The sequence below is a fragment of the Martes martes genome (genome assembly GCF_963455335.1).
Source record: "Martes martes genome assembly, chromosome: 10".
NCBI lineage: Eukaryota > Metazoa > Chordata > Mammalia > Carnivora > Mustelidae > Martes > Martes martes.
In genome coordinates, this window is record NC_137898.1 from 4,150,463 (window position 1) to 4,219,245 (window position 68,783).

Below are 68,783 nucleotides of genomic sequence, written 5' to 3' on the forward strand. Positions count from 1 at the left end.
GGCCAGGTTCTAATTTTGCTATTCCTAGTTTTAAAAAGCCTGCCAGTACCATCTCCATCTAGAAAGCTCTTTCCTGGAGGTCTCTGGTTGGAGGGCATCTGAAGGGCGCCCACATGGGATGAGGAGGGCGTCTCTGTGGGGAGGAGGCGGCAGCGGCAATGGGAGAGGAGTATTTACAGAACTCAGCAAGTGAGTGCACAGATGGACGGGACCATTCAGAAATAAAGGGCTTACAAACCTGCAGAGAGAAAACCAGACGCACCCTGTGGTGTTGGTTTGAAAATGGAGGTATCAGCGTGATCTCATAGCTGTTAATAGACTGGATGGGTGGATGGATGGATGGACAGGTGGACAGATGGACGGACGGGTGGATGGATGGGTGGACGAATGAATGGACGGACGGATGGGCAGCTGGAAGAACGGATGGACGGATGGATGGATGGACAGATGGACACACACACCAATGGACAGATGGATAGATGGACGAATGGATGATGGACCATAAGACGGATGGACGTATGGACAGTTGGACAGATAGACGAACCAAGAGATGGATGGAGAGACGAACGGACAGTCACACAGAGAGAGGCACGCATACTTTCCCTAGCCCCATGTACCAGGAGAACCTGCATACGGTGATACCCCAATAGCAGGAGGCACAGCTCACACCTACATCTTGGTTCCTCGATGCTATTCCTGCCGGAAGGAGCAGGGCCCCTTGGAGCAACGGCTGCCTCCAGGGCTGGGCCGGAGAAGACGCAGCATGAGCCCGGAACATCTTTTCAGACCACAAAGCAGCGCTCAAAAGATGGCAAATGGACACAAAAGCCAGAAGAAGTGGTTCCCACTGGCTGAGGGAGAATCTGGGCAAGAAGTAAAATCCAGCGACAGTCCACACACGGCCCACCGAGCGGAAGGAAGCATGGTGTGCGCAGAGGAACGCGGGAGGAGGAGGAACTACGTGAAGTCTGGAGCCGTGGGCACTCGGAGCTTCAAAGCACCCCCTTCGTCACCCAAGGAGAAGGAGCAGCTTGACGCTGGGCAGCCCGGCAGCCGCTGCCGCCACCAAGTGACAGGGAAGGCACCGCGACGGGGCAAACGGAAGCTTCACACCACCCGCCAGGATGCGCTTCTGGGCTGTTCCTACGAAAACCGCAGAATCAAGCTCACAAGGACACCGTGCGAAAACCCAGCCTGGGGACCCTCCCACACAATCACTGGGCGGCCTTCACGAGTGCCGAGGTCACCTGTCTGGGAAGGTTACCGGCGACGCCGGGGGCCCGAGGACCGGACTGGAGGCTCAGAACGGCCACGAACCCAGTGAGCGGCGGCCGGCAGGAACCCACGGCGGCCCCGTCCCCGCGCGGCCGCCTGCGCGAGGCCGTCCCCGCAGCAGGGAGGGTGAACGGCACCGGAACCACAGCTTCCCCTCCACCGACGCCGGAAGAAAGCTCTACTTGCAACTTTTTCCTGAGTCGCAGCTCCCTCCGTGCTGTTGTTAAACAGGAGACGACTCCTGCTCTGCCCGCCACCCCCACGCCCGCCCCAGAAACGGCAACTGCGTCCTTCCAGAGCTCCCCAGAGAGGGCAGGGGCCTCCACGGGGAAGCTCAGCACGAGACCTTCACAGCCCCTCCTAGTCAGTGCGGGACCTGGAAGGAGCTCACCTTCAGGGGCCCAGGGCAGCTGATGGCCCTGAGCTGGGCAGGGGGGACGCGAGACACACACACACCCCCCCACCCCCGCAAAACGTGGAGGCTGCAAGTGCTTGCTGGGCAGGACCCAGGCCTCCCAGGCAGGCTGTGGCTTGGGTGCCCACCCAGGTCCCAGCGTCGCCCACACTCCAGGGCCATCGATGACTAGGAGCTAAGGCCCTGCTATTTGTGCAGCTCTGGGCCCACAGGCACCCACCCCACCCTGCCCCACCCACGGCCCCTCGCCAGCGAGCACCCCAGCCCGTGCCCTTCTCCCCCTGGGCCTGCCCCACCAGGCCAGCTGCCTGCATGGCGCTTCTCGCTGACACCCAGCCCAGGGCTCCCCAGCCTGTGGACACACAGGGCCCTCCGCAGAGCCTGACCCGAGCCACAGGCTCCTCTGGGCACAGTGGCCTCCGGCTCTTGCCTCCTCCCACCTCCCCGGGGCAGTGATACCACTCCAGATGTCCCAGACTCCTGCATGGCCCTGGGGGACTCCAGAGGCCAGTGGCCCAAGCCCCCACAGCCACAAAAAACACCACGAGCCCCACCAGAGCTGCAAGGGCTCATCTGAGACACGTGAGCACGTGCCCTTTCCCAAATGGGTTTTACCCAGTGCAGCACCCAAGCTGGGGACAAGATTGGGGGCGGGGGGGCACCGGGACCAATGCAGACCAGGAGACCCCCACCAGCCCTGCTCCCCTTAACCAAAACCTGAGCCCCAGCTCAACTGTGAATTCAGCCCCGATTCTCAGTGGGACAAAGGCCTGGCGGCCGATGCCATTTGAAAGTGACAAATGGGACGGTCAGTGCCCCTGGCCCAGAGCATCCCAGAGACATCAGGTCAGAAGACACCAGCCCGATGGCCCCAGCACCGGTCACCCCATCCTGAGGGCAGCCGCCAGCCTCGGAACAGCACAGTCTGCCGGAGTCCAACGTGGGTCATCCAGAACTCGGCGCCACGTGGCGGTAACGATCAGAGGGGGCTTCTGGGCACACAAGCCAGGAAACAGGAAGGCAGACCTTCAGGGACTGCACAAGGCCGGGCAGAGAACGGGACCTCCCACCTGGCAAGCAGCCGCTGGAACGAGCTCATGCAGGTGGCCAAGCCTGCGGCCCAGACAGTGAGGCCAGGCTCCCTGCTCCCGCTGGCCCAGGGAAAGCCGTGAGCTCCCCGAGGGTCATGGGGTCCAGCTTCCATTAAATGTGAACCAGATCCTGCCACCAGATGGCGCTCACACCTCGGGGCAGGGGCGGAGGGATGACCCCAGGGCAGGTGCACACAGCAGCTGACCAGGGGGCCTCACCGTCGTCCCCAGGGCCAGCGGGGCTCTGCCAAGACAGGCTGGGGGCGCACTTCTAACCCACTGCTCCACAAGGTGCCCCAGCCAAAACCAGCTCTCCCAGAAGGCAGGCTGCAGAGCGGACAGGTCTGGGAGTCCTCGCAGCGCCCAAAGAGCCCCCAAACCTGGAGGGCAGCAACGTCAAGACGCCGGATCTCAGACCAACCCCAGCATCAGAAACAGCGACGTTCTCGGGCCCCTGAAGCACAGCCCAGGGCACTGGGTTTCTGGACATCTGAGAAGCTCCTTTTTCTAGTTACTTTCCTCTAATCCCATTTCCCAGACCAGCTGGGGAGACAGAGGCGATCGCTCCCCGCCGTGGAGTCCGCACCCATGCTCTCGTCCCCCTGCCCCCACGGGGTCAGCACCCACAGCAGACACCACTACCACTCCTAGTGTTACTGTCCGCAAGGACTCCAGTCCTTCTCCACAGATCTCCAGCAGCTCCCGCCCATCCCTCGAGTCAGCCCTTGAAATGAGAAAACCATTTGTTAGCCTGGACCCACGGTGGCTCAAGGGACAAAGTGGCCAGCTGCACATTACTCACTTTCCCTCCTCCCCGACCTGCTAGCCTCTTCTGCCACACCCCTGTGGACACGTAAAGGAGAGCCACCACTGGCTCATACGGGCCTTTACACAAATTAGAAAAAGAGAGCCCTCACCATGGGGAGATGTCCCAGTGGCTGGACACACCCTTGCAGCCAGGTTTGTAGTGCACAACCTGAACCACCTCACCTGGCCATCCTGTTCCAGAGAAGCAGGACCAGAGTTGTGTCCCCGTAAAGTATGACAACCTCATTCTTTGCAAGACTTCAGGATAAAAATTATTGGCATTCTGACCCATAAAGAGATACACCCAATCACACTCACATGAACCATTAAATAATAAAACGGTTAAGATCCTCCTCACGTAAAACCACCAGGATCCCAAACCTAATGCCCTGGGAAGCTGCTGGCTGGGCCTGCACAGGCCCCAGGCGGGCCTCTGGTCCCTGAAGGCCACCAGCAGTGAAGGCACCACGGAAATCACAGGGTCTGGAAGGAAGGTCGCGGCTCCCCGCTTCTCAGTCTTGAGAGTCCCTGAGGAGTCACCCTCTTCCAGGACTCCGAGAAGTCGGAGTCCTGCTGCAGCCAGCTTACGAAGCGAGCGGCGTGGCCCAGACGCCACACAAAGCTCAAGCAGCCCACTCAGGTGCCACCAAGAACAGCTGGTGGTGGTTAGTGGTTCAGATCAGCAGCGACTCAGGGCCTCCACTCTCTGCCCCAGCCTAGGGTGGGTAGAGGAGTTCCGTCCATCCATCTGTCCGTTAGTCCATCCGATGGAAAGTCTCTCCTTCCTCTCCTTCAGGGCGGCTGCCGCCTCCTCCCACAACGGCGTCGGTCCCGAGGCCACAGGGCCCCCTGCCGCCCTCACCGGGACGGCGCACCTGGATGTCACCTGCACAGCCGCAGGTGCGGATGGTGGCTCAGCTTCTCCATGAGCTCGTCCTCGGTCGGCTCCTCCAGGACCTCCCTGGGGAATCGGGGAGAAGATGTGCAGGGAGCCCTGGAGAGGCAGACTTGGCAGCTCCAGGAGGGCGGGCCGCCTTGCTCCTCGTTCAGAAGCCCGGAGTCGGAGGCCGGTGGGTGGGGGTGGCCCTCCAGGCTGGCCAGTGCCGGTGCAGAGGGGCTTCGACGACACAGAGCAGGTGCAGGGAGGGAAGGCGTGGCCGCAGCTCTCTGAGCGACCCCACGGGCCTGCACCGTGGGGAGGTAAGGGCCACCCACCCACCCACCCACCAACAGCATCCCCCGGAGACTAACAGAACTGGAGAAGGCTGTCGTAAACAACTGCATCAGAGGGCAAGACAGAGGTCCCAGCCCCAGCGGCAGGAGAACAGGAAGCCCAGAGCCCGGTCCCAACTCAGAACTGGCAGGAGGAATGCTGCTGTCACAGAGAACACCCACCCGCCCACTCCCTGCCTCGCCCTCCCTTCCTACCCTCCCCAGAGCCCCTTCCTCACCCACAAACCTGAACAAGAGCTCCGCACTCATCTGATAGGTGCTGTCCGGGTCCCCAACGAGGGACTGCAGGTGACTACGGCGGTCCCACTTGTGAAGAAAATTCTGGCAAGCGGGAGGAGGAAAGGGTGGCCAGTGGATGTAAGCCCCGTGTGACCCAGCCTTTTCCCCTCCAGTGTGGGCCAGGCATCCGCTGCAGGGATCCAAGCCCCTCCCGGACGCTGGGATCCAGGGCCCCACACGGCCACCCACTCCTGCAGGAGCCGGACGCCGGACAGGTCTCCCCCAGCCCCACCCACAGGCTGATATCCCCACAGGCCCAATGTCAAGGACATTCTAAGAGGCTCCCAGCAGCCAGCTCAAGCAGCACCAAGCCGGGACCCAGCACAACTCCACTCCCGCCCCGTTCTGGACGGGCCCGGCCAACAGCCTCAAGCCGTCTGTGGCAAGCCAGCAACCACCCCCAAGACAGCCCGGGCAGGGATCTCGGGTACCTCCAGGATCAGAGCCAAAAACAGGTTGACCCAGATGACAGATGACACCAGCCACCACAATACAAAGTAGATCTTCGACCACCTGTGGAGGCAAGAAGGCCAGCCGTGGGCCACCGGGAGCGGTGCCAATGGGACAGGGGACAGGGGCATGCCGGCTGGGGTCCCACTGCGCGGAGACAGGGCGGGGTCGTGCCAGCCAGGGTCACACTGTGCAAGGGAGAGGGTGGGGCCATGCCGGCCGGGGTCACACAGCACAGGGACAGACTGGGGCCGTGCCAGCCAGGGTCACACTGCATGGGGACCGGGCAGGGGCGTGCCGGCCAGGGTCACGCTGCGCGGGGGACGGGGCAGGGGCATGCCGGCCGGGGTCACACTGCACGGGGGAGAGGGTGGGGCCATGCCGGCCAGGGTCACACTGCACTGGGACAGGGAGGAGGCATGCCGGCCAGGGTCACACAGCACAGGGACAGACTGGGGCCGTGCCGGCTAGGGTCACACTGCATGGGGACGGGGCAGGGGCGTGCCAGCCGGGGTCACACTGCACGGGGGAGAGGGTGGAGCCATGCTGGCCACACTGTACTGGGACAGGGCAGGGCCGTGCTGGCTGGGGTCACACTGCGCGGGGACGGGGCGGGGCCACACCGGCCAGGGTCACACTGCGCGGGGGACGGGGCGGGGCCACTCACGGGCCCGAGTAGCGCCGATAGGCATCCAGGAACACCTGCCAGTTGTTCACCACCATCACGTTCCACAGAGTGATGAGGGCGGCCTGCAGGGTGACAGACACGGGGTCCGGGGGGGCCGGGACAGGACGACGGGAGGGCGAGGGCATCGAGGACCAGGGGGTGCAGGGCTCACCGCAAAGTCGTCGAAGTTGTTGGGCCAGTACTCCAGCTGCTCGAAGCTCCCGCAGGGTGCCGAGCTGTTGTCAGGGCTCAGGCTGCGGGGACACGGCAAGCTGGGTCAGGGGTGGGGACCGGGGCACGGACCCCGCGGCACCCCAGCCCTGCCTGAGCCCCTGCCCAGCTGGAAGCCCTCTGGGCCCAGAGAAGCCAGAAAGGAAAGGAGGCCCCCGTCCGGAGGTGCCGTGAGAGCAGACAGGAGCCGAGAGCCTCAGACGCGCACGGGAAACGGGGCTTCGGGACAGCGGGATCCAAGTCTGGCTCCGGGCCCCCCTCCACCAGCATGTGGCCTGGCCTGGGGAGTGCAGGAGTGGGAGCCGCCGCAAGGCTTCAGAAACACTTGGTAGAGATGCTGGGTGAGGGCATCCGGCGGGGCGGGGAAGGAGGGGAGGCAAAGGAGGAGGGACTAGGAGACACCCCCCACCCCCTGCGAGCCCACCCCCACCCCACCGCCCCGCCTCGTGCCCCTCCGCCCCCGCCAGAGGCGCTTCTCCCCTTGGGATGTTCAGGCCCCACCTCACCTGCCATTTCCAGGAGCCACGATGACGCCGCGGAACAGGCTGATGCCCAGGATAGCGAAGACGTAGTACACCACCTGGGGGGCAGGCCGGGCCTGCTCAGCGCCCCCCGCAGGCGGGCCCGCAGGGCAGCATGTTCCCAGCCCTCGACGCTGCGCCCCCCCCGCCCCCCCCAAGGGAACACTGGGGCTTCTCCTCCCGAGTCCCCTCTCCAGCCCCAGAGGGAAGGAGGGAGGAGCTGCCGCCACTGGGCGAGCCAGAGAGAAACGGGGGCCAAGGAAGCAAGGCTGTCCACCCCTTCTCCAGGACAGGTGTGGCAGGCAGAGAGGTGAGAAGGGCCCCTACTCTGGGTGGTCTTACGGGAAGGGGTCCCAAGGGAGGGGCAGGTATGAACTGGCCAAGCTTCCCCAGGAGGTGATGCGCAAGGAAACCACCCAGCAGTCTCACGCCACATAGAGAAGAGGCTACCAGTGGCCCCGACCCGTCCCCACCCAGGCCCAACATGCCAGCACGGGGCACGGAAAAGCACGGGGCACGGGCGCCGGGCCAATCCAGGCCCTTCCGGACCTCCGTCTCTTCTGTGGGGCTTCGCGCCTAGAGCAGCACCAGGGGTCCCCCTGGGCGGGGCGACAGGGCAGAGCCAACAGCAGCTCAGTGGCGAGGCTCAGTGGAGCTGGGGGGATGCCGTGGTTTGCTCTCGGCCACCACGGCTGGGAGTTCCCGAGATCCCACTGCGCAGGGAGGGCTGACCAAAGCCCCATCTGGGGTCTATGTGGGCTTTGGGGATCCCTAATGCCTCTCACACGTTTCAAAATCAGTGTCCCAGTATGGCCTGCGATCAACACGCGTGAAGGAATAAAGTGACCGACGCACCTCCGGCAGGGAATGGCAGTGTGGTCGGGACCAGTCCCAGGGTCCACACTAGGGAACGGCAGGGAGCGCTCTAGCCTCCCGGGCCGACACAGCCCTAGAGCCGCCCCTAACACAGGGCCCTCCTTCCTCCAGAGTGGCCAGCCAGCCTCGGGCTCAGACTCACCGGAACCCACAGGCGGCTCCACTCGTGCCCGCACCCACCGCCGGCCAGACTCACCACCAGGATCCCGCCAAAAGCCCGCATGTTTCTGATCAGGTCCAGGATGGTACTGGCCACCACAGCCATTAGCTGAGGACACAAGGAAAGCAGGGCCCTATTCTTCCTGGCCCCACTGAGGGGACACCAGCCGTGCCCACTGCCCTGACCCGGAAAACCACCAGTGAACTAACAACCCACACACCCGTACACATACGCCAGTCAGCCGCCTGCCCATACACACCTGGAGGCGCACCCCACGGCCCCCCGCCCGCACACACGCCCACACGTGCACCCCACGGCCTCCCATAAACACGCCCGCACGCTCACACCCCCACATCCATCCATCCAGAGGCACAGACACACACCGTACACACTCACATACGCCGCACACACAGACACCGCCGTCCACCCAAACGCCGACAGTCTCAATGCCAAGCCCTTCGGTGAAGCCCGCGCACGCGAGAACTCAGGTCACGCTGCCGAGCGCCCACTAAGGCTGGGTTAGCACCTCTCGGGTCCGGAGGCTCCAAAGAAGCACAGACCTGAGGTCTCCAGCTCACCCGCGGTCAGGCCTGGGAAGGGGCTCAGACACCCAGCCAGGCACCCCGGCTACAGAGGGCTGCTCCCCAGACACGGGAACCTGAGCCCCACAGAACGGCTTTCCAGTCAGCCCGTAACCCCAGATGCCGACACACAGAACCAGCATGTGTACGCTTGCTCGTGGACATACGGGTCACTGTGTGTGCATACAGCCAACATGCATGCGTGTGCATGTAGTGTGTGGGCACGGCACGCACGTGTACAGTTCTGCGTGTGTGTACATGTGAGACTGCGCACAGTTCACTCGCATGTTCAGCGTGTGCATGTGGCTAGAGTCTGTGGTGATGTTGCAGGTGTGCTCACGTCCCTGTGGTTACAGGTGCGCACCATCATGTGAACGTGGGTAGGCGTGCGTGTTTGCGTGTGCTTATGTGTGATCACATGTGGGTGTGGCGTGCGCGACCGCTAGGCGCAGCCCCCCCATCCACATCCAGGGCCACCAGGCCACCTTGCGACGGGAGAGCCCACTAGCTAACAGGGAGCCCCCAATGGCACAGGCGTGCAGCTTCCCAGGAAGGACAGAGGAGCCCGGGGGAAGGACCTCGACACACAGAAAGGTCTCTGATGTCCTTGGTTTCCTCTCTCCAGAAAAGTTCTTGGGAAAACGGACAGGAGGAGCGAACTCTACCTCTGTGCTGGGTGGGCTCTGGGCCCAAAGGCCCTGCTCACCGAGCTCCCCTCCCCTCAAGGCTGGTGTCCCTCCCTGTGGATACATGAGGAGACGATGAGGCCTACAGACAGTCACGAGCCACCAGGACTGGGAGTCGAGCAGACCGGCACCCAACCAGTCACACGCCCACTCCTGTACTGGGGGACCTGGAGGGGAGTGCCTGGGCCAATCTCGCCTTTGGCCCTCAGTACCAGAAGCCACAAGAGGCCCACACCGATGGCCTCCTGGAAACCTCAGGACACCCAGGAACACACTGGCTCCAAGGGCTCCAACCCCCACCCCTCACAAACACCAATGGCCTCAAAGAGCACAGAGCTACCCCTACGGCTGCCCAAGGTGCCCCACACCGTCCACCCGTGCCGGCCCTCCCTGTCCTGGTCCGTGCAAGCAGGGCTGGGCCGCTCGCAGGCTCACACTGCCCTCCAGCACCGCCCAACAGCAGTGCATGGCTGGGGACACTGCCCAAGGGGACCAGGGTGCCCAGGGGGACAGTCCTGGTCTCAGTTCTGCCCTGCCCAGGCTCAGCCACTCTCCAGAGCAATGCAGCAGAGGGAGCTGGACGGCAGGGAGGTGAGCCGGCAGGTCAGACGCCCACATACCTTCAGGCTCGGGATAATGCGCAGGAACCGGACCACGATGAGCGTGTTCACCAGCCGGGCCATGTCCCACAGCGACAGCAGGCCCAGCATCTCTGGCTTCCTGGAGAGACACGCGGGACACCGGTTGGGAGAGCCTTGAGACACGGGCAACAGGAAGACAGGGAGACGCGCGTTCAGACAAAGACAGATGCAGAGAGCAAGTGGCGGGCGGTGGGGGAGGCCTCTGTCACGGGCCCAGAACAGAGCCCGGACAGCCACCCCTGCCAGCCCAGGATGGCACTGGCCATCACATCCCTCGTCTTACCCAGGAGACCACTCAGGTTCCAAATGCTGGAACACCCAGCTCAGGTCCTGGCACAAGCAGGAGGGACCTGGTCCCTGAGCCGGCGTGCTGACCCCTGACCCCTAGCCACGGTCCTATCCTCTGACCTCATTTCCTATCCCTGTCGCCTGACCCTGGCTCCCGAGCCCCATCCCCTATCCTGTGATCCCATCCTGTAACCCGGCCCCTCTGGGTGTCCCTCAGGGGCTCGGTGCGCTCTCATTTCTAGCCAACTTGAAACTCGCTCTCCCGCACAACACTCCCCTGTGATTCCCGCATGTGCGCGGCGGGTTCTCGCTGCGCTTCCGAAACAAGGCAAGGTGGCCCTGCGGCCGCCATGCCCCACCACGCCACCGAGGACAGGTCCAGCGCGACCTGTCTGCCCCACGTAGACCCTTCCCGGGCCAGCTGACCCTAAAGCAAGTCTCTCGGCCCCACTCCCCGTCTCGAGCACTTCCCAGCTGCTCCACTAGGAGGGAGGCAGCCCACAGACCTGCCAAGACACCAGGGCTGCCAGGATGCCCGGGGCCGGCAAGGCCACTGGCTGGCACCACTGTGTTCTGGGCAACGCCCCCCGACAGCCTCCACAAGCCACACTTCGAGGCGCTCTAGGACCCCGGCCCAGACATCCACACTGCTCTGCGGCCAGAAGTGGGGGCAGTGGGGCTCGTGCAGCAGCCCCGTCCCTGCCAACTTCCAGGACGCTAAACCCAAGCCCAGAGTGGGAGGGGACACGCCAATGTCAGTCACACGGCCTCCAGCCCTATGCCAGTGCTCAGGGGTCACCCCAGCCCTAAGATGCGGGTCTCCACACCCCGGGACACAGGGGGCCGCACGTTCCATCCCGGTTCTGGTGCTGAGCCCGCTGCCTTCTAAAGGCCTGTCCCAGCTCTGGGAACGCTATCATTCTGACGGCGACTTAGAACCTGTTCCCCAAGAGCGAGGGGGAGGGGACGGCTCCCACAGTCCTCAGCTGGCCAAGCGCCCAGCTGTCTGCCCTCCTAACACCCCGGGGCTTCACCCTGGAGCCGAGCAGCACGAGCAGGCAGGCCGGGGCACCCGGGCAGCGGGCCACCCTCCCCTGGGGCCTCGGTGGGGCACTGGTTGCTGTAGCCTCCCTCGGTTCTCTCCAGTCACATACCAGCCCGGGTGTGGGAATCGGTACACAGCCAGAGTTGAGATCTCCAAAACCTTTAATTACAAAAGAAGAGAAGGCATCGCTACAGCAACACTGATCTAGGCGGCTTTCGATCGAACTCTACAGCTCGTGTGTAACACGCTCCCCACCAGAGGGGTCTGGGGAGAAGTCAGAGCTCCGTTCTTGCCCCCATGGGTTGGTTCCAAACGTGGGGTTTCCTGTGGCTGAGAAAGACAGTGAGGTCTCCGGACCCGGCGGCCTGCACACCCAGAGGGCGCGACACCGAGAAGGCTGGCGGAGGCCCAGGTCAAGGGCAGACGGAAGGCCCTTCTCTCAGACTGTCGTTGCTCCTGTCCCAAGGGGTCCACAGCAAACACAAATAAACACCGTACCAGGATGGCTGCCGTGACACACACACCACGCGTGACCCTCCACTCCCGCGGGTTCTGGGAGGGCGCCCAAGACCTACCCCCACCCCGCCCTCCGTCCCAAGGTCCCACCGTCCTTAGGTCTGTGGCTGGGGCTGGTTAGCAGGCGAGGACCCCGGGCTCCTTACGGGCCCCGCTCCAGGGCGGGAGAGGCAACCTGCCCCCGCCGCGCTCAGATGCCGCGGAAACCCAGCCTCCTACCGGCCCCCGCTGGCGGCCCACCATGCAGCTCACGCTGGGGAAAGCCAGCCCCTCGTCCCTGGAGGCAGGAGCCCAAATCCCTGGGGCCCTCCACTCCCGAGCGACAGCCTAAGATGGACACGGCGCAGAGCCGGCCGCGGAGAGCACACTGCCCGCCCGGGGAGGCCGGCGGCCCGGCCCGTCTCCGACTTTACCAGCAGGACGACGGTGAGCAGGCCGTCGAACACGTTGCTGGAGTGGGCCAGGTAGCCCGGCAGGCCCAGGGCAAACACCTTCAGCAGCAGCTCCAGCAGGTAGTAAAGGATGAAGACGCAGTTGAGAATCTGAGAGGAAGGCAGGGACCTAGCAGGCAGCCCGGCCCCCGCGCTCCCCTCACTGGCTCCTCGGGGCGCCTGCGGCTGCTCTTCCCACGCGTCCGCCCCTCCCCAAGGGGCGACCCCAGCACCCCACCTCTCCCTGCTCCACAGCGTCCCCTCAGGTGACCCGTACCCCACGCTGGCTTCTGTGACAACTGCCACTCTCCCGGCCCGCCACCTCCCGACCCTCCATCCCCTGCGGGCCTGCAGGGCCTGGGTCACCCCTGCCACCCCACGCCACCAGCCCCTGTGTGGCCACATCTCTCCTTCCCCACGGCTGCCACCCGAGCCCACGCCCCCAGTTCTCTGTCCTGACCCCTCCTGGCCACTCTCCATGAGAACGTCGGGGCGACCTCTAACAGCACACATGGGCAGTGGCCCCCCCAGTGGGCGTGCCTGGCTCTCAGCAGTGTCCTCCCAGCCCCTGGTGGGGGGGGGGGGACAGAGGAGGTCTTAGCTTCGAAGGTCACCACAGGCCACTGTGTCACTCTCCCCTTTGAAGCCAGTCAGTAAAATACAGAGGAGCTCCCTCCTTACTGGGAGCCTCACGGCACCCTCCCCCAGCGTGCACAGAGCCATGGGAGGGACACGTGGGGTCAGATGGCTGCTGCAGTCACCTCGCCTCGCTGTTCCAGCCTAAACTCCACATTCTTCATGCTACCTCACTCACACCCATGACGAGGCCACCATGAAGGCAGGAAAACATTCCTGGCACCGTATCACGAGCAATTACCAAGGGACAGAAAAGGATGGAACTGTGCAGGCCCCAAACCCGCACACCGGCACCCACGCCTCTCACAACCACGCTGACCCCCATGCTTAACCACGGCTGTTAAAGAAGATAAAACACAAGTCCACTGTATCCAACTTGACTCATCAGGAATAAAAACCAGTCGCCTCTCCAGGGCCTTAGAAGCCTTCTGGGGTCATCCAGGAAGGAAATACAATGGAAGTAAGAAAGCTGGAAACTGGACTTGAAGGATGATACAAAGGAACTCCAAGCGTCAGGTCAGGAAAGGCATTTTTCCCTTTCGAAGCCACGATAAACTCTAGTCTATGTTTAATACGCACGACACACTGTGTCAGTTGTATATCGGATAAAAACTTTTTCCTACATAACCAGAGAACGTTCACTCACTTTCTTCAGTTTTAAAATTGTTCACAAGATCTTTCGTCAAAGTAAACTTTAAAACACCTGCTTTGGGGGCGCCTGGGTGGCTCAGTGGATTAAGCCTCTGCCTTGGGCTCAGGTCATGATCTCAGGGTCCTGGGATCGAGCCCCGCATCGGGCTCTCTGCTCAGCAGGGAGCCTGCTTCACCCTCCCCCTCTGCCTGCCTCTCTGCCTACTTGTGATCTCTCTCTGTGTGTCAAATAAATAAATAAAATCTTTAAAAATAAATAAGTAAATAAATATATAAAACACCTGCTTTGTTAGAGTGCTGGCACTGAGTACTGTGGGGGTACTGAGGCTGTCTTGCTTAAAATTCAACACGAAAACACTGTTTTTACATCCTTAAGGAGTTTGAAAAGACTGTGTAGCGTTAGGGGGGCGTTCACCATTCCAGAAAGGACTGAGAACCGGCTGAGCAGCAACCGAGTGGGGGAAGCTCCCATCCCAGGGCCACACAAGGCCAGAAGACGCCAGGGGCCCCACCTGCCGCCTCTGCCGCGCCAGCCCCTCCTGGGCCCGGCCACCTCTTCCACCATCCTGTGGGGGTACCCCACAGTGGAAGGAGCGGCTCTGCACCAGAAGGGCCCCAGGAAGGGGGAGGCTATGCTCTCTCGCTCCCGCTGACTCCCCGTCACCCTGGCGAACGCCTGCCAGCCACATGTCCCCAGAGCTCACCCCTAGGACGAAGTCGTCGCGGTCCTCGGGCAGCACGTCTGCATCTATCACCAGGAACACCTGCAGAGCCAGAGTGGGAGGCGGCTCACCAGCCCGGCCCGGCGCCCAGGGGCCGAGGCCATGGTCCGGGAGGGGACAACGAGGCACCTCCCACGTCCACACGAGGGTGAGCCCGCACTCACAGAAATGGACACGAGGTTCCCAAGGGCGATGAAGTTCCCCAGGTAGTCGAAGTAGCGGTGGCTGAAGACGGTCTGGGCCCTCCTCAGGAAGGGAGACGGGTACTCGGGCCGCGGTGGGGGCTGGGGGGGGAACGCACACGGGCTCAGCAGCCCGCGCCTGCGGGGGCCATGGCGGCCGGCAGCCCAGCAGGGCCCGTCCCCCTTTGCTCTGGGATTCCGCTCCTTCCTGCCTCCTCCCTCATCCTCGTCTGCCAGCCCAACAAGATAATCTGAAACGCGGAACTCCCTGCACACGCTAAGATGTCCATCACGGTCACCTTTTAACGTCAAAGAGAACTAGAGAGACTCTAACTGGCCACGGACCGCCCCGTAAACCGCGAAGGAACACGCGGCCACCATCGGAACATACGCCAAGTGTTTCCCACACAACACAAAGTGTCTGTGAAAGAGTACGGGACAGTGACGCACTAGTGACTGAAAGCTTAACCCGGAACAGGGCTCTAGTGGACACAGGGCTGAGCTGGATGCCAAGGGCCACCTGGGGACTTGACAAATCGGCGTCAAGGACAAAAACAAGGCTTTAGACAAACTCAGGACCGTCCTGGGGAAGGAGACACGGAAGCAGGTAAGACTCTGTCGTGAAGACAGGGAAAACCCCGTGGACAGTTCCTCTGGGTCAGACTTGGCCCAGGCTAGTCCCTGTGGTCTGCGAATTGCATAAGGTTGACAAGACCGCCCCGGCTTCCAAGAGCCATTTACCATCCTAGGGGCCGGAATCCCTGGGAAGGCGGGTCCTGGCACTGGTCACTAAGAGTCACCCAAGGGATCGAAGCTAATAGGTTCTATAACGTGGCCCGGCCCCGTTTACCTCTTTAATCACCCTTTTGTCAAACTCATTAAAGAGTTTCTGAAACTCGCCGGCTGACAGCAAGTCGCCACCGTAGGAACGCACCTTCTGCGGACGAGGGAAACGCACCCCGGTCAGCCGGGCCGAGGGGAGGGAGGGCCCGGGACAGGACGGTGCCCCGACCCCAGCCCCACCCAGCCCAGGCCAGCCCCGGCGGATCTGAAACGACACCCTGGTGCCAAAAAGCGGCTGGTGGCTGAGGGGACCTCTGGGCGGAGCCCGGAAGCACGGGCTGGGGAGGGCCGGGGAAGGGGGGCCCCGAATACCTCCACGACGGCCTGTTTGTGGGAGCCGTCCAGCTGGACTCTCTGAAGCACCTGCAGGAAGTCCCGGGGCCGCACCCCGACTCTGGGGAAAAGACACCCGCACCCCAGTGAGCCCCGCCAGCTCAGCACGCCACGGTGCCCCCAACTCTGGCCGGAGCCACGCGGCAGGCAGCATTGACGAGGGCCTCTGTGAGGCCAGCCACGCGCGCATCAGTCGTCCCGTCATCTGAGGTGCCCAGGCGACCCTGTCCCGCCTTCCAGAGGAGCGTGCTGGCTCTCGGCGGAGGCGCGGGGCACGACAGCGACAGGACGAGGCGGCTCACGGGCCGCGCGGGTGGCCGCCGTCCACGGACCAGGCCCCACCGGTTCCACACCCGGCGCGGGCCCCTCGGCCCTCGGCAGCCCACTCCAGGGGTCGGGAGCACAAGTGAGTCACCCGGGAGGGCGAAAGAGCCCTGCAGCACGAGGGATGCGGTGCTCGAGTTAGGCAGCGGCCCGCGGGGGGCTCGGCAGCCGCGCTGCCCGGAAACGCCATGCGAGCATCCGGTAGCCCCTCCCAGCAGCAGCCCCCTCCCCGGCTCAGGCAGGGCGCCCGGGAGCCCCGGCACTCACTCTCGGGGGTGGGCTTCTCCCTCTGCCGTCATGGAGGAGAGCACCTCATAGGCGGCCCGCGCTCCCAGCCGCCTCCGGAACAGCGAGGTCTGGAAGGACTTCTGCGAGGACAAGGGCTCTGAGCGGCGAGGCTGGGCCTGTCCCGGCCCCACACCCCCCACCCACCTCGTGCCCGCGCCTCTGGGGGAGCAGCCCTCACCCCCACAGGCCCCGGGGGAACAGCCCGACTCTTCACGGCCCACGGCACTCGCTAGGATGTGTTTCTGCTCTGCATGTCCGGGGACCCCTGCTCTCCCGCACGGGGGGCTCGGGGCCACCTGCCCTGGAGCGGCTGCAGCAGGGAAGTGGCCCCTGGGGGGCTGTGACGACAGCACGGCCCCGGGGAGGGAGGACGGGACGCGGCTCCTGCTCCCCCCACAGGAGGGAGCCGGACACCGCCGGACACCACAGCGCACCCTGCACCCCAGGGGCCCGGCCCCCACCCGGCCACCCCTCACCGTGGGGCCACCCGGCTGGTCGTGGCCCCCCTGGCCTCCGGGGGCCGCTCCTCCCGGACCCACAGAGACAGCAGCCCGGCTCACCATGAGGTAGCCCCGGAACTGATTGTAGATGATGGCCGTCAGCAGGTTCATCAGAAACAAGCTCCCTTCGAGTGGAGAAAGCCAGTCAGTGGGGACCACCACAGACGGGGCGGCCGAGTCTGGAAGGAGCAGCAGCTGCGGGGGCCCAGGGCGAGGTGAGGGGGGGCGACACCCAGGGGCCCAGGGCAGGGAGAGGCCGCCATTCCTGCCAGGGGCCTGGGGCGCGCCAGTCAACATGCGGGCCTCCCCGTCCCCGTCTAATGAACATGCGGCCACCGGGCCTCCCCAGCCACGGGCACCGAGGACAGAGGCCATCCGTGGTCGCGACTGAAAACCACGAGGTGGGCCACGCTGAGAAGTCACAGGTCAGAGAGCACATGGGGTCACGGGGTCAGGAGGGCGCTGAAGCGCGGTCAGCAGGGAGGGCTGAGGAGAAGTCACAGGGTCGGGGAGGACACACGGAAGCGAAGTCACATGGTCGGGAAGGCAAACTAAAGCAAGGTCAGCAGTGAGGGCGGCTGGAGAGAAGTCACAGGAGGACACACTCAGGTGAAGACACGGGGTCGGGAGGGCACACTCACACCTGAGCATTCGGGATCTTGCCACGAGGGACAGGATCTTGTCCCGAGTGACCCCCGCAGATCTGTCGGAACTCACCTATCAGGGTGAAGACTATGAAAAAGATGGCGTAGGCCCGGTTCTTGGAATATGCAGGAATCATAACTGGGAAGAAAATGGAGAAACGGAAACATGCTCACAAGCTCGGCCTCCGCTCTGACCCCATCACGGCCCCACCACGTGCCCTCAACAGACAGGAGGGCTCTGGTTCCCGTCCGAATGCCAACCCTCACACCTCTGCGCACACACCCCTGCAGCGGGGACCTCGCTCCTTTACGAGGCCGCTCCTCCCTTCCACGAAGCTGAAACCTGCTTCCCTGGGAACTCCCCACACGCGGAAGCTCAGCTCTCCCTCGGGTGACTTGCTACGACTCGCAGGACGTGGGGGGACAATGCTCAGGGTCCCGCCGCACAGCTCCCCCTGGGTGTGGAAGCCGGGGGCTGCCCTCCCGGGAAGGTCTCCGTGAAGGGGGCATCATCCCTGAGCCCAAGACGAAAGTCACCAGCCAGGGCGGCCAGGCCACAGCCAGGCCCTAGAGGCCCACAGCACCCCATCCTGGCCACCGCCCTTGCCCCAGCAGCAGCCCCAAACGTGAGCACCACAGCCACCAAACACCCAGGGCCGGTCACCTCAGGGATGAGCTGCACCCCACGGCCACGCCTGAGTGGCGACAGGGACAGTGGCTGGGCCTCAAAGAGGAAGCCACCAGGGAACCCGCCAAGCACACCATTTGTCACCGCGCTCATTCTCAGCTTCTCCGTGGAGACGGGAGTCGGGAAAGACAAGGTGAAGGGAACAGAGCGGAAGGGAGCGAGCCAGGAGCTGAAGCGGGAGGAAAGGAAGAGAGAGGAAACAGGCAGGAAGGAGAAGGGAAAAGACAAACAGGGAAAGAAAAACAAGGAATGAGCGACAGACAGAACCCGATGTCCTCCTTTCCACGCTCCACCCAGCGATAGAAAAGCCTGATGCACTCCGGCCACCCAGAGCCCGGCGCTGAGGCTCCGGGTTAACCGCATTTCCCCCACCCCCGGGGCCCCGCGCCCCCTCCTCACACACCGTCGGGGTTGTTGGCAGTGGTCAGCAGCACCAGGAGGGAGGTCAGAGCCTCCGGCAGGTTGCGAAAATAGATCAGCCTCTCCCGGTCCTGCCCATCGCCCTGCTGAGAGCAAACGGGGCAGCTGTGACGGGCCGTTGGGCCTCTGTCCCCCAACAGCCACGGCCTGTGGCCGGCGGAGCTCCAGCCACTGTGGGGTCAGCACCCCTGACCTGCACCTCCCCATCATCTCCCCGGAGGCTCTGCCCTCGTGGCCAGACGGAGCCTAACTCAGGGCCTCTGGGCCCAAGAGCCAATGCCCAGGGTGGCTGCATACCCACAGGCCACGGGCCCATGAAGCAGGTCTGTTCGGAACCACGGGGAAAAGCCTTCAGCCACTTTGGCTGGAACACACACAGAGACATGGCACACATGGTTAATGACACGACCACACACACACACACACACACAGTGCACACCCAGGTACAGAGACACGCAGCACACACAATTACAGAAACACAGACACACACTCAAAAGATGATTATAGACACGGGCACATGCAAGCACGCACACACGTGTGTGCACACACACGGAAGCTCCAGCTCTCCCAGAATCAGGACAGTCTCCCGTCTTCCCTCGTGGACAGGACAGTCTGAGCCCCCGCATACTGCCACAAACTCCACAGAAACTGGCCTTGGCTGACCCTCGGCCACACTCCCGGGACAGAGAGGCGGGACAGCTCCAGCCCCGAGGATGACAGTGACCCTAGCCAGGCCATGAGGAAAGACACGCTGGACCACAGATGCACGGCGTGGGGGGACCGGGGTGAGAGGTGGCAGACACCTCCACACGGCAACAAGCCGCTGGGGGGCCGAGAAGCAGCGGGAAGTGGGACGGGAAGGGGATCGGGGGGGCGGATGGTGCGCAGTCCACCCAACGGCCCCCAACACCAGTCTGAGGGGGCCTCACCTAACAGGGGTGTAGAGAAATCTCGGTCACCGACAGGGCGGGGAGGGGAGGAGAGAGGAGGGAGGGGAGGAGGGAGGAGAGGGAGCAGCAGCCAGGCCGACCAGCCCTGAGCCCGTGAGGCCGTGGGGACAGGCACACCAAGGCTGGCCATTTGAAAGGACACCTGGGGTCTAGGTGGACCACCGCTGGCCCCGGTTTCGAGGCTAGGGCAGGCGGCCTAACCGGCCCGCTAGCTCTGCAGGCCCAATGACTACCTGGAGGACAGGGCCGACCTGTCCATCAAAGCCCCGGGCTCCCGGCGCGGACAGAGCGGAACACGGTACCTTCTCGCCTGTGAAGAGCAGCATCCCAGACATGGTGAAGACGCACAGGTGCAGCGCCAGCAGCAGCAGGACACTAGGGGGCACGGGCGCTCAGACGGGACCCACGCCCCACGCACCCAGCGGGACGGGGTCTAGGGACAGCCGCCCAAGCACTCCGGGAGCTCCCTGCCCCCCAGCCTGACCTGAGCTCACTACCGGTCCTGTCCTTAGGGATCGCTTTCCCCGGCAGAGACCATCGGTACCCTCGGGGCATTGTCTGGGGGTCCAAGGACCCCTGGACTCTCAGAGGGGATGGCCACATCCATCCATCTGGGCTGGACAGCGAGGGCCAGCCACGTGAGCCACCGGAGGGGACTGGAGGCAGAGGGAAGCCAGGGGACAGAGAACGGAGGCAGGTCGCGGGGGGAATGGGAGGAGAGTGGGGGGAGGAGGTCACGGCCCCAGCGGGGATGGCCAGGGAGCACCCGCAGGGCCCGCAGCCGTCAGGCAGAGGGTCCCAGACCCCTGAGGGGCTGCCAGGAGGCCCCCGGACACCCACCCCCCGGCCTCCAAGGCTGGGGCCAGGCGTGCCCCAGGCCGCAGTCCCGGCACCCCCGATGGCACCACAGGGAGCCCCGGCACAGAGCGCCCACCTGGCCATCTCCGGCAGCGACGACCGGATACACTTGAGCGTCTTCTTCATCATGGACGAGTTCTGCATAAGGAAGAACGGCCGCAGGAGCCTGCGGACCCGCAGCGGCTGCAAGACAGCAGGAAGGGGCTCTGCGCCCGGGCCCGGACCCGGACCTGCCGAGGGGCCCCCCAGACCCACTCGGACCCCTCCTGGCCAGCCGCTCCAGGCCCCAGCCCCCCGCCTCTGCGTTCCCCAACTCCCACTCCGCAGCCTCACCCCACCCCTGCCAATGGGCCACCCAGCTCCCATCAGCCCTGCAGCGCCACGGGGGGCTCCACACCGTCCTACAAAGCTGCCTGTCCCACAGGGTGGGGGTGGGGGACTGCTCCACGCTCCTGGCTCCTCCCCCGCCCCACCCCCCATCTGTGGCCCCGCTCCCTCATGCACACATGGCCACCAGGCCGCACTCTGGACCCTGCAGCCCCTGCCCACAAACACACACACACATGCACGTACACCCACACACACACGCCTTCTGCAAGCACACACACGCTCCGTGGGCATACCCTGCACGTGCACACCCTCCACACACATGCACGCAGGCATGCACACGCACACGCGGGTGCGCACACAGGCATGCACACACACACACACGGGCGCGTACACAGGCCCCGGTTTCCTCCTTCCCCTCTTCCTTCCAGTCAGAACCAAGGAGAGGCCCTTGCACCACCACTGTCCGCCAGGACACCCCAGCCCCCTCAAGGGCTTCCCTCGGGCTTCCCTTCCTCCTCCTCCACTAGCTAACACACCACCCATTCTAAGTCCCAGCCCTATACACCCCCACCCCTGCCCAACCAGTCCTCCTGTCCGGGGCGCTGGTCCCAGCCTCCGTGACCTCTGGGCCTGGGTCTGCCCAATGCCTCAGGCCAGCTCCCCCATACCTGACTCCCGAGTGCTGACACCCGGAGCCCCTTCCTCCCCTCTGTGGCCTCTCGCCTTGGGGAACTTGTCAAGTCACGTGGTTATTTGCTTTTTGTGATTTTTTGGCGGTTCGTACCTTTCATACGAAAGCGTTAACACCTCTCTCGCAATCACCCCATCTCCTCAGCCGCATGGTTTTAAGTGTCACATTAAATCTCTGCGCATCTTGTCGTAGAAGCCCAGCTGACCGCATCCCCTCCCTGCCCAAGGCCAAAGGACTGGCCTGGAGGCCCACTCTGGCCCATCCAGGGGCCGCCACCCGCCGTCCCGCTGCCTGCAGCCCTCAGGCCACCCCTCTGCTCAGCGAGCGGACTGTCCTCGTCCCTCCCAGGCCAGCATAAATGCCACCCCATCCAGCATGGCACCCGTGGCACCCCGAATGCCACGACATACCTGGGGTTTCCTCATTCTAGAGGGCTCTCTCTCAAGAGAACAAGGTCCCACCAGCACGGGCACACGGCAGACCCTCCAGGTCATCCGCAGGATACGGGTAAGGCCTGACTCAACCTCCCTGGGCTAAATACAGTGTCAGAAGGGGGCCCCACTCTCAGCACAGGTCCAGAAAGCCCCAGGAAACATCAATAAATGGACACTCAGGGCTTTGCCCACTGCCCCCCTGCGCCCGTGGGCTGAGGGACCACCATCCTGGATGGAACCTTGTCTCAGCACCCATATCCTGAGTCTCGGCCACCTCCCTAGCCCAAGTGGCGGCCGAAGGTCCTCCTGGCACCAGCGCCCAGGGTCTTGGACCCTCACCTGTAATCACAGACCCGGGAGCAGCTCGTGCCTCCCGCCAAGAGCCCACCCCATGCTGGGGCCACATCAGGGTCATGGACACAGGGACGTGTGACCTTTACGAAGGACGGGGAGGGACAGCCGCAGGACTCAACGCTGATGAGCAGCTGGCCCGGCACCAGGGAAGCCCCTGACGAGGTCCCCAGAGTCACAGCCCGCCGATGAACCGGCAGATGCCTCACCTCCCACGAGAAAAGAGTCGTGACCATGGCCTACCCAGTGACCCGTAGACCACATGTGATCTGACCTCCGGGCCACAAGGTAGAAACAGAGAGACTAGGCTGGAGCAGGAGGGAGGCCCCCGGTCCCTCTGTGCCCTCCCTCCCCTGGTGCCCATGATGAGTTCCTTAGGACCGGCCAGCTGGCCACAGGGAAGGACCGCAGACCTGGTCTATGGACAGTTCTGGGTGACGCGCTGACCCCACCCAGAAGTGGACCACGTGGGGCACTACGGCCTCCATCAGGAAAAACCACCACAAGGGGTGCTGAAGGGAAAGCAGTTCAGTGGGCAGGGTCCAGCCTATCTGTACTGAGAAAGATAACAACTCGCACGGGGTGGTCAGGGCACAGAAGGAACAGGCCCGAACAGTGGGAACGAGGTCTGAGAAGTGTGTGTGTGGACGGACAGAAGGAACGCCCACGAGACAGAACGACATGTCCTATGATGTCCAAGCCTTTGCCCCCAAGGCCACCAAGGATGGCCTGCCCTCTAGAAGCAGAGCCCAGCTCCGCTCACCCACCCCGATGTGGCCGTGGCAGCTGGGCAGGTGACTGCACTGGGCCCCTTCCCTGGGCAGGGCGCTGATCCGTCCTCACTGGACAGCCAGGCATGTGGGTTAGGGCCCTGCCTGGGAGTGTCCCAGGACCACTATCTGAGTCTCAGGGACCATGCAGCTTCAGACCAGCCCACGGCACTCCCCAGCTTACACCGCCCCACCCCGAAGGGTTCGACGGCACGAGACAGGCTCAGGGACACCAGCCCTGGGAGGCAGCACTCAGTGGCCCCAGGATGTGCACCAGAGGCTCCAAGCACCAGGACAGAACAGAACGGCCATCCTCCACTCCCCAGCCACAGTCCAGTGCTCTGCTGCTCTGGAAATGTCCACCCCGTGGACAGACATGCCGTAAGAGTCACGAAAAGCAAGGTGGGATGCCGGTGGCGGGGGGAACACCACTCCGACTCCGAAGGACAGACTGGGGTGCTGCCGCGCAGAGGCGCGGGGAGGTCTGGGTCGGGGCTCCTGAGGCACAGCCAGTAGAAAGACTATCAGAAAACTCCGGGACTCCAAAAAGGCAGGACCCCTGAGGACACGGACTGGCCAGGAATGGTCTGGGTCCCTGTTCGAGGGGAAGAAGCCACAGGAGCGGGGAGCTGGCTGTGGCCAAGGGCACGGGGAGCCTGAGCTGGAGGAACCCAGAAGGATCTGTCAGGGCCACAACCAGCAACAACACAAGCCCCAGGGGCGGCGCGCGGCCTCCCCTGCCTGTTGCACAGACGCGGGTTTGCACATGTTCACGGAGCTCTTTCCTGCGAGGAAGTGGGAGGCGGGCACTGAGCCGGCCGTCCTGCCAGCAGCTCTGCTCCCCCGAGGCAGCCCGCTCGCTCCTGCCAGTGACGGCACCAGGGAGGGGCTGGGAGGCCGGAGAGGGATACGCGACTACTCTCCGTCTCCTTGCTGGCCCTGGGCGGTGCCCATGCCGGGGGCTGCCAGCCTCCCTTTCCCGCAGTCTCCAGAAGGGTCTGGGTGCTCTGCACCCCTCCAGGGCCTGGAGGGCGGGGTCCCAGTTCTGGGGGCCCCTCCCCTGAGTTTCCTGCAGCTTCCGCCCCACCCCTGTTCTGCTCCATCGGTTACTCAACGCCCGTTAAAGCTTCTACACAAATGCTCTTGGCTAAAGCACCTGACGGGCTCGTGTGCCCAACTGTTCCTGATGGACACGGGTGTCCCCACACCAAGTCTCCCCGCTTCGGTCCTATCCAGTCACCAGGCAGCACATCTGGGTGGGGGGCGGGACGGGACACTCGGCTAACAAGGACTCTCCCAGTGCAGCCCCCACAGAGGTTTGGGCACGTGGCCAGGGCGAGGCCCCGGGGTGGCGGGGGACCCAGCCAGTGGAGGAGCTGAGCTGGAAAATGGCGAGGCAGGAATCAGAGGTCCTTGTGCCCTCCCCAGGCCTCAGTGCCTCCTTCTGCAAGACGGGACACGGCCCCATGGCCCGATGGCTGACTGGAGGGCTGGGAGGGTGGGCAGAGCTGGGCAGCGGGCAGGCCGCCCAGAGCTTCCCCCTACCCCCTCCGAGCCACCGCACCACCTACCTCCTGGCAAAGCAGACTCAGCGACACGATCCAGTCCGTGAGAGACACGACCAGCACCACAAGGTAGGCCAGCAGCCAGGGGTTCGTCCGGAACTGGGCCCACCCAACCAGGTAGCTCTGCAAGAGGGACAGAGGTGAGCGGGCAAGCAGGCGGCCCCGCAGACGCCAGCCCCACAGCCAGCCCCAGCCTGTTGGCGCACACAGGTGAGGCCAGGGCAGCCAGAGCAGGGGCGCTTCAGCGGCCAGTGTGGCCTCCATGTGACCTGGGGAGCAAGAAGCTGAGCTCCCCGCCCAGCCTGCTGGTGACCTCGGACAGCCAGTGATCCTGGGCTCAGCACTTAACCACGCCCACCTGCTTCCATGTCCGTAAGCGGGGGCGGGGGGGGGGGGTGGGGAGCCGTCCCTCCCATCCCAACCATCAGCTTAGCTTATGCCCAAGAGCCACTCTGGAAAAGAACCATTCTGGTGGGGCACCTGGGTGGCTCAGTGGGTTAAAGCCTCTGCCTTCAGCTCAGGTCATGATCTCGGGGTCCTGGGATCGAGCCCCACATCAGGCTCTCTGCTCAGCAGGGAGCCTGCTTCCCTTCCTTTCTCTCTGCCTGCCTCTCTGCCTACTTGTGACCTCTGTCAAATAAATAAACAAAATCTTTAAAAAAAAAAAAAAAAAGAATCATTCTGGAAAAGGGGCTGTAACACCACCCGTGGTCCACTTCTGGTTAGGGCCGGCCCACACCCAGAATCGTCTGTAAACCAGGCCTGAGGGACACCTGGGCGGCTCAGTCGGTCAAGCCTCTGTTTTCAACTCAGGTCATGATCTTGGGGTCCTGGGATCGAGCCCCGCATCCGGCTCCCTGCTCGGTGGGGAGCCTGCTTCTCCCTCTGCCCCTCCCCGTTTGTGCACTCACTCCCTCTTGCAAATAAATATTTTTTTAAAAAATTTAAAATAAACCAGTAAAAATCAGCCAGGCCGGAGATCTCTCTCTGTGGCCAACCGGCCAGCCGTCACGAGCCCCACGGACGGCAGGCCACCCAGGCGTCACTGCCCGCAGGTAAAAACGTACGCTTGCTCTGACTTTTGAGACTTCCTAAACGTACCAGCCGTTCAAAAACACTAACGAGAACGTCTCACCACTTTCAGTTCCAGTTTTAAAAACCCCCAAACCCCCTCAACACATCATGGGCTGAAGAAACAATGCAAAGCTGCCCACGGCCTCAGCGTCAGCTGCAGGACAGCCCAGCAGGGGCCGGGCAAAGGCACCCCGGACTCTGGGGACAGCCCGACGCACTGTGTGGCCAGCGGTGTCCCGAGGGCCCAGCCCCAGAGTTGTCTGATAAAAGCAGCATGAGACCCGCAGCCAGACCAGGCCTCTCGGCCCCTCTGCCTCTCACAGGGAAACCTTTAGGGCTCTGAACCTTTGACACGGCTCAGAACCTCAAATGAGCGAGGCAGGGCCCACCTCCAGCTTCTGGAAGGACGCGGGTCAGATAGAATCTAGAGTCAGACACACACCACGTGGCAACAGGCCCCTTTCCGCCCCACGCCCACCTCCTCCCGTGTTCCTCTTCTCTTGGGGGTGGGAGGCTGGGCAAGAGAGAGATCACCGGCCCTGCTTTGTTCTACTGGAGTCTCTCCTCACAGGGGCACCGCCAGACCCTCGGCCATCCCTAGAGGTCCCACAAGGTCGTGCACCCGACAGGCAGAGCCCAGACTCGGTCTGGTCCAGAGAGGGCAGAAGCAGACAGAGCCTGTTTCAATGACCAGAACTCTCCACCCACCCAGGCCTCTGCTGGGGGGGGGGGGGATGGGTTCAAAGTGCAGTCGGAGAAAAAGGCGGCTAGCTCCCGCAAGATAAATGAATCAGGAAAGCAGCGGACAGGCCGGGAGGGCGCTGGCCCCTGGGCTTTGGCCCCTGACAGCAACCACCTCACCTTCACAGAGACATCGGCCACAAAGACCAGCAGGCAGAGCACCTCGAGGCCCTCCGTCAGGCCGCAGGGCGGATCCCAGGGGGCCGAGCGGTAGCGGACGTCCGCAGTGCTAGTGAGTGAGGAAGGGCTCTCGATAAAGGCCAAAAACAGGATCAAGAAAATGGTGAAGCTCAATATCCTGGAAGAAAAAAAAAAAAAAAAAAAAACCAACAAAAACTAATTAAAATGCACGAGCCAGCAGGGCTCTGGGCCAAAAACTAGATCCGCAGGCGGGATGCCTGGGAAGCGAGGACAGACTCCACGGCTTCAACAGGCAGAGCCCACACCTCCCGGTCTGTGCCCGCTCCCTCGAGGTCACATGCCAGTGCTCGGGTCACAGCTCAATGGCCCGGCCTGGAGCTCACCCCCGGGAGAGCCCCTCTTTCCCTGGGCGGGGCTCCGTTCCCAGAAGGTGGGGAAAGTGGCTCCTTCTCCGCCATGGGGAGGGGGAACCCATGTGGACCCTGAGGCCGGCCTCCTCGCACCCAGCCAGGCCGCGGGAACCCCCCGCCGCACGCGTGGGCCTTCTCACCATTGGCACGCGTTCGAATAATACAACCGGTAAAGCCACATCGACCTGACGTCCATGCGGTGGTTAATGGAGCGATACTGAAAGTGAACATTACACGGGGGGGCGTGAGCGGGGCTCCCCTCGGAGCCACACACATGGCCAGCCGCAGACTGGGTGCCCACTGGCCCCATGACAGGCCCCCAGGCAGGGAGACGTGCCGCAGGCCAGAGTCTACTTCGGTGGCACACGTGGGCGAAGGGCTGTCTCGTGACCCCGCAGGGCACCCGAAGCCTCATGGCCTTGCCCGGACGCCCACTTCCTAACGTACAGCTGCACCCGCTGCCTGCCAGTGAGGCTCCCCGCTCTGCTGTGCAAGGCCCCCCGCTGGGTCACTCTCCAGGCTGCCCCCCGGCCTAGCCCCTCACATGGCCCCTTCCATATCCTATTTCCCGAATCGAGCCTGGGTGTTGTTTTCCAGCAGGGGACATGGTCTGACCATCCCTGGGCGTCTTCCGTAGGACCTGGGACAGGCAGGCACAGGCCAGGCTCTCAGCAAGAGGGAACTCAACAAAACAAGTGATCGATTCTAGGACCTGGCGCCCACCTGCTTTAGGGAGGATTCCAAGCGACCCATCCCGGAAGGCCCCATTGTTACGGCTACGATGACCACATGGTTCAGCCAGCAAGGCCCTTGCCCCAGGACAGCAAGGACGGGGTCAGCAGGGCGGCCAACACCCAGTCCCCACAAACGCCTGGAGACCAGCCCAGACCCAGCCACTGTGAGCAGGTGCCGCCCACCTGGATAGCATCTTCGATGAAGACAGCAGCCTGGTCAAAGCGGAGGTCCCGCCAAGACACAGCACCTGCAGGCAGAGAAGCCACACTGGGTGACAACGTGGACCACGTGACGCTCGCCTGCTACGGGACCACTGAGACCGAGGAAAGGACCTGCAGGCATTCTTTCCCCAGGCTCTGCAGTGAGATGCCTTTCGCACAGGAGCAAGCCCCAGGCCTGGCCCAGCACAGAGCGTGCTCCGTGAGCGGGCCGCTGTGGCCCCCCCCTGCCGTCCTCACCCCCCAGCGGCCGGGGGATGCCAGGGCACAGAAGGATGGATGTGCCCCACAGGGGCCCCCATAGGCTCCCGACTACGAGAGGCCTTTGGGACAAGTTGGGCAGCTTGAAGCCTCATCCCAACATCCCCACCCCTAGCCCATCAAGGAGCCAAAGGCTGCTAGGTCAGTCCTCACAGCCTTGGGATCCAGCCACTGCTCATGGCCAAGTGCTACGTCTGCAACGGAAGAACCCCACGGCCTGCGGTCCAGGAGAGAGGGTACAGCCCGGGCAGCCCAGGCCCTGGGGGAGGTGGGGGGGAGCAGGCACGCAGCCCCCAGCAGCTCCCAGGGCGGGGCTTGGAAACTGGGCAGCTCTTTCTGTTGAACATCCTTCTGTCACCTCCGGTCCTTTTGCGCCAGCAGCTCTGGACGGGGAGAAGCAGCTTCATGCACGCCTCTAGAGCAGAGCTACCGAAGCCAGCGGCAGGGCAGGTGGCGGGCCACCGTCTACCCTGCCCCCACCCCCAGGGAAGCAGCTGCCCCCATCCTCAGGGCTCCTGGCAGGGGGGTGGGGTGGGGTTGGCAATCAGGGAGACAGGGGACCCTGGACAGAAGTAGGAGGCACGACTCCAGCCTGGCTCTGCCATCACAGCAAACACCCACCTCTATATGCCTCAGTTCCCCCCGCCACATACAACCTCCGTGCTCACCCTGAGGAGCCCTGTTAAGTTTTCCCAGGGGGGCTGTGAGGATGCTGACTGCCTGCTTCCCCTGACAGCATCCCGGGAACGGGGATCAGACGGCACGCTGGTCGACTCCCTGCTGTACCCACAGAGCCCAGGACCATGCAGGGGTCAGCACAGAGTGACCTCAAAGCTTCTTTATGGGGTGAGTGAATGGCCCTGAGGGGAGGCTACAGGGCAGGGTGGTCTGAGGCCCCAAAAGGGGCCTGGAGTTACCCAAACCCAGGTAAGAAGATGAGATCGCCACCTGGAGAGTTCTAAGGATACAAGCTTCTTAGACAAGAAAAGCCTGTGGGCTCACCCTAGGCGCAGACGCGGGGTGCCGCTGAAGGGGCTCACGTCCAGGCAAGCCGTAACAGGCCAGGGGTGCCAGGCGCCCTGGGAAATGCCTGCACACATCAGACCTCGGGCCTGGGCCTCGGGGCCCCAAACCTCAGAAAGGCCTCCCTACCTGCTTCGCACACTCTGACAGCAGCAGGCCGGAGGAACCTTGTCACAAACCCTCGGTCGTGAGCATGTCACAGCTTCCCATGAGCCCCCAGTGCTCCTGGACAAAGTCCACACTGCCCCCAGCTGGCACTACGGCGCCCACCTCACCCACCCACCACTCGTCCTGGGGCTTCCCTCACCCTACGCCCTCCACGCCGCTCATCCTGCACTCGGCTCTGCCAAGGCCAAGTTCTCCCAAGACTCCAAGCCCTGGCTCAGGCTGTTGGCCCTACCAGGAGGACTATTTCCCCTAAGCGGCGATCAGCGGGCACACCAGGTCAGAGCGTCAGGGCAGGACGTCTGCCGAAGAGAGCAGAGGACAACAGGGGTTCAAACACCGTGTCCCCCAGCAGCCCAGGGCCAGTCTCTCCACCCCGAGCCCCCTCTCCTTCCTGTTCCAGGCTCCACCCTGCAGGACCTGCCTGCGGCCCCGACGAGCTCCCTGATGACTCTGAGCAGGCCGCTTCCCCTCTGTGCCTCAGTTCCCCCTCACAGGTCAGACACAACTGGACGGCTGTGCAGACTGCATGGGCCGCTGTAGCTCCCGATGCTTTTATTCCAGAAGCCCCTTCCACAGTGTGGCGCTCCCTCGTCCTCTGACTTTTCCATGACCAGAAAGAGGGTGACTCCCAGACCGGGAAAGAGAAGAGGAAACAGCTACTGTCCCCTGGGGTGGATGAGAGGCTGGGTCAGAAGGACCTGACTGCAGGGTCTGCGGGGCACTGAGCAGCAATGCCCCGACCCGTCAGGAGGAGGATCTGACTGCAGGGTTCGAAAACCCGGTGCACACAGCCCCACCTAAGAGTCCCCATGGGAGCTGAGGGCAGGCGAGCCATTCCCGGTCCCCACGCTACGGGCCCCTCCAGGACAGAGAAAGCAAGCAAGCCAGAAAGGGAAAATGATCCCGGAAGGAACACCCAGCATGACACCAGCAGCAGCCCCACGGCAGCCCAGCGCTGACCTTGGACAGGTCCCGGAGACGCTCTGAGCCTCGGTTTTCTCCTCAGTAAAATGAGGCTGAGGTCCTTCCATCCCTAACCCAGCACCCAACCCCTGACTTCTGCGGGAGACAGATGGACTCCTCCCTCCCGCCTGCGGCCCTCCTCGGGATTCAGCAGCTCTGCTGGTAAACAGGAAGGGCAAGAGGGAGCTGTAGAGGGCAAAGGGAGGAAGCTGCCCTGGGCTGGGCTGGGCTGGGCTGGGGAGGCCTGCCCCCACCGTCCAACCACAAGCTGAAGGGGGACCAGCCTCTGGGGACAGTCCAGCACCGAGACTGAGAGAGGAGACTGAAAGATCTCCCCAGTCTACCCCCAGCCACTTCCCGGCTGTGTGACCTTGCTGGGGCAGGGGAACGGCCCTCTCTGTGCCTCAGTTTCCCCCATCATAACCGGGAGGAAAACGGAAGTGCTACCTCCTAGGGGCCCCCAAGGCGATCAGCGAGGCCTGGGTCCACCCGAGGTCCATCCAGGGGGCTGCATGGGGCTGCGGGGCGCGGCCGGCCGGCTAGGCGACGCCTCTCGGGCCGGCTGGTCGGAGGCAGGGTGCGACCCGGCAGCGCGTGGCCGGCCCGGGCGCCCGCTACTCCGCAGGGCGCAGCCCCCGCCCCCTGGAGCACGGCTCCCCTCGCTCCGCGCGCCCGCTCGGACCCTGGCCCGTGGGGCGCGACCGCAGCGGCGACAGCGAACGGCGCGGAGCCGACAGGACCCCATGCGCCGCCCCCGCGGCCCGCTCCCCTTCCCGGGCAGCCGCTCACCAGGGCGGCAAGAGGCTGAGCCCGCCGGGCAGTCTCGGCCGCCGCCGCCCCGGGCCCGGCTCAGAAGGGGCTCCGACTCCGCCCGGGGGTCCTCCATGCAACCGCCGCGCGCTGCTCGAGCCCTCCCGGGAGCGCAGGACGCCGAGCGCGAGCTCCACTGCGCAGGCGTGGCGTCCCCGCCCCTGGAGGTCGGGAGGAGGAGCTGATGGCGCTGTGACGTTAGGGAATGCCCCTTCTCTACCAGCCAATAAGAACGGACGGATCGCGCGGAGGCGGGGCTTTCCCGGGCCCTGCCCCCCGAGGGGTGGGGCTCAGCTTCGTACCCGCAGGGAGGGGTTCTAAGGACTGGGCGGGGCGGGGAGGAAACCCTTCTCCAAGAGCGGCGTCCGCAGCTCCTGGGCACCGGTTAGAAAGGCAGATTCCTGGGCCCTCCCCGCCCTGCCGAATCAGAAACTCCGCACAGAGCCCAGGAATCTGTGTTTTGCTTGTAAGCACTGGGTTCATGGGGGTCACGACCAAAGGGCATCCCCCCAAAATGGAACTTGACTTTACCCTCTGGTAATGAACTATGTAAGAGTCAATATAATTAAGGGTAAGGTTTAAAAAGACAACTGACACACTTGAAAAAAAATATTTGCAACATATACATGAAGTGTTTCCAACATTAACACATAAACAGCCGTTTTCCGTTGCTGCAGTGACACATTACCACAAATTTATCAAAAACACCCTCCATGTATCATCTCTCAGTCCCGGAGGTCAGAAGTCCAGTGGCCGGACTGGGTCCTCATGTCGGGGCCTCACAAGGCCAAAGTCAAGTTGTCAGGGCCAGGCTCACTCATGGGCTGGCTAGGGCTGCCGTCCCTGTTTCTTGCTGGATGTCGACCAGGGGTCATTCTCAGCTCCTAGAGACCACCGCATTCCTTCCCTCGTGGCCCCTTCCGTCATCAAAGCCAGCAAGGGCGCACTGAACCTCTCTCATGCTTCCAATGAGACTCTTCAAAAGGCAGCCAGATGCTTCCAACCTCTCCAGCTTCTCCCTCCGCCACATCTCTTTCCCTGTAAGGGCTCCTGTGAGTATACTGGATGCATCAGATAACCCAGGACACTCTTATTTTAAGATCAGCTGATTAGTAACTTTAGTTACATCTGCAAATCCCTTTTGCCAGCTATCCTACCTTAACCACCCGTACGATGCTGGGAGGATGCTGGGAGGTTGAAGGTACCAGAAACCAAAATTCTGCCTCCCACAGAACTCTTAAAAATCAGTAAGAAAGCTGATCAGTGGCTCATTCGGTTAAGCCTCTGCCTTCAGCTCTGGTCATGATCCCAGGGTTCTGGGATCTAGTCCCACATCGGGCTCCTTGCTCAGCGGGGAGCCTGCTTCTCCTTCTGCCTGCCTCTCCCTTTGCTTGTGTGCTCGCTTGCTCTCTCTGGCAAATAAATAAATAAAATCTTTATTTAAAAAAAAATTGGGGGGGCGCCTGGGTGGCTCAGTGGGTTAAGCCTCTGCCTTCGGCTCAGGTCATGGTCTCAGGGTCCTGGGATCGAGCCCCACATCGGGCTCTCTGCTCGGTAGGGAGCCTGCTTCCCTTCCTCTCTCTCTGCCTGCCTCTCCACTTACTTAGGATCTCTGTCTGTCAAATAAATAAAAAATATTTTTAAAAAAAATTTTTTAAGAAAAAGATTACATCCTCCTTAGGTGGGAAAGGAACAAAGGACTTGAAATTATTGTCCCATCAATATCTTATCGAAATTTGGTCATTGTCCATCCATTCACTCTTTTATCTATTATTTTTACTCTTTTATTTATCTTAAGTCTTCTTCCAGTTGATTAAAATGGACTCATTTCCTGAGTTTCATTGCAATCAATAAATGTCTGCAAACCCAAACGATGTGCTACTTATGCTTTTTTTCTAAGGCCCTTTAAAATAAATACGTGTGTTGGTTATCTACTGCTGCATAACAAATAATCCCCAAACTTCATGGTTTAAAAGAACATCAGTGATTTCTCACTTTTTCTTAGACTGGAACCTGAATACCTCCAGGACTGAGTCTCCTGCAGGCTGCAGTTGAGGGGTCCGTCAGGGCTGCACCCATCTCAAGGCTCGAGGCTCGGTCAGTGGCTGTCGGCTGGATTCGGTCCCTCGTGGGCTGTTGGACCGAGGGCCTTGGTTCCCTGCCACATGGTCCTCTCCCCAGGGCAGCTCACGCCAGGGCAGCCAGCTTCATCAGAGCAGGCAAGAGAGAGAAGCCAGAGAGAGAGTGAGAGGACTAACGAGGTAGAAGTCATATCCCGTCTAGCCCCGTCCCTTCACCCTTGCTGGGTCCCACTGGTGAGAGGCAAGTCACCGGGGTCAGCCCACCTTCAAGGGGAGGGGCTCTGTGGGGTTCATCTTAGATGGACGCCTGCCGGGGTGCCTGGCTGTCTCAATCAGTTAAGTGACTGACCCTTGATTTCAGCTGGGGTTGTGGTCTTGAGGGCCTGGGGCAAGCCCCAAGGTGGGCTCTGGCTCAGCGCAGAGTCTGCTTGGAGACTCTCTCCCTCTCCCTCTGCCCCTCCCCTCACTCTCACGCTCCCTCTCTCTCTCTCTAAAAATAAGGATGCCTGCTGCGATAGGTGACAAAGCTTTAACATTAATTCCTGTGCCCATAAGGTCATCTCCCACACCACAATTATCTGTCCTCATGTCCATCCTGCGAGCCAAGACAGCTGCCACTGCCCCTCGATGGCGGATGAAGGAGAGGGCAGGGGGTGCAGGGGGTCCAGTGGCATTCCTCCTGAGGTGGCTTCACCCAGTGGGCTAGAAGCTCCATGTCTGAACACAGCCCTGGCCAGCCATTCACTCCGTCCCTGAGCACAGGAACCCCAGGCGGGAGAGGAAGGAGTCCCGGGTGGGCAGGCCACAGCACACCAGGCCCGGGGCAAGGCCGGGCTGGGCCCTGGCACGGCTGGGATTGTAAAGCGAGACCTACCCCGAGGAGGCACCAGGGCAAAGTCAGAGCCGGTAGTGTGCAGAGCAGATGAGAAAGGGAGTGCTTGGCCCAACTCCAGGCAAGAAAACAAACCTGAGATTCACCAGGGGACAGCGGCCTCCGCTCTCCTGCCTCCCCCTCCGTGCACAGAATTGAAAAGCCCACCCACCACCACACAGCTGTGTTTCCAATGTCTCTTTGTTGCCAGTGCTCCCCGGAAGCTGCAGTGGAGAAAGCGTCCTCTTGGTGGGGACACTGACTCGGGCTCAGCCCAAGGATCGCTTCATGCCTCTCACACCAGGGCCACTGTTGGAGGCTTACGCCAACAACACAGAGCATTTTCCCCCAAGACGCCCAACCAGGGGTGGCTTGAAACTTGGTTTGAATGTCAGAAATGTCCCCTCGGTTCCCAAACACGTGCCGGGGGTGGGGGGTACTCTGTGACTTTGGGCAAGGTGTCAGTCAACTGATTTCACAGGGAGATTAATGGGAACTTCCTGGTGAGGCTGCAGGGGTGCAGGGGAGATCCCAAGAGGGACCCAAATGTCCTTGCAGCCTGGAGACACCCTCCATTACAGGTCAGGCTCCCTGGGTCTGCTCTAGATGCTTCTGGGTCATGTTCCTTGCTTTCCTAGCTACCCCCGGCCCACCGCCCACCACGAGGCAGGGCTCCCCGTTAGCCACACAGGCAGTGAGCAGGCGCCCACGTCAGTCTTTCTAAAGGAGGCTTTGATCCATCCGCTCACTCACCCTCCTGCGGAGCACGGACAGCGGGCAGGACTGGCCTGGGTACCACCCAGGAACACAGAAGGTGCTCGGCGGCTCGTTCGCGTCTGACCTCGTATCCCTCCACAGCTCCGACCTCATGAGCTCAGTGGCGCCTTGCTGGGCCTCCGTTTCCGCACCCATTACATGGGGTTAACGAGACAGCGCAGACTCCCAGGCGTGCAGGGAGAAGGGACACACAACGGGGCCTCGGTCCCCGTTCCCACTCTTTCCCCCAACTTCCTTGTCTTACACGCCTGTGAGAAACAACAGCGTTTGAAGGTCACGAAGAATTCCCAAGTCCCGTGTCACTCTTCAGTCTCGAAACTACTGCTGAGGACAAGGCAGCAATTATCTCCCTGGTGTGCTTGGGGAAACTGAGGCTCAGAGAGGCCACGCGCTCCGTCCGCGGTCACACGGTGGGTGGGGGACACAGGGTCTGCCAAGCCTGGCCAGAGCCAGGGAGAGCTGAGCCCAGAGCCACCTGCAGGGGTGCTGGTGAGCTAACCCCTCCGCAGCGCCCTGGGGACAACCCCCTCTGGAAAAACCAGATACTTCCCAGGCCAGGCTGCCCTTGCTATTTTCAGTTCTCTCATATGTGACCCAAGCGACAAGAATCCAGGGAGACCCAGATCATCTGTCCTGTTGGGAACTGAATTGCCTGGGGTGGCAGCCAAGGGAGGGATGGTGGGGGGCTGAGGGTCAGTGGGACAGGGGCGGGGCAGGAGAGCGTGGGGTTGAAGGCCAAGCCCGGAGCGCAGGGTTTCGGTGAAGGCCTGTGGGGAGCCCGGGGTGCAGTCCCTGGCATGGAGTTGGAGTAGTTTGTCCGGATGCGAATGGAGAAGCAGGTCAGGGACAGGAAAGAAGCCATAGAAGATACATTCCCAGCCGATAGCAACGGGCTCAGTTCCAGTGGGAACCTCGAACCAGAAGCCCCTCTAGGGGCGAGGAAGCCGGGTGTTCCCACAACTGCCCGCAACACTGGCCGCTGGCTGGGGCCGCTCGAGGGTGCGGTCCTCGAGGCACGGGCAGGGGGCACCACCAACCTGCTTAGATCCGGGAGCCCGGATGCTACCACCCCACTGGCAGCCACTGTGATGGGCACGCACACCCCTGCTCTCTGGGCACCCCCTTGTGCCGGCACCAGGTGCAGCCAGGAGCACCCGGGCCAGGCCTTCTCTCTCTCAGAGGTGGTGTCCCATCAAGGAAATGGAAAACGAGGAGAGCCTGCGGGGGTATCAGGAGCTCACAGGGCATTCTGCACAGAGGGGCAAAGGACGGATAAACCAAAAGGAGCGTGCGGAAGCAAAGGGATGGTATTCAGCCGTAGAAAGGGATGAAATGCCGAGCCCGCTCAGTGGAAGAAGCCAGATCCACTTGTGGGTATGTCCAGAACAGGAAAATGCACGGAGACAGAGGCAGGTTAGAGGAGTCAGAGCCTGGGAGAGGGAGGGTAGACACGGACTGCTAATGGGCCCGAGGTTTCTTTTGGGGTGATGAAAGCGTTCCAGAACCAGACAGCTGTGGTAGCTGCACAACCGCGTGAATATACTAAAAACCACCGAACTCTATGACTTAAAAGGGGTGCTTGGTGGCTCAGTTAAGCATCTGACTCTTGGTTTGGGCTCCGGTCATGGTCTTGGGATCATGAGATCAAGCCCCGCACCTGAGATTCTCTCTGTCCCTCTGCAACCCTCCCCCCTCTCTTGCGCTCGCTCTCTCTCTCGCTCTCTCTCAAAATAAATAAATTAAAGGGTCAATTTTATAGTAGGTAAATTATATCTCCATTCTAGAAAGCACACACATAGTGGGGCCATCTTCAGATAAGATGGTCAGGGAGGGCTTCTGGGAGGAGGTGACATTTTAGTTGAGTTCCGAAGGATGAGGAGGAGCTGGCCACAGAGTGGGGCAGGAGGCAGCGCAGCACGTAGGTGACAGCAGGCTGAGGACAGGGACCTTGAGAGGAGGGGTCTGAGGCAAAGTGAGGGGGAAGCAGCAGACCCGCCTGGCCAGGCATCCATACTGAGGGGTACAGATCTCACTCTAAAAGCAAAGCAGGCTGCTGGAGGATCTAGGCAGGGGATAGAGACCCGATGGGGTTTGTGCTTTTGAAGGGTGGTGGGCTGGGCTTGGGGTGATGGATTAGAGGGAGCAGGAGGCAGCCCCCCCCCCACCAACATCAGGAGACCAGATGCCTCCTGGGAATCACTTAGGACTAGTGCTGGGGGATTCCTGGCACGAATGTGTTCTCACTCCTGGGCCTTAAGAGGACTGTGGGTGGGAAACCCTGTTCTGGGTGGCCATTTGCATCCCTGCCCTCAGATGATGAATCCTAGCCAGAGAGAGAAAAGGCTGGGGGTGCCACCGCACAGAAATGGAGCTCTGCAGAAGGCCCATCTCGGGGCTGCAGGGAAGGTGAGAGTGGATGAGCAAGAGACCGTGGGGCAGGGGTGGAGGCAGACCCCACAACCACCTGGAAAACAGCCTGGACTCTGAACTCGCCGCCAGGCCAGCCTCAGCTGGTCCCAGGACCAAGGGGCAGAGACCAGAACCAGGAAACCCAATGCTTGGGGTCTCAAAGGGAGCAGGTCCCTGGACTCAAGGCCAAGGAGGCACTTGCGGTCATCCAGGCTGGGGAGGGCTGGTCCTGCCTTGACCTGCAAGAGTCCAAGCTAGGCTAGGGGACCTGGAGGTACATGGTCAAGATTTGCTTTGTGGGGTAGAGGAGAAGCCCTCATCCATCTCCAGTGACCAATCAATGGACCGTACAGGCCCCTCAGAAAACCAGCAGCATCCTGGCAGCTGGACCGAGGCAGTGGTTCAGAGCTGGCCGGGCATGCCACCCTGGAGACACTCACCCTGCATCAAACAGCGAAGCAGTGTACAACCCAGCAACAGTACATGGTGGCCCTCCCTGCTGCTCTCTTCATAGGGCCTCTGCAGCCTGGCAATGGAGGCCTAGAAAGACCAAGACCCCCAAGCATTTTGTGTTCCGATCTTTGGCTCTGCTTGTTCACATTAAAGAACGGTCGGCTGCGAGCTGTCATCAACCCTCTGACTCCCAAGCAGATGTTTCTGCTGCTGCTTAGTCAGTGGGGCCTGAAGGCATTTGGGAGAAGAAGGAATGCTGATGCTATAGGATTGTGATCTCCCCAAATGCCCCATTAAAAATGCACAGAGCGCCTAGGATAGCAAAACTCAAAACTCACGGACACCAGCCGCAGTGCAACTAGGCAGCTAGGCACCCAGAACGTGCAAGCGGGTAGGGACAGAGCGCCAAGGGCCGCAACCCTACGTGCCATCAGCCATGGCAGGAGAGGCCAGGGAGGGGGGCCAGCCAGGCCTGCTGGGCCTGAGAAGTGGAGGCCCTCTGGGTCCCTGACAGATACTCACCGGCAAGCTTGGTGGCCCCATCGGCTGCAGGAGAGGAGTCAATGACTAGAGGGGGACACACAGGCTTCCGTCTGCAGTGAGCACAAGGAGGCAGGAGCAGGAACCCGGTGCTGGAGCAGTCTGGGCCCTGTGAACTCTGGGGCTAATGAAGCGAAACCTCCTTCTAGGACAAAGCCCTATGCAGAGAAGAAGCTGCTAGGGAAAGCGTCCAATGGACAGGGACGGGGGAGAGTGAAGCAGAGGTCCAGATAAGAGGCACAGTTTACAGCCCACCTCCCCTGAATATTCACAAAAACTCATCTCCTGGGAGAAACCCGAGCAGCAGAAAAGAACTATAGTCAAAACCGACACGGGGGACCCCTGGGCGGTTCAGTAGGTTAAGCATCTGCCTTCAGCTCAGGTCATGATCTCGGGGTCCTGAGATCGAGCCCCACCTCAGGCTCCCTGCTCAGCGGGGAGCCTGCTTCTCCCTCTCCCACTGTTGTTTCTCTGTCTTGCCCTCTCTCTCAAATAAATAAATAAAATCTTTAAAACACACACAGTAAACACTGTATAAAAGAGAGGGTGAGGACGAGTGATAACCCCCGGAAGACACGCTGCAAAGACGTGCCCTCCAAACAGATAAAAACTATACATTTGCTATTTCAGAAGTTTTACATGCCCAGAGCTTAGCTGATCTTCTCACTGGAAGTCTGTACTTTAGACCCCTTCAGCCATGTCCCCTGCCCTCCTTCCCCCACCTCTGGCGACCATCAGTCTGTTCGGTGTCTGCGACTTTGTTTTTCTTACGATTCTGCAGGTAGGCGAGATCACGCCACATCTGTCTCTCTCCATCTGATTGATGTCACTCAGCCCAACATCCTCCAGGTCCATCCACACTGTCATAACTGGCAGGATTCCGTTCTTTTTTTTTTTATGGCTGAATAATGTCTGTTATTTTAGAGAGTAAGAAATATTGTGACCGATAGCCTGAGCAAAAATGAGAACGAACACAAAAGTGAAGCAAGTGGAAAAACAGGAAAATTTGGAAGGAGGCGGCAGAACCAAAAAGAATTAAAACCAGAGAGGAACCTAAGAAGTGAGAGCTGAATCAGAAAAGAACCGAGATGAGCCAACAAGTAGCACAAATGAGGTTTACGAGGTTTAAGGAAAACAAGAAACTTTATGAATCACATTACAGGCACAGAAGACGGGCAAAGAAGATCCAAAAGATGTGTAAGAGGAATCCCACAAAGAACACCAGCAACGGAACAGAGCAAGTATCGAAAACTATAATTTGTGAAATTAAGTAAAATTTTAATGACATAATGGAAGAGCACACCACCCAGAGTAGGAAACCAATTGACAAAGACCAGAAACATGAGTGACTGTGGATGTTATATAAGGTCATGAAGGCACCCACAGAAACGAATATCATAAATACAAAAAAATACGCACTAAAATAGAAAAAAGAGACAGAGGGTGTGCCAGTGTGGTGGGCTGAATGTGTCCCCCCCTCCAAATTCCTGTGTTGAAGCGCTTGCCCCTGCCATGTGGTATTTGGAGACAGGCCCTTGGGGGTGGTGAGGGTTACATGGGGTCATGTGGGTGGGGCCCCTGTGCAGGGATCAGTGCCGTCTGTGCCCACGTGAGGGCACAGCGAGATGGCAGTGATCCAAAGGCCAGGATAAAAGCTCTCACCAGAGACCAAGGTGCTGTCAACATTGCTCTAGAAGTCCCCAGCCTCTGGAACTGTGTGTTCTAGCCCCTGGCCTATGGTGCTTGGTCATGGTAGCCCTGGCTGACATGTGGGTTGTCTGATACTCACCACATGCCACTGCCACTCCTTCTAAGGCTGAGAACGGCATGTCCCAGAATCACCTTCTCTGAGCGGTTCCTAGTAAGACTTTACCAATAAGAGGCATTTTCAAAGGATGTGTAAGTTATCTGTAAAGCAGAATTCTCTAGCCATTGTGCCAACCAGATACAACAGCTTCACAGATGTCTCCAGGAGCTTCCGTTTGGCTCTGGGTAGGAGTGAACAGTGGGTCTCCACACCTCTCCCAGGCTCCTCCCTCCCACCCATAGTGGCCAAAGGTGGTTGCCTCTGGTCCACTCCCTGACCTGTGTGTCCCCTCTGCTCCAGCGCTCCAGATCAAAGTGAACAGTGACTGTTTCCCTGATCTTCTGGGATTTCCACACCTTTACCCAAAGCTCCTATTCAGAGAAGCCCCGGTTTCTATAATAAGACCTTAATTTCTGGAATACCTGGAGAGATTCTGTTTTCTTGATCAAACTCAGATGGATACCATTTTCTGTAACAGGAGTCAGGTCTGGAGATGAGAATCTGAAATGTGGTCTCCGGCCTGATTCTATTTAAAGGCGTCTAACTGCCAGTGGTGACTGGGACACCAGTGTTCACGTACCCAGGGGGCCAAAACAATTACTTAAACAATCACCATGAGCCCCACAGAGGTTGTGCGGCCACACCCAGCAGACTCTAAGCCAACGCCGGGTGATAACCCAGCGAGACTGAAGAAAAGGCCCACGGACAGCGATGGAAATGTAGGTTTATCGGGGGGACTTCGGGACAGGGTGTCCGGGAACCGGACAGAGAGCATCCACGACAGGCAACCTCGGTGGGGACCCACGAGCAGCGAGCCTCCACAGTGATGCCACTCTCTGTGGCCCTCCCTCCTTGATGGCCAGCACTCCAAGATCAAGGCCTGACACCCGACGTTCTTCGTTACAAGGGAGATGCCCTGGATTGGCCACTTCCAGAGCCCCTGACCTTGAAGGCTGAATAATACGTACTTCTCCACATCCTGCTTGGTGGGCATTTGGTGGGAGGATGGGAGCTGTAATTTCTCAAGTGAGTGATGAACGGGGGTGTTCACGGTGTGCTCTGCCCAAACCAGGCTTCCAGCACGTACCATAGAGGGTCAAGCGACAACGCTTTTCCTTGACAGTGACAATCACGCCCAGCAGAGTGTACATGATATGGAGTTGGTGGGCCTCTTCTAACTGCGCAGGAAAATTAGGAGGGGAGAAAAAAATGAGCTCAAGGCTTTAACTATTCAGTGCACGGCCAAGGTAAAGTATCAGAAAACTTCCACGACTGCCTGAAAAAAGCCTCCATCTTTTATAGCCACAGATTTCCGAAAATCCAAACCCAAATTCTGACCCAGTGGGGCGGCTGAACTCCGCATGACACGACCATTTCAACTCGTGGCCACGCGCCCCTCCTCAGTTACATTAGGGCATCAAACGGGGAAGAGGGGAGCCTTGAACACTGGAATGAATTCCATTTGGAAAGACTCCAATGCAGCTGAAGACGCTGAATGTCCAAATTCCACAGAAACTCTCTTGCTGGTCAAAACAGTCCTGTCCTTTTTCGAAGGTCATTAACTTGAAGAAACTGTAAGGGTCACTCCTGAGCTAGACACGTCCTCAGGAGCCCACCTCTACCTCCTGCTTCTGGATCTGCACCTACCTCCAAACCGCAGAACAGTCCGGGAGCATGGCAACAACATCCGACCCAGGAAGACATACTCCGCACAAGAACCGACGGGTGTTTTCCGTTCCCATTGGCGGGAACTTCAAGAATATGTATGGGACTGGCCCCTACCCCCAGGGTGTTGGACCAAGGTGGGAGAAACGTAATGTTGGGGCTTCCCAGGAATGGGCTTCCAGAACTCAACGGAGATGATAGAGCCCCACATGGCCCACGGCCAGGGAGCCAAGGAGGACGTAACGGCCATAATAAGAACAGTAATAACCAGAAAAGCTTGACCCCTGGTGATCTTTGACAACGGCTACTCAATCGTGAAGTATCTGAGAGCACAATGTTTGGTTTAATCACACAAAAGTGCTGAGAGTCAACCACTTGTTACCTGAATGACTCTAATTTTTTTTTAAAGATTTTATTTATTTATTTGACAGACAGATCACAAGTAGGCAGAGAGGCAGGTAGAGAGAGAGGAGGGAGCAGGCTCCCTGCCGAGCAGAGAGCCCAATGCGGGGCTCGATCCCAGGACGCTGGGATCATGACCTGAGCCGAAGGCAGTGGCTTTAACCCACTGAGCCACCCAGGCGCCCCTAATGACTCTAATTTTAACACAATTCACAAACAGATGAACAGCCCTACTGAGACCTTCCTCGACTAGAATAAGCCAGAACCCTCTAGATCTGATCAACAGACCTGCCTGAATCACGATGGTATTGAGTCCCGACCCCTTTTCCAGGCCCCGGATTTTACGGAGCCCCCTGAGAAAGGACCCTGCTTGTCTACCAAAAATGTATAATGTACAGATCTCCTTGCCTTCCCCCAAAAAGGCCATTTACTCGGGCAGTTGTAATGGAGAAAAGGAAGGATCCAGATGTGTGAGGGGTAGAGTGAGCACCCTGGGTCCGAGCTGATGTGAATTCTGGGAAACTCCCATCACCCCGGTGGTCCTCTTTATGGAGGTCAAGCAATGAACAGGGTTTTGATACTGACCCATCTCATACCAAGCTCCGTGGGTCCTCCAAGTCCCCATATACTCATCCCCCTTGTTCTGGAAAGCAGGGTGGGATAGACCACCTCAGCAGGTGGTGGTCCCCTGGCTGGCAGGGGGAGGGCTGTTGTAGCAGAAATGGCTGAGTAGAATCCCCCAGAACTGCTTCTCTCTCTCCCCACACACACACAAAATAGAAAACCAAATATTGTGGACTCCATCAGTGGTGAATTCAGTTTCACACGTTCTTCCAGATGTGGGGGGTCTCCACCAGAGCAAATCAACATGCTCCCAATACCCAGCAAATCCTTTTTTCCCAAACTCATTATTTATAAAACACAAGCAAATGGGAAGTTTGTTTCCACTGGGCAGAGACAACAGTGCCCCTGCCCCATCTTCCCTAGGGCCCGTCAACTCTCCAGCCCTGCGTCATGACCTCGCACTCTGGGACTTGGGGACCTCGCCATTCCACAGGACAACATGCTGGTTCATTGTACGGATGACACTGTGCAGCTCGGACCTAATGAGCCAGAGGCATAAATACTCTAGAAATCTCGGTGAGACATGTGCCTACCAGCAAGTGGGAAGTGGACCCCACAAAAGACAGGGGTCTGTGAGCTCAGTGAAATGGCTAGCGCTACAGTTGTCTGGGGTGCGTAGCGATATCTCCTCCAAGAGGAAGTACCAGCTGCTGGACCAGACAGCTCCCATGACGAAGCAAGCAGCATGATGCCTAATGGATCTCTTTACACTCGGGATGTAACATGTGTGTCATGCCATGTGCCCCCCCCCCTCCAGATGATGCCTGCCAGGTCTGAGCAGGGTCCAGGACAAGAGAAGACTCTGTGGTTCGTCCAGGCACCCACGTCCGCTTCTCCACAGCTGGGGCTGATTGACCCAAGAGAAAGTAGACAGTTATGGCTCTGCAGCCCTGGGGAGGTGGTCAGAGGGCGTGCTGAAGTGGCTATAAGGACAGAATTTCCAACAACGCCCCTGGGTTTTCATTTAACTTGGAGGGAGTAATGGTCAGAGATAAGGGTCTACACTGCCTTGTTGGCGGCGCCTGATGGAGGGTGAGGGACTCGGAAGACACAAGATTCGTCACAGAAGGTCTGGGGAAGACTCTCTTCTAGTGGGCACCGAGCGGGCAGAGAGATATTTGGGTCCCACATAAAGCCTCCCTAAAGGCCAGCTTCACAGAGGAGACTCTCAACAATCAGGTGGACCAGATGACCGGCCCCGATGTGTCCCCAGCCTGTGTCCCCAGCTGCCCTGCTTTGCATGAGCTCAGCAGGACCCTAGGATGCCATCTAGGCTCTGAACCAAGAGGCAAAGAAGGGTTTTGCTATGCTGTCTGGCATGACTGGCCCTGGTTCCAAGCAGAAACTGGGGACCTACCAGGCAGTAGGGAGCATATACTCTCAGAACTCCCAGGTCCTGGTAGACCCCTGAGGGCATGGAACCTTCAAGGACACAGGTTCAGAGCCCCTTGCCAAAGAACCAAGCCAAGCCGAGATGAGTGCAGAAGGCCAAGGGAATGGTCTGGGACGGGTAGAGGAAAAGGAAGTCTCATCTTCTTCATCGGAGCTACAGGAACAAGGGCTGCTGTGGGTGTGGATATGCTCTTCCCCCCTCTCCCCTTCCTGTTCTAGCTCATAGGAAATGTGTTCATAGTGGCTGCCCAGTGTCTACTGTTCAAGTTACAAGATCCAGAAGAGATATGGCACAGGTAGAAGGAATGAACACCACCCAGACGTGGGTAAGGGGCCAAAAGGAGTTTGCATCTCCTCTTCTGGAAGGAGGGTCAGTGTGTCCTTGGTTGTCAAGGGACAGCTGGGTTCTATCGGGTAGGACAGTACTGTTTCTTTGTTCAAAAGTAAAGTACAGGTCACCACAGTGAGAGCCCATCTCACACCCGTCAGGAGGCGGCTAGGAAAACAATGGCAAATGCCATGTGTTGGCCAAGACGTGGAGAAACAGCCTCTGCTGGGCACTGTCTGGGGGACTAACTGAGGACAGTGAGTCCTCAAAAGCATCAAACTAGAATTATCACAGGGTCCAGCAATTCTGCTTCCAGAATATCCCCAAAGGGACTGAAAGTAGGTGTCAAAGAGACATTTGCAAAGGGATACTTGGTGTGTTCAAAGCAGCAGGATGGGCAACGGCCAACTGTGGGAGCAAACCGAGTATCCCTCCGCGAATGAGTGGACAAGCAAAATGGGGTCCATCCCGGCACCGGAACAGTATCCAGCCTTAAAAAGGAAGGACGTTCCAACACCTCCTACAACAGATGGACTTGAGGACCCTAACTGGTGTGAAACAAGCCAGTCACAAAAGGACAAATACTGTGTGATCCCAATTCTGTGAGGTTCCCTAGAGTCATGAAATTCACAGAAAGTAGGACAACGGGTGCCAGGGGGAGGGCGGGACTTGGAGGGTGAATGGTTCATGGACACAGCGTTTCTATTTTGCAGGACAGAAAGTTCTGGAGACAGACAGTACAATAAATGTAGTTCATGCCACAGAACTGGGCACCTAAAAATGATCAAAATGGCAAATTTTATATTAGGTGCATTTCACCACCATGTTTTGAATATCCTGGAACTTAAAACTTCTTGAAAAGAAAAAAGATGACTTGAGGGATGCCTGGATGGTGCAGCTGGTTAAGTGATTTCAGGGTCGTGAAATCGACCCCCGCATCGGGCTCCACACTCAGCTCGGAGTCTGCTTGGGTTTCTCTCTCCCTCTGCTCCTCCCCCACTCCATACTCACTCTCTCTCTCTCTCTCCCCCCCGTCTCTAAAATAAATAAATAAATCTTCTAAAAAATGGAAAAGAATGACTTGACACACATATACACACAACCAATGTGATCTGTTCATATGGCAGATGGAACCAGGCTTCAGGGAAAATTCCAGATCAAACAGATGTACCAGAAGCAAAACAATTTTGAGCTTTCTCTGGAAAACACCTACTTGTGCCAGAAAGCTTAGAAACCATAGCCTCCCACAAACAGAAGACACCAGCTCACCCAGACCTGAGAAGACACTACGATTTTGCACTCGCCCCAGGGAAAACCGTAACCAGTTTGATGTGGGCACCAACACACACTTTCAGTGTATTTGTACGTATGCATGACACAAGCCTAGATGGGAATGCAGAACATGACCTTGGGACTTAGTACAACAGGAGGCTGCTCCCCCAGATCAGGGTTCTGTCTACCCCAGTCTCCCTGAAGGTCTGACGGCCAGCTTGACTGCTGGTCTCAGCCTGTCTCCTCACCCTCCAGCCACCCGCCCTAGGCTCCTGTCTGGGTCTGCAGGTGTTGACTGTCACAATGAGCCAATGACGGAGGCTGAGGCCATGGTGGGCTGAAGACTAGACCCCCTCTAACAAGGTGGGGTCTTCTCATGACTCCTTTCCTCCTCGGCTCGCTTCCCCACTGCCTTGTAGTGCTTCCTGAGATCATCACCCAAGTCAACTGCTTCCACTGTCCCAAAATCTTAAGTATAGTTAAAGTGGAGGGGAATCACAGGGAGGCCAGACCAGAGTTGCCAGAAGCCTGCCCTGAGTCCAGGCCATGGGGAGGGAGAGAAGGGCAAAGTTGGGAAATTTCTGGGCCTTAGGGAAGTGAGGAATTGGAAACTAGGCAGAGAGTATCCAACTGGAAAGATGGGAAACTGGCCAAGATGCTGTGCCCACGAGCATCCTGACCTTGGGCTCCAGGAGGCAGCTCTTCACCTGGGCTGGCAGGGGGCTAGAGGCGGCACCCGCCTCCCCAGCCTCATCAAACACACCTTTACACTCCTGCCCTCCAGCCACCCTTTCTGTTCTGCTAATACACCAAATCCTTACTACCTCAGGGCCTTTGCACCTGCCGTTCTTATCCTGGATGCTGCAGGTCTCACTCAAGCAGAAAGAGCTTCCAAGGCACTGACCTTGCTCAAAAGCGCTGCCTACTACCTGTATTACTTCTGGATGGTTGCGGCAACAAAGGACCACAAACCCAGGGGCTTAAAACAACAAACATTTATTCTCTCTAGTTCTAGAGATCAGAAACCTAAAACCAAGGAGGAGGCAGGGCCTGTCCCTTCTGGAGCACCTAGAGGAGACCCCATTTCCTTGTCTTTTACAACCTTTAGGAACTACCTGCATTCTTTAGCTCGAGGTTCCTTTTCATATTCCTCCGACCTTGTTCATTAGTCATCACTAATGATGATTCTCCCCACTGACCCCGGTCATCACACTTCCCACCTCATCTCCCCCACCAACCCCAGTGATCACACATCACTCTGAGCCTCCTGCCTCCGTCTTATAGGGACCTTGTCACCACACGGTCTCACCCAGATGATCCAGGATTTTCTCCCATCTCAAGATCCTTAGCTTTATCACCTCTTCAAAGTCTCTTTTGCTTTGTAAGGTCACAAACTGTCAGACCTGGGTATTAGGATGTCAGTATTTCAGGCTTACATTAATTACATCTACCCACCCTCTCACCACATCATTCGCTATCACCATCCTTGTTCATTCTCTGCACCGCTTGGATCTCACTCGGAATTCATCTTCAATTGTTTCTTTTATGAGCCCTTCCCCTCCTCCTGTTCTGATTTATCCACTATTTCTTCCCAGCATCATTGTTGGTGTTCAGAAGATATGTGTTAAATGTAGATAAGAATGAATGGATGGATGGATGATGGGTGGATGGGTAGACGGGTGGGTGGGTGGTTGAATGGATGGATAGATGATGGATGGATGGATGGATAGGTGGGTGGGTGGATGGGTGGATGGATGGGTGGGTGGATGGGTGGGTGGGTGGATGGATGGATGATGGATGGATGGGTAGATGGGTGGGTGGATAGGTGGGTGAATGGATGGGTGGATGGATGAATGGATGGAGAGATGGATGGGTGGATGGATGGATTGATGGATGGATAGATGGATGGTGGATGGATGGATGGATGGATGGTGGATGGATGGATGGATGGATAGATGGATGGTGGATGGATTGATGGATGGAGAGATGGATGGGTGGATGGATGGATTGATGGATGGATAGATGGATGGTGGATGGATGGATGGATGGATAGATGGATGGTGGATGGATGGATGGATGGATGGATAGATGGATGGTGGATGGATGGATGAATGGGTGAACAAATGCATGAATGAAGAAATGAATAATCTCCCACATGCAGGACAAAGGAGAATGTAGGCTTCTGCATAGATTCCCGAGATGCACTTTCCATCACTGGTAGCCGCCTGGTTGGAGAAGGGGGAGAGTGAAGGAGGGGACCCCACTCACCCTTGCCCATCAGGAAAGCCACCTAGACCTCAGAGAGACCTTTTTTTTTTTTTATCTCCAGGGCTGAAACCAAAAGGGCAAAGGGGTTAACCTGGGAGATGCAGACCAAGTCTATACTGGCCTTGTCTCTTGGAGGATCTTAGTCAAGTGGAAGAGAACAGGTCCTAGAGCACATGGCCCTAAGGAACCAGCCTATGACCATAAAAAGTGACACAGCACTGCACGTGCCCCCAGAGTGGATGAACCTTGAAGACTTTTACTGAATGGAATAAACAAGATACAAAAGACCACTAAGTGTGTGATTCCACTTCTAGGAAATGTCCAAAACAGGAAAATCCCCGGAGACAGACAGTAGATGCCTGGCCACCAGGGGCTGGGGAGGGGGATGTGGAGTGACTGCTCGTGGGTACCAGGTTTCTTTTGGGGGTGACAGAATGTTCCTAAATGAGATTGTGGTGATGGCTGCACAACTTTGTGAAGGTACTAAAACTACTGTATGCTTTAGAGAAGTGAATTGTTTGGTATGTGAAATGTATCTCAGTAGCCCTCTGTGAAAAAAGAAGAACCAGCCTCGAGAGCTGGAGTGAAGGGTGAGCATGGGGCACGGAGCAAGGTATCAACTGGTCCCTGCTCCCCCACTCCATGGGACAACTGGGGAAACTGAGGCCTAGTTTCCTCGGTTCATCAGAGGCAAAGCCAGGACTAGATCCTAGGGCTCTGGATCTCTCCTCATCTCTCCTGACACCTTCTCGCCCAGTACTGGGCATGCAGAGGCAGAACCCGCCCCGGCTCAGGCCCTGCAGTGGGGATGCAGGGGCCCAAGGGAAACACAGAGCTGCTCCCTGGGTCTCAGTTTCCTCACTTCCACGGCCTGGGCACCTTGCAGGCAGGGGTCACTATCTGTCTCATTCATCAGTGGATTCCCAGAGCCTAGTACAGTGCCTGGCACACAGTAGGTGTTCAGGATGTACACGCTGAATGAATCTGTAAAATGGGGGATGCTGTAAGGACTGAATGACGGAACTGAGGCAAGCCCTGGCCCACAGGACGCAGGAGGGGGCAGCTGTGGTTGTCAGTCAGCCCTGCACCTGTCCTCCAAGCACATGGCACAAATGGCAGCAGAAAAGTGAAGTCAGCACAAGGAGGGCCAGGTCCTGGGCCCAGAGGGGCCATTCAAAGCTGGGGTCTCATCTACCCCAACTCACCTGTGCCGCATGCCTCCCTACCCCAGGGTCTTTGCTCGTGCCATTTTCTCTGCTAGGGATGCCTCCCTTCCCCTTCTCACCGGAGTCACCCCTGCCTGACATTCCCATGGGCTCCATCGTCCGCTCCTCAAAGAAACCATCCTGATCTACTTGGCCCCCTGTCCAGGTGTGCTTTTATACGTGTCTGGGTCATCTGACTCTGAGCCGCCCAGCCTGACTTCCATTCCCTGAGGGCGCAGACTGTCTGGTTCATCAGCCTGGGTCCCAGTGCCTGGCACTTAGCATATGCTCAGCAAATATCTGTGGGAGCAGAATATTCCGTTGGGGGCTGGGCAACCTCACGGGGTCGGAGGGACCACAAACTGCCCTTCATCCAGGAGCAGCTGGGCAATGGGGGACCCCAGATGGGTGCTGTTGTGAGCTAGCCCTGCCGGAACCCGCCTCCTGCCCCTAGGGACCCCAGCGGAGGAGGGCCCTGGCCTGCACCCCCGGGAGGGGGCATAGGGTGCGGTGTGGTGGGCCGTGGCAGGGGACCATTAAAAATAAATTTCCTCTCTGCTGGAAGAGGGCAGGGTGGGAGCGGCTCCGAGCGTGAGGACAGGATGTGAGAGAGCAGGGACCATGGCCGTGTCACCTCAGCATGGTCCTCCACCTTGTGGCGGGAGGGCGGGTATGAATGGGTGCGTGCCGCCAGGCCCACACACGGAGCCTGAGGCCACGGTTTCGGGCGCCAGCCCAGCTGGGGGCTCTCTCACTGTCCCTGCAGGAGCCCAGCCTCCAGACCTGTCCCCCACGGCCCTGACGTGCTGCTCCACGTGGGGACACCAGCCGGGGACACTGGGTGGCGAGGGGACCCCAGCAAACTCAGGCCAAGGATGGCATTCCCATTTACAAGCACCTCTCCTTAGTTTTGAAAGAAACAAATTTCCAGACCAAATAAGGCGTGGACCTCGGAGCTGCTGCCTTCACACGATTCCTTTTAAGTGTCCAAATGCAATTACACTTGGAACTTGCCTGGGTTCGGCCTCCCCCGGCCTCCCCCACCCCCACCTCCCCCGGTAAACAAGCAGCCCAGCTGGGCCCCAGCTGGCCTGCCCTGGAGAGGAGGGGAGGGTCACCACCGCTCCCTGCCCAGCCTCCCTCTCGTCCTGGGCGTGGCCAAGAGCTTCAGTGTCCTAGAGCCCTCCCCTCACGCTCTCCTTAAAACAAAGGCCCCAGAGGACCAGCTGGACCCTGCGGGGAACAAATCCACTCTTCGACTGGCACTTGGGCAGGGACACCGGGTTCCTCCAGGGGCCGGAGGCCTGGAGCTCCCAGGGCAGGTGCAAGGGAAGCTCTATTTCTGGGTCTTCTTCCGGATGCCCACCCCACCCCCAAGCTGGGCACCATTTGCTCCCACAGGGAAAGCACTGCAGGGAATTCCCTTGGGCTCCCAGAGGCATGAGAAAGTTGGCGCAGGGCAAGGGGCGGGGGGCCTTCCTGTGTGCACCACCCCCGACCTCGCAGCCACCCCTGGGACTCCTGCATCCCCCCCTCAGGCTCTGGCTCACTGCCCCAGGACCCTGAGAAGGCTCAAAGGGTAGGGGGAAGCCTGACTCATCCCCCGCGGAACAGGCACACACAGCCCGCCACCCACCCCCCCCATCCCCAGGCAAGTGCTGTGATTTTCCGCTTGCGCCATCTGATTGCTATTAGGGCCGGGGAAAGGGGGTTCCCAGTTCCATACGCGAGCAGGGGGCCCTGGGCAGATTCCAGGTGGGAAGGGGGATGGGGTGGCCCTTGGATGGCGCCGCTGTCCCGCTGCTCAGCCTACCTCTCAAAAGTGCCTACAACTCTCTCTCCAGGGAGCCCTCACCTCACTACCTCCTGGCTTCTCTGTATCAGGCCCTGAATACGAGGGGACTCGCCCCTCCCGGGGCTGCATGCCCCGAGATGCCCAGTGGGAGCAGAAGGCAGGAACCAAGCAAGTGCACAGTCCTGTGCTTTCTCCAGGGCAGCCCCGCGGAGCTGCAGGATGGAGGGAGAGGAACAGCTGGACTCCGGCAGCAGTGCTCCTGCCAACATGACGTCACCAGGCAGGGAGATGAGTTCCCAGTGAGGATGGGGGGGGCGGGGGGGCTCCTGAGCGGGGCATTCCTTCCCGAAGCTTCATCCCAGCTCTGGCTCAGCCCCTCCTCCCCTCCTCCTCCCCTTCCCCCTCCCTCCAGGCCTGGAATTGGGTTTGGGGCGGGTTCTGCTCCCCAAGCCATCTCCTCCGCAGGCAGGCAGGCAAGGGCTGTCCTGACTCTGAGCTCGCCTTTTCCAAGGCTCCAGGCCGTGCTCTGAGCTGGCCTGCTGCCCCGGGGACCCGCGGCCAGAGGCGAGTGTCGTGCTCCGCGAAGGAAAGACCTCGGAAGGTCAGGACAGCTGCAGGTAGCTGTGCGGGGGGCAGCGGGGCTGTGGCCCAGGGGAGGGCTTTCTGGCTGCAGGGCCGCAGGGCGAAGGCCAGGCAGGGAGGGAGAACGAGGTGGGTGCTGTCAGGGCACTCGGCCCCCGACGTCACGTGGCTCTGAGTAGGAACCCTGAGGCTCCAGAGAGGACTCGGGCACACTCCCGTGGCTCTGAGAGTCCCTGTCCCGGGTGGCAGTGCCCGACCCCCACACTGTCCTCTACTTCCAACTCCTGCTCTGTCCTCCTGGCTGGGGGGGGGCGGGGGGGGGCGGGCCGCTCTGTCCCTACCCCCACCCACGCCAGCCATCCAAATCTGCTTTCTGGAAGGGCGGGAAGGGAACACCCAGCCGGCCGCGTCCCAAGCGCAGAGAGATGGCTCTCCCACGTCCCCCCTTCGGCGGCGCTGAGCTTGGGCACAGAAGGCAGAGCAGCTGCGTCCCATCCCGTCCCCCGCAGACAGCCCCTGGTGTCCCCAGATTAGCCTCCTCCAGCGGAGCCGTGAGCAGGGGACCCGGCCCTGGAACAGAAATGCAGCCTCCCTGTGGTGGGGGGCGGCCGGCGACAGCTGCGAAGAGAGGGGCTGGGAAGACGGGTTGGGGGCTTGCAGTGTGACTGTGCCCACCCGGGCCTTCCGGAGGACAGCCTCACCCGTCCCCGGCAAGTGTGGGGCTGGGTTGTGGGAGGTGGGCTGAAAGGAGAGGCGGCGGACAGGTGGCCGGAGCCCTCGGAGGCCTGGCGCTTGGAAAGGGGGGTCAGAAGTGCACGGAGCCGCCAGCTTTTCCCTCTGCTGTAGCAGGAGCCGGATCCCAGCCCGAGGAGCACACACGCTCACGCACACTCACCCATGCTCACACACATGCCACACACACGTCACACACGCGTCACGCACGTTATCTTCTCAAGGCCCTTCCGGGGCTCCCTTGGCTTCTAGAGCTCTGCAGGGGGCACGAGCCCTTCGGACCGCCCCAGGCAAGGCAAGAGGAAAGCTCAGAGACACGCTAGGGACACCCACCCATGGAAGCGACCCGCAGAGGTGAGCGGGGGGCCCTGACTCCGTGCCTGGCCCCAGCTGGCCGCCCTTGGGGGGCATGTGGGTATCGGCGGGGGGTCCACCTGGCTGAGGTAAAATGACAAGGCTGGCAGCCAGGACGTCCGCAAGGGCCCAGGCCCAGGGGTGGCACACAATCAGGAGGACCACCAGGGAGAGCGGGAGCACTGTGAATGGGGGGCAAAGGGAACCAGCAAGGACGGGGGCGAAGCCGGTAGCCTGAGAGCAGGGAGAGCCTGGGCAAGCCCAGCGTGCAGGGAAGGCCTGTCCGAGGCAGCTGGGCCAGTGGCCCGGCTGGAGTCAAGATGATGTATGGAGCGGGTGTGGGGCTCTAGATGCATACTCACTGGCACGCACTGGACACACCCACGTCCTCTGGAGTACAAGGGCTCCCGCCCCGCTGTCACCGCATGCCGCGCTGTGACCCACACGCCAGGCGCACACACACACTTGCCCACACCACCGGGCACATGGCCGCGCTGTCCAAGAGAGGGGCCGCAGGCCGCCATTGGCCACCCTTCCCCGCCGGATGACAGGCGCGCCTGCCCAGGTCCCATGCTGGCTGGGGGAGCGGAGGGACACGGGCCACGGCGGGCCGGGAAGAACTTCTGGGGGATGCTGGCCGAGCAGCCCAGCGATCCCTCTGGGAAGAGGGCATGGCCAGTGGCCTACAGCTCAGCCTCAGCTTCTCCACCCACACAGTGGGACAGCTCCGTGCTTGTCTGCTGGGGCAGGGCTCGAATTGGGGAGCAGGAGTCCGTTCAAAGGGGATCTGGGGCACGTGGACCCAGAAGCTCTGCCTGGCCAGGATGGAGCTATCTCCGTCAGGCAGGGAGGCCCCCCTCCGTGGGCTGTCACCCCTTCCAGGCCTCCCGACCTGGGGCCCCGGCTGAGTACAGCTGCCGTCCTCCAGCCTGGGGCCGGGGCCGCCGCGGGGCTCTCCTGGCCGGCTCTCTCCACCTGTTCTTCCTCTGCAGCCCCTCGGGGCTCAATGATATGCAAATCTGCTGGGCTACAGTGGGCACAGGTGTTACTGTGGGGACCCCTGGGCAGGTGGCCGCACCTCCCTGAGCCTCGGAGGCCCCGTCATAGGGGAATGATGATTCCTGCCTCCTAGCCGGTAACGAGGACCACGGGGGGCGATGGCCATTGGCTGGCTGGCGTGGTGTCCAGGTCCTGGCTGGGAGTCACTGTCCCGGGGGGTGATGGTGGGGTCCGTGATGCTGATGGCTGACCAGGCTGTCCTGCCTTGCAGTCACCTACTGTGGGAAGACCCTGCACCGTAGCGTGTTACAAACATGGGGCCTGACCCTGCAGCTGGGACTGCCTGCCGGGAAGCCCTGAGCCCCCTTGGGCTGGCACAAAGGGCGCGCAAGGCCAGTGCGTGTGGGCATAGCTGCCTCCCCAGAAGCCGGCCGGCTTCAGAAATCACACAGACCAAGCAAGAAGGGGTGAGGCGAGAGGCTTCTCCCCCAGCAAGCAGCAGTGAGCATCTTGGCCGTGACGAAGGCGCGAACGTGGAGCCCGGGCAGGAGGGGGCAGTGTGTGCAGACATGACCCGCCCCGGACCCCGCAGGACCGTCCTATGTCCCCGCACAGCCCGCCTCTGAGGCAGCCAGGTGCTTGCTTGCTGCCCTCTCCTCTAAGGAGACAGCTGTGGGGGCTGGGGCGGGGGGACTGGAAGGTGGAGGGGCCTTCCAGGTGGGTGGGGAACACGGCTGCCCTGACGCCACCCCTTCTGCCTCTGCCAGGAGAAGCGTGCGGGCCGGCGCGCAGAGAGCAGAGCCGTGAGAAGTCTGGACTCGCCAGGCCTGGAGATGGTGGGGAACTGTTCCTGGGAGGCCCATCCTGGCAGCCGGAGTAAGGCAAGTGCTGCTGGGCAGCAGAGGGGGCTCCAGGCGCGGTGGGGCGCGGTGGGGTGGGACAGGAGGGGTGGGGTGGGAGAGGCAGGCTCAGCCCAGCATCCCCTCCCCCTGCACTCTGCCACCCAGACCAATGCTCTGTCTCAGGACTCACTGGTGGGCAGGAGACCCTCTGGGCTCTATGCCCCAGCCCTGCTCCCAGGGCCCCCCGGGTTGCCAGCATCCCCAGCAGCCTCCAATCCCTTCCCTGTGCATACCCTGTGTGAGCCGTTTCTACCTCGAGCAGCCTTGTTCCGTGTCTTCCCTTAAGAGACGGGGGTCAGCTATGTCCCAGCTGTATCCTGGCCCTGCCAGGAGACCCCGAGGAGCTGGCTCCAAGGCGTCCCTGAAGCCATGGCCCCCACAGGGCACCACAGGCGCTGGGCCACCCTGCCCAGGAGGCTGAAGGCCAGGGTCTGATAGTCATGGTTCACGTTTCGGCACTGGCTGTGGCCAAGACCCCAACGAGGCATCAAGCCAACCCACCCCTTGTGTCCCTCCCAGCCCCCTACTTCTCTGAGCTCCTGGAAAACTCCGGAGCTCCCTTCTCAACCCTGGGCAAAGCGCGCTCCACGTTGGAAGGACCTTCTGAGTTCATCTGGTACAACCTCATCCACACTTGAGAAAACTGAGGCTCACGACAGCACGGTACCTCAACTGGGATGAGCCCAGAGGTCGGAACAGAGCCTGGACTCTTGCCCGGGACCTGTGGCCCTCGGTCTTCTCCCTTGGTGACCACTGTAGAGCAGCAGCCACGGAAGGAAGAGATGGGACTGGCTGGGGAGAAGTCTCCAGAAATCCCCAGAGAAAAGGCAGAGCCCAGGGAGGGGGGCCGGGCTGAGAACAGGCATTTTCCAAGGCTGCATGTGGCTGGGGTGGTAGCTACACGCCCAGTGACTCACCAGCCCTCCCGCTCTGACTCCGGGGAGGGAACTGCAGACTTTTTCCAGCCTGTGAGGAGCTCTGAGAGATCCCTCGGCATGGGCTTGTCTGGGCACTGGGTCTTGGGGACCACTGCTCCGTGGCCTGGAGTGGTCAAAGCCACCAAGAGAAAAGGCTGAGGAAAGAGCGAGCTAAGGGGTTTGGAGGTTGACAGGCAGAGATGCTGAGCCAATAAGCGTGCCTGGTATATAAGACCCCCCTTAACGTGCTTGCCTGGACCTCACGGTCTCCCCAAAGTCTGGCCAACACCTCCGGTCTCTGCTTGCAGACTCCCTTGACAGAACCCCCTCCCCCCGTTATGGGGTATCTGGCAAAGCTGGGGACCATCTGGAAGGCGGTGGAATGTTCCAGCCTCAAGAACCTTTCCATTTGTTTCCTTTTGGGGAGAGTCATGAGCAATGGGAACCGATACCCAGCCTTAGACTGGGGGGGGTTCTGGCGGGGACTAGGGTCGGGGTGTCAGGTTAGGCTCTGTGGGAAGGAGTGCTGGGATGGACTAGTGACGTCTGCCAGGCTGAAGGAGGGGAGTGATAGTGCTCTGGGCAGCCCTGTCACTTGGAATGGGAGGTCAAAGTGACAGCCTGAGAAGGAATCCAGCTTGTGGATGTGTTATGTTTGGCCCACACGATGTTTTTTAAATTCGAACATTTAAAGATCAGGGGAGTTCACATTACGATCTAGGGTTTTCTGGCTTCTCTGGGGAGGGGGGAGAGGATGACGGGCCACTCAGCCCACGGTCCCGTTTCAACTGCCCCCCCTCCCGCCCCCCAGCACCCACCAGCTGGAACAGAGCAGCTGCCCACTTTGCTCGGGACAGGTGCTCTCGTCTGCACGCCCCCCAAACCAGTGTCCTGCACCGGGCCCAGCGTCACACATTCACCCCCAGCCCAGACCCTGCAGGCAAGATACTCAGCCCCGTGCCCTCAGTCGGCCAGACTGTTCGAGCATCAGAGCGCCTCCCCAGAGCCGCCACAAGTCTCCACCTCCCCAGGGGGGGCCTGGGCCACACCCAGATCCCTCACGTTCCAGACACCCAGGGTCACCCCAGCCCTGCAGGGGGCCACTCTTACATCCCCCAGTTTCTCTGATCCCACGACGGGACAGGCTCCCACCCCAATTAGGACCAGGGTCCACCTTTTCAATTATTTTATTCTACTTTTTTAAAATAAATATTTTCACATTTTGGTGTGAAAAATGGCAAACGCACAGAAAATTTGCAAGGACAGTGCAGTGCAGACATGTGTGTCCTTCACCAGCAGGTCGCCTTTGCCGCCTGTGTTTTCTCTCTACGCCTCCCATGACAGACTCTTTCCCAGAACTGTTGGAAAGTAAATTGCAGACATCAAGCCCCCTTTTGCCCCCGAATAGCCTGGGGCCTCCAAGAACAAGGAGCTTCTGGTACAGGGCCGCAGGGCATCTTCCGACTCAGAAAATCTAACGCGGGTGCAGCACGAGGATACCCGGTCCAGACGAGCGTTTCCCCGTCACCCCGCTAACATCCTTCACAGCGATCCGTAGGGCCGCTCTGAAATCTAGGTGTCGTACCTACTAGCCGTGGCTCACCACGGTCCCTCAACCTGGAAAGGTTCTTCCGTTGTTCATATCTTTCATGACACAGACACCTTTGGACCAGAGTCTCTTCCGACAGGTGGGTGGTCCCGGGCCTCTATTCCGTCTGACGGTCTCCGCTGTCGCTCCTCCAGGCCGCTAGCTGCAGACTTGGGGACACAGAGCAGGGCCACTAGGTGGGAGCAGGGCTGTCTTCTGCTCCAGTTCCAGCCAGTTCATTGGCTTCGCCCCCGTGATCAGCCGGGACACAGGTGCAGGTCTGGGGGTGGGGCCCGGCCCGCATCACAGGTGTCTCCCCCTCTGCACCCGCCCAGATGTGTCCTGACGTGAGTGAGGCCCCCGAGCTCTACAGCCGCGGCTTCCTGACCATCGAACAGATCACCATGCTGCCGCCGCCCGCCGTCATGAACTACATCTTCCTGCTCCTCTGTCTGTGCGGCCTGGTGGGCAACGGGCTGGTCCTCTGGTTTTTCGGCTTCTCCATCAAGCGGAGCCCCTTCTCCGTGTACTTCCTGCACCTGGCCGGCGCCGACGTCGGCTACCTCTTCAGCAAGGCTGTGTTCTCCGTCCTGAACACGGGTGGCTTCCTGGGCACGTTCGCCGACTACGTCCGCGCCGTGACCAGGGTCGTGGGGCTCTGCGCGTTCGTGGCCGGCGTGAGCCTCCTGCCCGCCGTCAGCTCCGAGCGCTGCCTGTCCGTCGTCTTCCCCGTCTGGTACTGGCGCCGCCGGCCCAAGCGCCTGTCGGCCGTGGTGTGCGCCCTGCTCTGGACCCTGTCGCTCCTGGTCACCAGCGTCCACCACTACTGCTGCGTGTTCCTGGCCCCGCGGGGCTCCGGCGGCGCCTGCGGGCGCATGGATACCTTCCTGGGCATCCTGCTGTTCCTCGTCTTCTGCCCGCTCATGGTGCTGCCCTGCCTGCTGCTCATCCTGCACGTGGAATGCCGGGCCCGGCGGCGCCAGCGCTCTGCCAAGCTCAACCACGTCATCCTGGCCATGGTGTCCGTGTTTCTCGTGTCCTCCATCTACCTGGGGATCGACTGGTTCCTCTTCTGGGTCTTCCAGATCCCGGCCCCCTTCCCTGAGTATGTCACCGACCTCTGCATCTGCATCCACAGCAGCGCCAAGCCCGTCGTCTACTTCCTGGCGGGAAGGGACAAGTCCCAGCGGCTGTGGGAGCCTCTCCGGGTGGTCTTCCAGCGGGCCCTGCGGGACGGCGCCGAGCTGGGGGAAGCCGGGGGCGGCACGCCCAACACGGTCACCATGGAGATGCAGTGCCCCACCGGGAACGCGTCCTGAGAGGCAGGTGCCGGCTGGGCGGCAGGGGCTGCGGCCTCCGGAGACCCTCTGCTGCGAGACAGGAGCTGGGCCGCTGCCACGGTGCCCAAGTGCAAGGAGGAAGGTCTGCTCTGGCTCCTCGTGCCTCCTCCTCTGTGGGCTGGAGGCTCTGGGGTGGCTGGCTGGGAGACCAAGCAGCCACCTACATGCAGGCCCCCTGGCCAGGACAGGCTTCCCCCACCGTTCTCCTCCGTGGCCAGAAGCTGGTCGGGAAAGGAGGGGACGGAGGGGTCACCCAGCCCCATCTCCCTCCTCCCCCTTTCAATCAGGCCTCCTTGAAAACAATGTAGCCAGCCCCACTGTCCCCCCTCGGGGCCGCAGCTCTGCCCCCGTCAGGGCCCCTGTTCTCTCCGTTCTGCCCCCTCCGGGCGATACTGGCGAGCCAACCTGAACGCAGCGGTGCTAGCTGGACGAGAGCTCTGGCTAACCTGCCTCGCAGCTCCATCCTTCTGTACCCAACATCCTGCCCCGAATCCTTTGGTGACTTTAACGGGGGAGTTTCCGATCATGGCAAGCAGCTAGACAGGAAGTTGCCTCGGGCAGATAGGGCAGGTCACTCTCATTTCTGATCCCCTGCGGGCCAGCCCCTGCGCAGCCTCCCAGAGCACAGCATGTCCATGCTGCTGTGCACCTGGTCCTCAAGCCTCGGCCCACTGTCCAGGAGTCTCTGCGCTCCAGTCCCCACCCGGGAGTGGGCCCTGGCTCTACCTGGCCACCCCAGCCCACCTCCAAGCACAGGGGCCCCGTGTAGCCAATGCAAGTTTTATAGAAGACAATAAATGTAGATCAATAAACGTTTTATATCGTGCACTGAGCAAGGCTTCCTGCCTTCTGTCCTGTCTGCACCTGCTCCACAGTGAGGCCCCGTCGGCGACGAGCAGCCCAGATGGCAGCCTTTCCATGCTGTGCCCCACCCACCCAACCTGCTCTGTACTCTGGCATTTGTGCTCCTCTCCCGGCTGATCCGTCTACACCTCTGGGGTGCTCCCTCTCCCGGATGGTCCATCTACACCTCTGGAGTGGTCCCTCTCCTGGTAGGGTATCCACCCCGCTGCCTAATGGAGCTTTGGTCAGCCATCCTGTCCTCTTGGCTAAAGCCTATGCCCTTTCTCATCCACTCAGGGCTCTCTGGTCCCCCTGGAAACAGTTTTCATTATGCCTACTCAGTGCCAGTCCTTGTGCTGCTCAATACAGGTCCTGTCGTGGAACACAGCGTGTCCACACAGAGGCTCCCTGGGTACGGCTGCTGCTTCTTCCACTACCCGTCCAGAATGCCCCTCGCTCTCCCACCCTCTCTGAGGCGGGCCTGGGGCTGGCCTCCCTGAACTTAGCACCTCCCCAATGCCCAGCAATAGGCTGGAGCCCCTCCCAAGAGACAGCTCAACTAGGGCCCGGCCAGAGGCTCCCTGACTGCCCCCTGCCCGCCTCCAGCCAGTCCCCAAAGAGGCCCGTCTTGGGCTGCAGGTGTCCAGCCTGGGACCCCAGACCCGTGGCAGGGAAGTTCTGGGGGAACCTGCTCATTACATAGGCCCAAGGACAGACCAGAGCAGAGGCACCAGTGGCCCAGGCTGGGGGAAGGCCCTCATCTGCAGAAAGCAGGGAGAGGGCAGGGAGGGAGCTGGCTAACAGAACCACCTGCCTGCCCACCCAGGGTGCGGCAGTACCTCCAGCCTCTCCTGCTGGCCCAAGGGGTGCCCGGCATTCCACCCGCAGACCCTGAACTTGCTCTGCCTTACCCTGGTCAACCCAGAGCAAGGGCAGAAGGACCACCCTGGGGTGGGCTAACCCCCAAATGCATTTCTTGGCGACCAGTCCTCAGGTGGTGGACTCGTTCTTCCGGGCCTCTCCAGGCCTCTGCTGCTGCGCTCCCCGTTCCAACAGGCCCAGCAGCTCCTCCATCAAGGTCCCTGCTCTGCAGAGAGAGGACCCCGAGTGTCTGGAAGCAGAAGAGCTTCAGATAGTAGAGGCCGGGGTGCCAGCCTCTCCCACTCCCAGCATGGGGTGCACCCTCCCCGTCCTCACACGCTCCCCCACCTCCTGACCCATCCCCCCACCCCTGCAAGCCAGTCCAAGAATCCAAAAAAAAGCAGAGACACTTCTGACACTTCTGGGGACTCAAAGAAGCCAAGTCAGGTCCTGAGGACACGTACGAGGGGCGGGATCCATTCAACGGGAAAGCTTCTACCAGCAAAGCCTCCACTGGAAAGAAATGCCTCCTAGTCCTGAAGACGGCCAAGGGGGCCTCTGAAGAGCCACTGTCTTGGGACCCAGTGAATCCGAGTCCCTGGGGGTTCACCTCTTCCTCAGGAGCTCCCACCCTAGGCCTTAGCCCTGAGTCTAATGCCAGGAGCTACTCCCCCGCCACCCCTCTGGGAGCATGAACTGACCTCCTTGCCTGGGCCCAGCCGCAGCAGCTCAGAACCCCAGCCCAGTGGGCGGGCGGGCAGCCTCACTCACTGCAGGACCTGGAGGTCGGGAGGGGCTGGAGCCCCACAAGAACACGCAACTGGCCATGCTTAGTGGGCAGTGGGCTGGGAGGGTGGGGGGTGAACTCCAGGATCGGCCCTGCCCGGCCTCTGGACCCTTCTCAGGTGCGGATCCCTACAATCTTCCCCAGGGGTAAGGCTTCTCCTCCCCCATCCAGTCCCCAGCCACATGGAGATTGCCGGCACATCCTGGCCACACCCCGGACGACCTCCCATCTGTGCTCGTGGAGGGGCAGGAGAAGAGAAGGGCACGCTCCTCCTCCCTCCTTGGGTATGGAGTTACAAAAGGGCCCAGGGAGCTGGCTGCAGGGGTGGGGCACGGGAGCCTCTGCGGTCCCCCACCAAAGGCTGCTCAGCTGGGACCACCCCCAGCCTCCTTCTTTCTGGTGTCTGGGAAAGTCAGGAAGCAGAGAGACCCGAGCATCACAGATCTCCACCCTGGAACTCTCTGGAGCAAGGGGTCTAGCCGCCCTCCCCTGACCACTGCACAGGAGTCGAATTCAGGGGGGTGCATATCGCCATCCCTACTAAGGAGCTCGTAGGTGGCCCCACAAGGAACAAACACTGGTCTCCCTGCCACTTCAGCTGTTACTAAGCACAACTTGCTACCACCACCGGATATGCGGGGCGAGGACTGCAGAGCCGCCAGGGTTGGGCTGTGGGGCCCTGCTTTCAGTGCCCCCCGCCTCGGCTGTCTGGACAAGCACACTCCTGGGTGATGCACGTGAGAAACACGGCCAAATGTGGAAGGTCAAGAGCAAGCCTCAGGGAGACAGGGCACTGCCACCTGGAAGCCGTGGGCCTGGGTTTTCTCACACACCCAGCACAGGCCTGTGGAGCAGGGGCACAGGGTCCCTTCTAAGAGGGAACAGGGTGGCCAGGAAGGAGGGACAAGGAAAGAACCAAACCCCGCCTGGCGAGCACGGCACAGATTGCCATTCGCAGGGGACCTACTGTGTACAGTGGGCCCTGGGCTAAAACCTCCATCAGCTCATTTAATCTGCACAGCTGGGCTCCCGGGAACAGCCTGCTCGCACCCAGGGTGGAGCACCAGTCACAGTCCGACCACTCTGGTGGCCACGTGCTTGCCCTGGAACCCAGGCCGCTGGTGTCCGTGTTCCCACCAGCAAAGCACTGGCAGTAGGGGCCCTGGGGACGCCGCATGGACTAGACAGGACAGGCCCATCACAGTCCAAGGACAACCCAGACAGGCCTTGTTGGAGCCCACAGTCCAGCGCCCGAGACCAAAGGAGAGCACAGCCCAGGCTTGGGCAGCTGGCCGATAAAGCGGGCAGGCGACGGGCCGGGGACTCGTGCTCGGCACACGGCACAACACACGGCCTGAGAGCTGAGGCCTCTTCCCGTCTTCCTAAGACCAAACAGAACGCCTCTCTGGCATCGGCCTCACTGGCTCCCACGCCCTGCCAGCTGTGCTTGTGAGATAACGGAGTTTTCTCTTTGGGGCCAGAATTCTGAAGCCTGAGATCCTTTCACACATGCACTTCTCGGTCTAGAATCCTCTGCCAAGACACCCCGTCTTTTCCAGGAGCCGTGGGATCCATCTAGAAGGTGGGATGAAGGGATAGGTCCATTAACAGTCACCTCTCCCCAGATGGGAAGAAGCCCAGCCCAAGGAAATGTGCTCTTAAACGCATGCGTGACCAGACCAGGGAGCTACCAAAACACGTCGCAGAGATCACCCCGGTCCACCCGGTCCATTCAGGGAAACTCAGAATGCCAGCACCGAAGTCATGTATCTGAGGCCACTGGGGGCTGGAGACAACAGGGCTCCGTTCACAGAACAAAAGTTCATGGGAAAGTCCACCACAGTGAGTCAGACTGCCAGCGCCAAGTTTCCTGGCAATTCGGGAGAAGGCTCACCTACTCAGGCAGATTTTGTAAAAAAAAATTCTTGCGGTTGACCTTAGGTACAATAAAATGAACTGTTTTAACGCACAGCCGATGATCTTTGACACATGTATGTACACTCGCGACCTCACCAAATCGCTGCGTGGAATGTCTGTGTCCTCCCCAAGAACATTTCCATCACCCCCCCACCAAGAACATCCCAGCGCCCCAGAGTCCCAGGCCCCCACCCCCGCCCCACCCCCCACCTGGCCGCCCCCGGCCCGCACCCCGGTGCTTTAGGCCTCTCTAGGTCACACAGGACAGACTGCTTCCGGCCGATTCGCACAGCACGTGATAAGTAACAGACGAGTCTGGTCGGCCTCGGGGCGGGGGTGCGGAGCGGGTGGGTGTCTGGGAAGTTTACGGACTCCCCCTCCAGGGAGCACCAGCCATTTCCCGCACGCGCGCTTCCCTTCCGCCGACCATTCCCAATGCTGCCACCTGAACGTGTACTCGCATTCTGCGCGCCCCTTGCCCTCCCCCCGAAGACACACGATCCGAAGTCCATTCCGGGGTCCGCCTCCCCAGCCCTGGGCCCAGGCCCCGGGGGCTGTCCGCGTCTCCGTCCCTCCCACCCAGAGACTGGTCCTCCAGGGCCGCGACCCTGCGACAGCCACCGCCGCGGGCAACACTCACCATTCCCGGCGGCGGCACAAGCGCGGACCTTCAGAATCCCACCCGGGAAAGCGGCGCGCGGAAGGCACACGGGGCGGCGCACCGCACACTCCACACCCGACGGAAGGCGTGCGGCCCGGCTGCGCAGGGCGGGCGCGGCTCAGCCAGGGCGCACCGCAGCCGGCGTCCAAGGCGCTGCCCGTCGCCCGCGTCCTGGCGCCCGCGGCCTCAGGTGGCAAGCGGGGCCTGCCGGTCCTCGCCGTGTCACCAGCAGGGCCCAAGCCGGCGCTCGGGTGCGGGCAGCGTTCGCTACACGCCTCCTCCGGGTACCAGGTTCCCCTCGGGTTAGGATGCTGGGCGGCACGTGACAGAAGCCGCACTGAGGCGCGCAGGCTCATGCGCACGCGCTCAGGCGCACGCGCACGAACTACTCCCGCACGCGCACCAACTCCCCCACGCGTACACACGTACCCGCGCACGCGCACGCGCGGACTCACCCTGGAACAGGATTGGCTCGTGTCGCTGAGAAGTCCGGGTGCGGACGCGGGCCAGGAGCAGGTGGATCCGGGCCCCTGGATCCGGGGACTCCGTCCATCACCTGTCGTTAGTCGGGAAATGTGAGCCTCTCTACCTGCCAGGCCCAGTTCTAGCCACAGAAGGTACCAGAACGAGACAGTTCCTGCCAGCAAGCCCGTGTCTCCCTGGGTCACCTGCGTCCCCGCCCCTCCTCAGGCTAGGTGTTCCCTCCTCGGGGTAAGACGTCCACCACCTCGGCTCAGCAAGCCCAGAATAAGAGCCTGGGACAGTCCGAGCTGCTCCTCTGACATGGGGATGCTCTGTGTCCGCTGGGGACACCCATGAGCACAATGGAGCCTCTCTGTCCTCCATCACCTGTCCCTGACGTAGGGAGTTGGTGACACTTCGGCATCGGAGCTTGGTGCCTCTCCTCTCTTCACTCACGTGTCTTCCCAAAGCTGAGGCCAGAGGTCTCCCACACCGAGCTCTCCTTCCCGTCCAGGACCGGGCATGAGGGTGAGCCTGACAGCCCCAGGCGCCAGCCACCCGTCAGCCAACGCGTGTAGACCCCAAGCAGCTGCCATGGCCGGCGGGGCATCTGGCACGCCAGGCTACACAGCTGTGAGGCCAGCCTCCACCCGAATCTGGAGGGGGCTCAGTTTTTGAGGATTTTCCCAGGCAGGAAAGTGGGTTCAGCCAATGTGGGGAAAGGTCACCAACTGAGGTCAAAATCATCCCCTCCCTCTTGCCTCGAGTGCTGTACTCAAGTTGTTGAGAGAGACCGGAAGGGATTCCATGAATTTCAGTGAGGACTGGATGCTCAGAGGGGGCCCCTAAACCACAAAGCTCCCCAGCTAATAGGTGGGCAAACTCAGACTTGAAATGGGGCCCTGGAGTCCAGGTCCAGGCTCCTTCCTTTCCGCCCCTCGGCAAGCAGAGCCCTGGGCAGGTCCATTAGCCAGAGCATCTCTCCATGCAGAGGGCTGTGTGGACATAATGGCCTCTCCCGGCCCACAAGAGCCCCTCTTTCCTGCACAGCCCTGTGTTAACTCCTAGATGACAGGGCCTGCTGACGCTCTGAGGCCTCCTTGGCTGTCCCAGATGGCCTTCAGGCAGGGAGGCACTGCCGGGATGGCACAGGAAGGGCGTGAACGCTCCCGCGGCTCCTCACAGCCCCAGCCTTATTCTCATTTCCCTGAAAAGCATCCCCCACCCTGGATGGGGAGCCTGAGAGGCCACACCCAGCCAGGTCCATTAGTCCCCAGCCAGCTTGTCTGCAGGCCTCCTGGGTGGGGTGGGTGCCTTCCTGTATTTATGCCTCAGGCTCCCCTTCCAGCATCTCAGAGAGCAGAATGAAAGTACTTGGGGGCATCCCAGGGACAGGACTCCTGTGAGGCCAGGGTGGGGAGCAGCCAAGGTGAGCTGGGAGAAGCCCTGCAGAGCCGGGAGCAGGGACTGGGCCAGAGCAGCTAGGGGGCGCGGGCCCAGTAGAGTTGCCTCCAGGCATTGGAGTTGGGCACCAGAGCCCAGTCACCCTTCCCCGAAGGACTGAGCACCACATCGGGAGCAGGTAGGAGCCTCACATTTTTACTCTCTGGGTGGAGGAGAGCATGGTGGTGACGGGTGGTGCCTAGCAACATCCCGGTGGGAGAGTCCCTGTTCGGCGAGGCACGGCGGGATGGCCGGGGAGGTGCCTCAACTTCCCCGAGCTGGCATCTTCCGAATAAAACGGATGACAGAAGCCTAGCTCCCAACCATATTTAAAGTGGTTCAGATCACCCCCAGGGGGCCAGCCACATGGGGAGCCCCCATCAGTGGTGACAGCCAGGCCAGGACAAAGAAGGGACATGCAGGTGTCAGATGAGCACAACTGAAGAAGACATTTACTTTGTTTTGGGGAAAGCAGCGAATAATAGGTTTTCATTTCTGTAAAAACGTTATATGGAAATGCACAGAAAAAAACCCTTCAAGGGTGTGATCCCACCGTTAACACTGGGAGGCAGCGTGAGGGCAGAGCAAAACCTACGTCCTCTTGACCCTCAGACCTTTTAAACAGACTGTTTTACTCTCTCATCTGGGTGACCTTTTAAGCGTTTAAAGTACAAGGCGAGTGGACAGTATTAGCTGGAAATGACACATTTCCCTAAGGCTTCAGGCGGGTAGACAGAAATTCAAACAAGGCTTCTGAAGACAGGAATCCTAAAGCTAACTCGACAGGTGCTGTCTTCTAAACCATCACCATTCACGTGTCATCCCTGAGCACTGGCTACATGCAGGCCTGGGCCCAGCGGCGGGGAAGGCATGGAGGGGCTCTAGTCAGATGCTGGCCTGCCCGAGGGGCTCACAGGCCCAGTGACAACCAGCGGAGCTCAGAGTCGGGGCTCGGGGAAGAGCCCAGCAGAGGGGAGGCAGCCGGGGAGGAGATTAGGCTCCAGCAGCTAGGCTCAGAAGTGCATTGGTCTTACCAGATCACGACCCACCCTCCCGATCTCGGTTCACCTTGAACACCTCGTACAGGCCCGTCTCTGAGAGGCGCACAGCGGCTTAGTGCCTCAACAGATCATTTGAGGGGGACACAGTTGGGCCCATAGCGGTCAGGAGGAGGTCCCCTCTCTCTTCAGCCCCCCACATCTCTCCTCTCTTCTTCCTTCTTTCACTGGAAAGGAGGAACCTTCCCACATGGGGTCCCGCAACCTTGGTGGGTTCCCCGCTTCTCCCATCTCTCCTGGCCAATGCCCAGCTCCCGGCCACTTGCCCACAGTACCGACTCTGCCCCCGGTCGCACTCCCCCCGACCCCCTGCAGCCGTGACCTTGCCTGTGCCCTCAGGTCTCCCTCTGCTGAGTGGCTCCTGTTCTCGCTCTCCGCGCCCGGTCCCATTTCTCTACCCTCACCTCCTCCCTGCCCGCTACAACACACCCCTTCAAAGGGTCACCCACACCCCTGACTCCACAGCTACCTCCTTGGCGCATTTCGGGGTCTCTGCTGCCGAGAGCTGCCCCTTTGGAGGGGTCTAGGGAGCCGCCCCACCTGCAGCACACCCCTCCCTCCATGCGCGCTGTCCCCCCTGCTGCTTGGCTACTAAAGCCGCTCTCCTGGCAGCTGTCAGCCCCTCTGGGAGTTCCCACCCCGGAAGCTGGATATTCTTGCTTGTCGATGGTCTCCCCTCCAAGCAGCATCCCCGGGAGGGTCTGTATCCCAGGACCCAGAATAGCCCTGGCCTGGTCCGCCCTCCATCCCCATCCGTGGGGTATCAGGTGACGGCTGAGAAGCAGCCCAGGTGTGTGGAGGGCCCCTGTCCAGGCTTCTGGGACCCTGACCAGAGCAGAGGGTCGGGGGGCACTACATGCACTCAGTCAGAGGTGGGGTGGGGCACTGGACTGGGGGGGGGTCAGTCAGCCCACAGGGTGACCTTGTACATCCCGCCCCGCCCGAGTAGCAGGTGCTTCCCACGTCCTCTATCCCTGGGGTGCGGCCCACACACTCCTTACTTAGCATGGGGCTGCGAGGACACTCCTTCGCCGAGCCTGGCACTGGGCAGGGACCAACCCCTAGTGGCTCAGGAGGGCCGTGTGTAAAGGGTTCCACCGGCTGGGGAGGGGCCAGGGGAGCAGGGTACCAGCCCCCTGCACAGACAGCAGTGGGTCCCTCACAGCGCCCCTCCACCGGGCCTCTCCCCGCTGCCCTCCAACCTCAGCACTTTCCAGCAGGTCCCTGCCTTGTTATGTACCCCCTGGGGGACAGGGGATAATCGTGTCTATTGTACATTTCCCACCCCGGACCGTGAGTTCTATGAGGACAGGCTTTCTGTGTCCTGGCCATTGCTGTACACAGACCACGTGTGTGTGTGCACATGACTATGCGCGTGTGTGCGTATGTACTGTGTTTCTATATGTATCTCTACTATCCGTGTGTGCATCTGTGCTCCTGGGTGCGGACATGTACTCCGTGCATGTCCATATGCTGTCATCTACCCCGTGATACACAGAGCACCATGTATGTATCTGGCGCATAGTAGAAGTTTGATCAATGTTACTTAAACATCTGTGGGTCCTGCGGGAGGGACGCCTGACTGTGACGACAGGGCACCTATGGAGGCTGTGTGGGTCATGGTCCCACGCTCCCACTGTGGATGCAGAGAAACTCGGGAGAAAACATAATCCCCCTCCCACCCAGCCCGGGAGAGGTAGGGAGGGAAATCTCTGGGTCCTAGAGCGACGCCGATGGCCCAGAGAACATCAGATGCGGTACAGGCTCCAGGAGCCAGGGCTCAGGTGGGGCGGGGATGAGGAAGGGCTGTGGGGCGGGGAAGTCCCTTGGAGCTGGAGCAGAGGGGCCTCCACAAGGCCGGAGCCCAGGAGGTCCCTGCTGCTTAGACAAGCAGCTTTCTGCCCCGAATGCCCTCTGGAGCCTCCCCCTGCCTGAGACTGTGGGGGAAGGAAGGGTGCATGAGCAGAGTCAGGAACTAAAGCCCCAGATTTGCAGCATTCACGGTTACAGAGTCTGAATTTACAAACATCTGCACGATGCCACATCTCCGCCCCATGAGCCCCACCACAAACCTGCTCCTGAACCAGTGACACCCTGTGGATACCAACAGAAGCCAGGGCCAAATCCTGGTAGCAGATCTCAGCATTGGAAGTGAAGAGGACTGGGGTGCCTCGGTGGCTCAGTCCGTTAAGTGTCTGCTTTAGGTTCAGGTCGTGATCCCAGGGTCCGGAGACTGAGCCCCCCATCAGGCTCCCTGCTCAGCGGGGAGTCTGGTTCTCCCTCTCCCACTGCCTCTCTGCCTGGCTTGTACGCTCTTTCCCTCTCTCTCTTGCTCACTCTCATAAATAAGTAAAATAAAAAATAAAATGAAGAGGGCCATGACATAAAAGGTACGCTTGACAGGGACACCGTGATATCTTGGATTTGTCCCCACTTAACAAAGATTCCAAAAGCCGAAGAGAAAATGACAAAACTTATTTGTGGCAGATAAAAATATTCGTAGTGTTATGAAGTGTATCTCTAACTAATTT

General features: G+C 60.5%; 3 protein-coding genes across 7 annotated transcripts in view; 2 read left to right on the top strand and 1 right to left on the bottom strand.

Annotated features, from left to right (window-relative positions):
* Nucleotides 1-3,271: 3,271 nt before the first annotated feature.
* TPCN2 (two pore segment channel 2) lies at nt 3,272-31,081 on the bottom strand. Of its 4 annotated transcripts, none has more exons than XM_080816944.1 (25): nt 30,897-31,081; nt 27,657-27,721; nt 26,880-26,956; nt 26,309-26,486; nt 24,380-24,496; nt 20,309-20,415; nt 19,677-19,749; nt 18,408-18,510; nt 17,390-17,455; nt 16,733-16,797; nt 16,152-16,252; nt 15,540-15,621; nt 15,235-15,321; nt 14,367-14,486; nt 14,185-14,244; nt 12,176-12,304; nt 11,356-11,405; nt 9,893-9,992; nt 8,042-8,113; nt 6,955-7,028; nt 6,390-6,471; nt 6,218-6,300; nt 5,532-5,613; nt 5,048-5,142; nt 3,272-4,549 (listed from the first exon to the last, which is right to left on the bottom strand). In XM_080816944.1, exons 1-25 carry the CDS (start codon nt 30,991-30,993, stop codon nt 4,471-4,473), a joined length of 2,244 nt encoding a protein of 747 aa, XP_080673070.1. In that variant the 5' UTR covers nt 30,994-31,081; the 3' UTR covers nt 3,272-4,470. The 4 variants fall into 4 exon arrangements, with proteins under 4 accessions (XP_080673070.1, XP_080673071.1, XP_080673073.1 ...); XM_080816945.1 differs by having other exon boundaries at nt 18,408-18,507; nt 30,897-31,026; XM_080816947.1 differs by lacking the exon at nt 30,897-31,081 and adding an exon at nt 29,284-29,420.
* Nucleotides 31,082-51,277: 20,196 nt separating this feature from the next.
* Nucleotides 51,278-59,051, top strand: MRGPRF (MAS related GPR family member F). Of its 2 annotated transcripts, none has more exons than XM_080816410.1 (3): nt 51,278-51,423; nt 54,241-54,354; nt 57,216-59,051. In XM_080816410.1, the coding sequence occupies exons 2-3, from the start codon at nt 54,307-54,309 to the stop codon at nt 58,197-58,199; spliced, it is 1,032 nt and encodes a 343-aa protein (XP_080672536.1). In that variant the 5' UTR covers nt 51,278-51,423; nt 54,241-54,306; the 3' UTR covers nt 58,200-59,051. The 2 variants fall into 2 exon arrangements, with proteins under 2 accessions (XP_080672536.1, XP_080672535.1); XM_080816409.1 differs by lacking the exon at nt 51,278-51,423 and having other exon boundaries at nt 54,247-54,354; nt 57,216-57,616; nt 57,864-59,051.
* Nucleotides 59,052-62,475: 3,424 nt separating this feature from the next.
* MRGPRD (MAS related GPR family member D) overlaps nt 62,476-68,783 on the top strand; it is a gene marked incomplete at both ends in the record, with an annotated part of 9,570 nt that continues 3,262 nt past the window's right edge. Inside the window, 2 exons of the mRNA XM_080817874.1 lie at nt 62,476-62,553; nt 63,212-63,540. Of these exons, the coding sequence (XP_080674000.1) occupies nt 62,476-62,553; nt 63,212-63,540 (407 nt within the window). The remainder of the gene's footprint in view (nt 62,554-63,211; nt 63,541-68,783) is intronic.

Excerpts from the sequence above, each read along its gene's own strand:
- MRGPRF (XM_080816409.1), top strand. The coding sequence starts at position 54,307 with ATGGTGGGGAACTGTTCCTGGGAGGCCCATCCTGGCAGCCGGAGTAAG. Across the intron at positions 54,355-57,215 it reads ATCCTGGCAGCCGGAGTAAG|ATGTGTCCTGACGTGAGTGA; the intron begins GCAAGTGCTGCT and ends GCACCCGCCCAG. Across the intron at positions 57,617-57,863 it reads TCCGTCGTCTTCCCCGTCTG|CGCTCTGCCAAGCTCAACCA; the intron begins GTACTGGCGCCG and ends CGGCGGCGCCAG.
- TPCN2 (XM_080816944.1), bottom strand. The coding sequence starts at position 30,993 with ATGGAGGACCCCCGGGCGGAGTCGGAGCCCCTTCTGAGCCGGGCCCGG. Across the intron at positions 16,253-16,732 it reads AGTTCCGGGGCTACCTCATG|AAGTCCTTCCAGACCTCGCT; the intron begins GTGAGCCGGGCT and ends TTGTCCTCGCAG. Across the intron at positions 6,472-6,954 it reads GTGGCTCCTGGAAATGGCAG|CCTGAGCCCTGACAACAGCT; the intron begins GTGAGGTGGGGC and ends GTGTCCCCGCAG.